At 42.5% G+C, this 62466-nt stretch overlaps 6 protein-coding genes across 6 annotated transcripts; 3 read left to right on the top strand and 3 right to left on the bottom strand.

Annotated features, from left to right (window-relative positions):
• The first annotated feature begins 4455 nt into the window (after positions 1–4455).
• Positions 4456–17351, top strand: gfm1 (G elongation factor, mitochondrial 1). Its single transcript, XM_080731454.1, has 18 exons — positions 4456–4584; positions 5365–5517; positions 5691–5823; positions 6169–6373; positions 7134–7250; positions 9288–9438; positions 9657–9811; positions 11122–11206; positions 11381–11518; positions 11821–11922; positions 12558–12614; positions 12728–12865; positions 13010–13092; positions 15990–16152; positions 16314–16458; positions 16580–16740; positions 16849–16902; positions 16992–17351. Exons 1-18 carry the CDS (start codon positions 4510–4512, stop codon positions 17121–17123), a joined length of 2247 nt encoding a protein of 748 aa, XP_080587580.1. The 5' UTR covers positions 4456–4509; the 3' UTR covers positions 17124–17351.
• On the bottom strand, positions 13159–18408 carry lxn (latexin). Its single transcript, XM_080731455.1, has 7 exons — positions 18198–18408; positions 14980–15162; positions 14812–14871; positions 14264–14438; positions 13840–13976; positions 13541–13603; positions 13159–13437 (listed from the first exon to the last, which is right to left on the bottom strand). The coding sequence occupies exons 1-7, from the start codon at positions 18348–18350 to the stop codon at positions 13324–13326; spliced, it is 885 nt and encodes a 294-aa protein (XP_080587581.1). The 5' UTR covers positions 18351–18408; the 3' UTR covers positions 13159–13323.
• A 1339-nt stretch (positions 18409–19747) lies between these two features.
• On the bottom strand, positions 19748–21773 carry neu4 (sialidase 4; the record flags this gene model as incomplete). The annotated part of the gene is made up of 4 exons (XM_080731817.1): positions 19748–20275; positions 20453–20868; positions 21099–21354; positions 21573–21773. The coding sequence occupies 4 exons, from the start codon at positions 21771–21773 to the stop codon at positions 19748–19750; spliced, it is 1401 nt and encodes a 466-aa protein (XP_080587943.1).
• Positions 21774–24307: 2534 nt separating this feature from the next.
• wdr53 (WD repeat domain 53) lies at positions 24308–26704 on the top strand. The gene is made up of 3 exons (XM_080731601.1): positions 24308–24358; positions 25028–25522; positions 25614–26704. The coding sequence occupies exons 2-3, from the start codon at positions 25034–25036 to the stop codon at positions 26346–26348; spliced, it is 1224 nt and encodes a 407-aa protein (XP_080587727.1). The 5' UTR covers positions 24308–24358; positions 25028–25033; the 3' UTR covers positions 26349–26704.
• A 368-nt stretch (positions 26705–27072) lies between these two features.
• On the bottom strand, positions 27073–32047 carry srprb (SRP receptor subunit beta). The gene is made up of 7 exons (XM_080732352.1): positions 31674–32047; positions 30975–31069; positions 30362–30439; positions 30169–30251; positions 29117–29253; positions 28966–29020; positions 27073–28217 (listed from the first exon to the last, which is right to left on the bottom strand). Exons 1-7 carry the CDS (start codon positions 31849–31851, stop codon positions 28007–28009), a joined length of 837 nt encoding a protein of 278 aa, XP_080588478.1. The 5' UTR covers positions 31852–32047; the 3' UTR covers positions 27073–28006.
• Positions 32048–33442: 1395 nt separating this feature from the next.
• On the top strand, positions 33443–54765 carry col26a1 (collagen, type XXVI, alpha 1; the record flags this gene model as incomplete). The annotated part of the gene is made up of 14 exons (XM_080731816.1): positions 33443–33615; positions 35131–35253; positions 35497–35600; positions 47898–47959; positions 48192–48318; positions 48645–48743; positions 49422–49547; positions 52597–52680; positions 52843–52895; positions 53072–53134; positions 53718–53753; positions 53925–53969; positions 54061–54145; positions 54626–54765. 14 exons carry the CDS (start codon positions 33443–33445, stop codon positions 54763–54765), a joined length of 1320 nt encoding a protein of 439 aa, XP_080587942.1.
• Between the last annotated feature and the right edge of the window lie 7701 nt (positions 54766–62466).

The following is a 62466-nucleotide window of genomic DNA, read 5'->3' as shown; positions in this document are numbered from 1 at the left end:
ATCACAAGAAAGCCTGTAGGCTTGTTTCCATTGTGGTCATTTTGAGGAAGGGGGCCGGTGCCACCTTGTTAGTGCTGATCAGTCAGTCAGCAGTTTGAGTGATTAGCCACAAATACAGGATGAAAACATAATCTCCATCCCTGGCCTTCGGCCTGGTAGAGATACTAACAATGACCGGTCAAAGGTCAAAACATGACTTAGTCGTTTTTTCCATGCAAGAAATAGACATAGAAGACAATTGCAGAGTCAGCCACTGTGCGTTATCTCATACAATCAGTCAGAATGACAACACTGCAGTAACCCCACAGTCAGGAAAGAATGTGCAGCCAGAGATAGGAAATGAAACAGAAAAGACAACCATGGAAAATATTACTCATCTCGTCTGTGCACACACCCATACACACTCAATGTTATTCTTATATAATATAAATAAAGTATGAGGCAGTGTGAATCAATCACACAGGAATGAATGCAATTACTGTGGCATGTGAACACTATGACCCCTAATGTATACCCCGATTTGTGTGTGTGTGTGTGTGTGTGTGTGTGTGTGTGTGTGTGTGTGTGTGTGTGTGTGTGTGTGTGTGTGTGTGTGACTGTGTGTGTGTGTGTGTGTGTGTGTGTGTGTGTGTGTGTGTGTGTGTGTGTGTGTGTGTGTGTGTGTGTCAATTCTATGTTCACCTAATGATGAAAATGACAAAATACCCAGATTAACCCAAACATGATCACTGTAACCGGTTTGTTTCTTAGACATAAAAAAAATACTAACCCAATTCCCTGGAACTGAACAGAAGGGGTTCTAGCTCTTATTTTAGAATATCACAACAAAAAATGTATACAGAAAATAATTTAAACTAAAACAAATGTGTTTTAAAATGAGAAGCTCAAGCAACCCTTTCTTATTTGACAGCTTCACAGAGACTTTGGGATCCTAATAACCAGTCACTAGACCCCCTTTTGATATTAAATAACAAAAATGTAAATGGTTATAACAAAACCCCTGCATTGGTCTAAAACACAGAAAGATTACTACGCCAACTTACCTTTAAAAATACCTTTGATGTGTTTTGTTCTGTCTTCTCACTATCTGTAGGCTAGCGACGTGTGTGTGTGTGTGTGTGTGTGTGTGTGTGTGTGTGTGTGTGTGTGTGATGATGTGCCTTAAGTAAAGGGTGTGGAAGGATGTGACTGTGCTCTCTGCTGTGTGTGAGTACTGACAGTAGCATGCGGTTAAAGAGAAAGAGGAAGTTCTTTTCAAAACACTTAGGTAGACGTGTTGATTTCCGTTGTGCCTTCAGATGAGTGTTAGAATTAACAGACATATCCAAAATAACCTTAGATTATTATTGTTTATTTTTTATATTCCTGTATTGATAGACAAAGCCTAAGGTGAAGTGACAAAACAGATTGGATTGATACATGTTTGAGTTAAAAACAAATAGTTTTATTCTACTGACTCCAAATGTTTCCCTGTATGTGTGGCGTGATGACGAGAAACTATTTTGATATTTTTTCTACACAAACACAGCAGCAGTAGCTAGGTACTTAGCTTACATATTAAAAAAGATACGTTAACTGGGCACTGTGCCAGTACAGTTATGCATCTTTGTCTTAAGCATTAAACCATTTTCAACCCATCTTCAAATAATTGGTCCTCATCTCCTCACTAATGATCATGAATCATGATAATAGGTAGGCTACCATTTATTCTGTGTCTGTCTGTGTCTCAGGGAGGGCTGTGGACAATTCAGAAACCGCCTACCAGTATTTTGATATTTTTTCTACACAAACACAGCAGCAGTAGCTAGGTACTTAGCTTACATATTAAAAAAAGATAAGTGAACTGGGCACTGTGCCAATATAGTTATATGCATCTTTGTCTTAAGCATTAAACCATTTTCAACCCATCTTCAAATAATTGGTCCTCATCTCCTCACTAATGATCATGATAAATTATGGTAGGCTACCATTTATTCTGTGTCTGTGTCTCAGGGAGGGCTGTGGACAATTCAGAAACCGCCTACCAGTGACATCATCCATGGGGAATCCAAGCTAATAGAAACTGCAGGCTTTCTATTCCTGAAATGTTAGCATGCTATTATGGAAGCCATTGTTCGAGTCGGCCCATTTGGTTTCACTTGTCCACCCTCAGAGTTCTGGGGGATCTAGAAATTAAAAAGTTTGAGAACCACTGATTTAAATCATGTTATCATCCAAGAGGCAGACTACTTTTTAATATGAGTTTTAACTGTACCTAGAGCCAGGTACTAAGTATAGAGTCACATGTAGCCTACTGTAAAAGGACACTAGTCCCTAGTGGGCTTGTTGTTCTCCACGGCCAAAGACATTTTGAGTGAAAACTCCATACATTTTACTGGTGTATCTGTACCCTCAATACCTGGAGTGAGCACATACAGGCTACTTGGTCTGATTGATTGATTTGATTGATTGATTGATTGATTAAATACTTTAACAGTTTGCAAAAACAAGGCACAGTGGCACAGATTTATACAAAAGATTGCTAAAAGGATGACCCAGATAAGCCCAGCACATACCCTTCCATTAAGGTCATGTCTGTGTATGCAATTCATCGAGACATTGTCAGGTTTATGAATGGATAGAAATCCCTTTTCACAGAACAATATAACATCCTGATGCCAACATTGGACTGTCAGAATCCAGGAGATTCAGCCATTAAAACGCAAATAGTAAGCATAAAAAACTTTGGTCATTTTATCGTCTAATCAGGCTTTTATGAAAATCCTGAACAGATTTTAATTTGCTTGATTCAATATTTAGATATTTGATGTAAATGTTATATTAGGCCCTCCAGGCCCAGGGCCTCTCCCCATACACACCCATTGTAACTTTAACTCCATTTTAACCATGATAGATTCATAAAAACACCCATTATCTTTTTCTGGTGACTCATAATACCCTCCTAATACCCTTTTTCCATTTATTTTTAATAAATCATTTTTGTATTTTTTTTTTCATTTTCCCAAAGAATTATTAAAATAAATGAAAAAATGTTATCAAAAAACCACGGCCTGCTCGTATTAGGAGGGCATTATGAGTCACCAGAAAAAATAATGGATGTTTTTAATGAATCTATCATAGTTAAAATGGAGTTTGAAGTTACAATGGGTGTGTATGGGGAGCGGCCCATGGAGGAGGAAGGCCTGATAACATTTACATCAAATGTCTAAATATTGAATCAAGCAACTTAAAAACTGTTCAGGGTGTTCATAAAAGCCTGATTAGACGATAAAATGACCAAAGGTTTTTTGAATCTCTGTATGATTTTGCTAGCACTGCTCCCACCACCACTCAAACGTTTTAACATAGATGTAATTTCCTGTGTTCTGATGAATTTTGGGAGTTTGATACCAAATCCAGGAGAAATCCAGGAGAAATGACAATCCAGGAGTCCAGAAGGAGATGTGATGAGGTCGAGGAGACTCCAGGAGACTCCTGCAGGATCCAACCCTCCTGGATCATCCAGGAGGGTTGGCAGCCCTACTGGCTGCTTGAATAACTGGCAAGCCATCGCAAAGAAAGGGCGACGCCCACTCGGTCTGTCTCTCTTCCTTTTAAGCGTATACTTGGGTGCTGCTGGTGTGTGAAAAGGAAAAAAATACAAAATAAAAAAAATAATAGAAGAAGAAGAAGAAGAAAAACAACAACATTTTGAAGCACTGTGATTGTGAAATATCTGAAAACCTCAGTTACATGTGGCTACCTCAGTCATACTCATAATTTAATTTGACCCCTGCTACTGCTGCCCAGTTCTGTCTGTGGCCCAGCTAGTTCTCCAGTCCTGTGGGTTATCTAGCGGTGAGCTGCAGACGGAAGTTTTTGGAGCGGTGAAAGCGCTCCCAATAGACAGGTATGTCCGTGGGTATGTCCGTGGCTGGCTGGCTGGCTGGCTGGCTGGCTGGCTGGCTGGCTGGCTGGCTGGCTGGCTGGCTGGCTGGCTGGCTGGCTGGCTGGCTGGCTGGCTGGCTGGCTGGCTGGCTGGCTGGCCGGCCGTGTCCGTAGCCTGGCAATACCTTGAGTGGCCACACACAACACACTAGTTAAAGGAGGGGCGCTGTTTTGTGCAGGCCAGGCACACTCACCACTCACTCACAGGCACAATTTACAGTTTACAGTTTAGGCATTTAGCAACACACACAGGGTATAGCTGCTCAGATTCACCGCTCCACTTCGAACCGAGGTTTGATTTTTATTATACACTTGATGACTAGAGCCCATATCGCATAAATAATTTCGATTAAAAGTAGCGGCGTTGGAGAGTATACAAATAGTGTCCAAAAATATTAAACACCATCATACTGTAGCTACTGTGGTGTATGTTCTACTTGAAACGCGTGCGCGTTGTTTCTGACACGTCCGACCTTCCGTAGACGCGGAACTGTCGTTTCACAACGAGCTTGAACAACACCGGCGTGACTTTGAACCGTGGGCTGCTGAATACCGTGTCCACAGACTCGACACACCGTCGATATGAGGGTACTGACAGCAGGACTAACCTTAGGAAAAAGACACCTTCTCGCACCAGGAGCCGTCACTCTCAAAAGGGTAAGATTTGCCAAGTCGAGGTACGCATAACGCATCAGAGATATCAGAACTGTTGTAATGTGGACTGGCCATGACACCAAACGCTATAAACAGTAGGCCTACACAGTGTATTTGCATCATGAAACAGAAATACGGTGAATATTCAATTCAATTCAAGGGAGCTTTATTGGCATGGGAAAACAAAACATACGTTTACATTGCCAAAGCAATTGCCAAAATATAATAAAAACAGTTGAAAAGGGGGAACATCTAGTCATAAACAGTACAGTTGGAGAGACAGTAGCTGATCCATACTGCTCTACAAATCCAGAGTGCAGTAGCCTAACTACTTTTTTGGACACCCAACGTATTTGTGTACCCCAAAGGTCAAATCTGTTCTTGAGGTAAATGTTTATCCCCCAATATCATGACGGCTAACGTCATGATATTGGGGGATAAACATTTACCTCAAGAACAGATACAATCTGTACAATCAGTGTAATATCACTTACCGGTATATGCCTATAATGTTTTTGTAGTTACTGCACTCTGACATTGTAGGGCAGCATAGCGTTAGAAGGAGTTCTCCTATGGACCAGAGCTAGGGGTACAAAATTGTGTTAACAGAGTCCTTATATACTGTACATGTTATATGTACAGGTTATGATGCTTTTTGAAACGAATAGCAGCAATCTTTTGCAGTCGCTTAGGAGCAAATAGCAGCATATATTTTTTTCTCAAAATGTTTTAAATTGTATATAGGAAAAAATAATTTTCACTGTGTAATGTGTCATTTAACAGGTGCTCATCAATAGCTGTCGGACATGCTCCTCTGGCATCTTCCTCAATGAAAGGATCCGCAATATTGGCATCTCTGCCCACATTGACTCTGGGAAGACCACCTTGACTGAGCGTGTACTTTATTACACTGGCAGGATAGCTGAGATTCACGAAGTGAGTGCCTGTATTCATCTGTTATTGTGGTGCAAGGCTGTGTGCACCTGTGGCCTCTTGTCTTTCTCGTGCACACTGTAAAATCCTGTTAATTCATTCATTCAGTTACACTTACAAATGGTTAAATCAACACCAAAGAAAGCAATCCCTTTCTTCCTCCTGTGTTCTTTTAGGTGAAGGGGAAGGATGGTGTGGGGGCCACAATGGACTCCATGGAACTGGAGAGACAGAGAGGCATCACTATCCAGTCTGCTGCCACGTACACTGTGTATAAGAACCATAACATCAACATAATTGACACGCCAGGTACTGTTGTGCTCCATGTACAAAAGGACAAGTTATATAGTAGCCGAAAATTGCAACTTTTTTTTAATATGTTTAAACTAGAGTTGCAATCAGATAGAAAAAAAACTTTTTTGGATGCATTGGCTGACAATGGTTAGTATTGCATATTTTCACAAAAAAACAACAACCCTAGAGTTGCAATTTGCGGCTAAAGTTATAGAAGACATGTCAAGATTTCACTTCAGTGCTTTCTGTAAATATAAAAAGCAAGTCCACCAAAAGGACGTGGCTAGCGCACACAGTTTGTGGACTAAATATTGGACAACATTTTACTGTTACTTACCCCTTTTTTTCGTACCCACCCAGGCCATGTTGACTTCACTATTGAGGTTGAGCGAGCTCTGCGTGTGCTGGATGGAGCAGTGCTGGTTTTGTGTGCAGTGGGAGGCGTCCAGTGTCAGACCATGACTGTCAACAGACAGATGAAACGCTATAATGTGCCCTTCCTCACCTTCATCAACAAACTGGACCGTACAGGCGCCAATCATGTCAGAGCACTGCAGCAATTCAGGTATAAAACAAATAGAAGGGACAATAATAACAGTATATATATTTCTCTCACATACTGTACAGTATTTAGCAGCGACCACAAAGGTAGCATTTGATCGTTGGTCAGTTTGTTGAAAATGTTGAAGTGCAAAGTAAACCGAGTGCTGGTTGCTGATGATCCAGAATTATGTTGTTTATTTGCTAGTATATGACAAGAGGAAATAGAAACAAGAAACATCTGATAGATCAGAACAATATGCAGGTACCATATTCACAGACACAAAGACTAACAGGACCAAAAACATAGTCTTCGTCCGTCCGGCCTTGCAGAGACAATATAGTTAAGTTTGTTAAAGAAAAAAAGAAACCAATTCTATAAAAAATAAATAGCCTTTATTACGTAGTGGCTAATTCATATTTGAATAATAAAATAAAAATGGGGATAACCCACAACAGCCTTCATCAGGGTGTAGTTAAGTTTGTTATTTCTTACGTGGCGCTGTGTGTGTGTGTGTGTGTGTGTGTGTGTGTGTGTGTGTGTGTGTGTGTGTGTGTGTGTGTGTGTGTGTGTGTGTGTGTGTGTGTGTGTGTGTGTGTGTGTGTGTGTGTGTGTGTGTGTGTGTGTGTGTGTGTGTGTGTGTGTGTGTGTGTGTGTGTGTGTGTTCATAGACATGTGTAAGAAGAAGGTTGACTTACTTCACAGGCCAGCCACCTGAAATGTATTTCAGTTATCTTTGTGTTTCTTTCCTAATTCTTAATATATTTGTGTTTGTCTTCTTCAGAACCAAACTGAACCACAACGCAGCCTTCGTGAATATTCCCATTGGACTAGAGGGGAAAATGAGTGGTATCATTGACCTTATACAGGAGCAGAGCATATATTTTGAAGGACCCTTTGGGTAAGTGACATTCAGTTGACATAAATGTTCATTGAAAAGCCATCAGTCTTTCACTTATTACGGGACTCACTCTTTATTGCGACCGTCAGGGAGCAGTTTACTATGAAAACCTCCACCGGCCGTCCGTCCGTCCGTCCGTCACACGTCACACGTCACATCTTTGCCCTGCTCATATCTCCGCATCAGTATGACATCACACCACATGTGTACACAAACCTTTGTGTACGTTGCTGTGGCAACAGTCTGTTGTTGCTGGTCTGTTAGTGTACGTTAGCAACCACCTTAGCAACCATGGTTTTACCCTAGCAACCAACTGTTTACCCTAGCAACCAACTGTTTACCATAGCAACCATGTTTTTTTTACCCTAGCAACCAAATGTTTACCATAGCAACCAGATACGCAGAGCAGGGATCTCCATATATGGGCATAAACAGTTGACATCACACTGATGTCAGATATTCAGAGCAGGGATTTCTCCATAATATATGGGCATAAAAGGGATTCTGTTAGGGATCTCCATATATGGGCATAAAAGGGATTCTGTTTGGGATCTCCATATATGGGCATACAAGGGATTCTGTTAGGGATCTCCATATATGGGCATAAAAGGGATTCTGTTAGGGATCTCCATATATGGGCATAATAATAATAATAATAATAATAAAGCTTTATTTGTATAGCACCTTTCATGACATGAAATGCAGCTCAAAGTGCTTTACAGAGCAGAAAATGAAGCACAGTTACTTAACAGAAAAAATAAAATACACATAAAAGGGATTCTGTTAGGGATCTCCATATATGGGCATAAAAGGGATTCTGTTAGGGATCTCCATATATGGGCATAAAAGGGATTCTGTTAGCTGTTAGTGATCTCCATATATGGGCATAAAAGGGATGCTGTTAGGGATCTCCATATATGGTCATAAAAGGGATTCTGTTAGGGATCTCCATATATGGGCATGAAAGGGATTCTGTTAGGGATCTCCATATATGGGCATAAAAGGGATTGTATCCCAGATGATGCCCTATTAGGAGATCCACACTAACAGAATCCATATATGGTCCTACCGACAGCTGCTATAAGCCAACCCTGGCGATAAGGTCTGAGTCGAAGAAATGCTTCTTTCCTGGCAAGAATTGCCCCTTTATACTGTAGGGCTCGTTTGTGTATTGTATGACATCACGCCACATCATCGGCTGAGGACTGTGTGATGTCATCATATCTCCATATATGGAGACATAAGTTGCTCATGCCCAAATATGGGCTGGTGAGGTCAGACTTAGTGTGATGCGTAGGTTATCTCCATATATGGAGATTCAACTTCAATGAGTAACCATGGCAAACTGTCAACTGCCCGTATGTCTTGATAATTGGTAAAACAAACTTTTGGCCTATTTGTGGAGATAAGCGACCAACGGTCGCTTATCTCCCGATTAGGGAGTCTTACTGGTTTGGGTATGTTCAATATGAAATGTACTTTTTGTAAACTGGCCACAGTGGTTAATGGATCTTTAAATAGTGTGACCATAGTACTTGTCCGACTTTATTCCATCCATCTTCCATCCCCTCCTAGATAAACTTTTTTTTGCTGCGCTACTCATCCCACAGTTTTGGTGGCATGCACTTAGGCCATATATCAAATCGACGGCTTCATCCGGAATCAATTCCTTGCATTTTGCTAAGAGATAAGTTATATATAGTTTAATTTATATAAATTAATTCGTGAATTAATTTTCTCCATTGAAAAAAAAAAAAAATAACTTCCCAAATATGGAGATGACTGACATCATAGATATACCACATCAGACTGACACAGTATATGGCCATTCCAAGATATGGGCTTAATATTGATGAAATCAGAGATCTCCATATATGGGCATGAAAGGGACAAGGACTGACAGAGATTTCCATATATGACCATGGATATATTAGTAAATTAAATTTCCCCATTGACTTGAATGGTGAAAATTCAAATGGTAAGACAAAATTAATTTTCAAAATATAATTTAAATATATTATGTATCATCCTCTACAGTCAGAATATCCGGTATGATGAGATTCCAGCAGAATTTCGATCTGAGGCTGCAGACCGGCGGCAGGAACTGATAGAGTGTGTTGCAAATGCTGATGAAATCTTAGGGGAGATGTTCTTGGAGGAAAAGATTCCCACCATTGATGACCTAAAGGTTTGTCTATTCGTGTACTAGGATATTACGTCTGCACGAATTTGAGAAAATAATTATAATTCTGATTATCTTCAAATTATAATTTGTAACTTCGGGAGGGGCCAAAGTTGTTATTCTCGATTAATTGTACAGCCGCAAAAATATTTGACTGCAGACTGACCATAATTTTATATGTTCCTTTTTAAAGAGTAATCACACCTCACTTCCTTGCTCCACAGGCCGCAATCCGCAGGGCCACAGTGCAGCGTCTATTCAGCCCAGTGCTGGTGGGCACAGCACTGAAGAATAAGGGGGTCCAACCTCTCTTGGACGCTGTACTGGACTACTTGCCCAACCCCACAGAGGTCTCAAACTATGCCCTCATGAATAATGAGTGAGTAGAACAGACCAAAATCTCAGTCTCAGAGTGTAAAAAACAATTCACGTTTTTACGCTCTATAGTAGGGATGTCCCGATACCACCTTTTTGCTGACCGAGTAGTAGTACAAGTACGAGTACTTCATTTTGAGTACTCGCCGATACCGAGTACCGATACGAGTACAATTAATAATACAAAATGTCTTTAAATTACGTTTTTTTTTATTTTATCAGATGTTCCTCACTTTCTGGCTGTATATAACACATTAAATTGCATTGCTTTCCCAGAACATAGCACAACTGCCACACATTTCACTTTTTTTTTTTCAGGTTTAGCCCATGGAAATTCCTGTACTGTGCATGATCTTCTAGATCTGCTATGCTCAAACATTTTGTATTTTTACTTTTGATACTTTAAGAGAGAGAGAAAGGCGAAGTGGCGAAACACACAGGGTACTCGGGCGCTTTGTGAGCAGTATCTGACGAGTACCGATACCGCAAAATAGGCTGGTATCGGGGCGAGTACCGATACCACGAGTACCGATACCGCATCCCTACTCTATAGTCTTATGGCCTTTTCACACGGGGAGGGACACAATGCCTGCCTTCTCACTTGGAAAAAAGCTCAACACATTTCAACTCTTATCACTGGTGGGTGTGTGCGTCAAACCCAAAAGTTTCACGGAAGTGTGCCCGCTTGTCGTTCCACCCATCAGATTGCCCGCACCTCCCTACCTACCCTCTCGCCTCTCACTAGGCACGCCTGTCGCTTACCGTGTGGAAAGGACTTACCTTGTCTGACGTAATTTACGCTTCCTACCTGGGTCACGATTTTTTCTTCCCCATTCAGAATTCCCATAGACAAGTTTAATATCGCGTCATATTAGAACTGTGTTCCAAAAATGAACAAATGAGCCTGCCGGTTATGAAGCATAACTGACAGCGAGAGAGCTCTAATTAATTAGATTTTCACCAGGAACGGATTGTATCAAATATGAGTGACTGACTATCATAAACGACACAGAGCCACCTGCCTGACATAGTGCCAGGACAATTTGTGTATTTTTGGACCACAATTCTTACATGAGACGATTCATAATGACCCAATGTTATTCTCCATAGAGAAATTACTTCCGTGACCCAAGGGATGAACGAGTGATACCACAACTTCAATACTCTATGTAGCAGGAATATAACAATTTGAAATTGTAATTCATGTTAACATTGATATGACGTCCACGTTTCTGTTTATGACACGGGACAAAGGCTTTCTTATACATTTTATTTTTGACATGCTGATTTCAATGGAATATTAAATCTAATCAGGGATTCCAGTGAACGCACCAAGATTCTTATGGACCCTGCGAGAGACGACTTGCACCCTTTCGTTGGTCTGGCCTTCAAATTGGAGGTGAGAGATGCTATTTGTGAACTAAGAGCATGTACTGTACATCTTCAGAATTCACTAATTGTTAGAATTGGGGTTCCTGAGATCGATCATTGTGTGTAATAATTGACATGGATGTTTGTGTCTCCCTGGGGTGAGAGGATTGACGGTCACCTCCTGTTTTTTGATCTCCACTAGGCAGGGAGGTTTGGTCAGCTGACATACGTGAGGGTGTACCAAGGCTGTCTGAAAAAGTCGGAGTACATCTACAACACACGCACAGGCAAGAGAGTGCGAGTACAGCGGCTAGTGCGTCTCCATGCTGACCAGATGGAGGTGAGGATGATGACGCATATATAAACACACGCAGCCTGTCAACGATACACTTAACCCATAAGACACTTCAAAACAAGTCTGATATTGTTTTGTCTCTGTAATTTAAGCAGGAGTGACTTGCAAAACAATGCGATTGGTCAAAACAAATTGTGTTCTCCATTTTGCTTTTAGCATTGTGAAAAAAGAAATTCCATTCCTCAACACACGAAACTTCTTTTCTCATACTTGTGATTAAAATATGTTCTGTTCTGTTGTTCTGTTCCATCCCTACCTACCTCCTTTCCCCACCTATATTGTGTCAGGATGTTGATGAAGTGTATGCAGGAGATATCTGTGCTCTGTTTGGGATTGACTGTGCCAGTGGTGACACTTTCACCTCCAAGAACAGTACCAACCTATCTATGGTGAGTGATAGTCATTGCTCCACAGGGAAGGCACTGCAGGAAAGCAGGAGTACCTTGCATATTAGAAAATGACATTTCTTAGTGTGCAATGCTACAGTACATTGTCTAGAATTTGGGGCTTTATGTAATTTTCTTCAAAGTAGGGCTGTGGTGATATATATCGTTACAGCCGAGAGACGAGTATCTAAATTCTACCTCTCGTATCATACAGTATCAATTAATTGACAGCCATGTGTAGTGTATATTGTCCTTTTTCTTTAAGTGAGCCTTTACGTTGTATACATTTTAAGGGCATTGCGTTATGCACATGGATTGTAAGGAGAAACACTTGCTGTGCCACTTATCATGGGTTTTATAATGAACAATTGTTGTACTTGACTGAGTCACTGAACTGATTGTGGTGTTCATTGCCATAGATTTAGTATTGTGGTTTGAATAGTATCTTGAGCTTATTTGGATTGTGATACACATTGTAAAGCAAATTGCTTTGTATTGTTGTGATACATGTAATAGAGTGAGGTTCATGGTGATGCCCACAAGATATTTCTTCTTGATTCTGATGTACTAGCATCCTCTTATAATGTCATATTGAACAAAGTAAACCTGCTATGACCTGACATGTGGCTGTCCTACAGGAATCCATTCATATACCAGAAGCTGTCATTTCAATGTCTATAAAACCTGGAAATAAGGTACAAAAATGTAATAATACACACTATTCTACCGATATGATTGTATAAGGCTACATAATCTCTGAAGTTTGCAATGAACCTCTCTTTCCTTCACTCATCATACTCTCATCCAGACTGACTTGGACAAGTTCTCCAAAGGCATCAACCGCTTCACAAGGGAAGACCCAACCTTCAGAGTTCATTATGACACAGAGAGCAAAGAAACCATCATCTCAGGCATGGGAGAGTTGCATCTAGAGATCTACTCTCAGGTACAGTACAAACAAACAAGATGCAACTGTGAATGTGCTGCTTTAACTTAAAAGGTTGTAGAAGTCGCTCATGCTTTGTTCCTTTTATCAGGTAGACAGTAATTGACTTTATCCCCCCCCCCCCTTTTTTTTGTCTTAATGTAGAGGATGGAAAGAGAATATAGCTGCCCCTGTGTGATGGGAAAGCCCAAGGTAGCTTTCAGAGAAACTGTCACCAGCACTGTACCGTAAGTACTGAACTCATCAAAAACTGCACAGATGTACAGTACAGTTTAAACTGAGAGAAGGTGATTTTTATTGAACTGTAACACAGCGTAATCTGAGGATGAATATATCATTATGATAAGGTAAAAAGGTGTTTGTGTTGCAAACAGCATACTATTTGGAGTGAGCCTATATTATACATTTTATGTTTACGATTTTAATTGTAATTCGTAAACATAATAATCCCAGTATTATTATATCATTGGAGGCACTTCACAATCTTGGCACTTGGGCAGTAGTTCCACCTGCAGGACGTTGACTCCCTCTGCTGGAGTCCAAGTGACAAGCACCTTCCAGGGGATAATCTCCTGCAACATTACATAGATAGCAGATATACTGTAAATATTCTGAGATCTCTTCTCCAGCAGTGTTTATGTGCTGAAAATGGGACCTGTTTGTTTTGATAGTTACCTGGGAAACCATCTCATGCAGCAGAATATGATAGTTGAACCTCAAATGATTGTTCTCAGTTTCCTGTAATGATGGACAGGGGTCAGCTTTATCAGTCACCCCTACTATTTAACACGATTTCAACTCGATTTTGACTGTTTATGTTAATGTTAATCAACATGGTCCCCTGTAATGGCTACCTATGGAGAGAAATCTTTGCAGAGATAGACAAAATGTGTTCCTTACTACTACAATGCTACAGTATGATAGTTTAAACCCTTGTCAATTCGTCCTTCCGTCCCCACAGTGGAAAAACTCACCAGCTGTGTGACGTTGGCCACCTGAGCCATGTTGTAGAGAGTATTCTCAGTGGATTCGTTCAGCATGACAAAACTGGCAGCCACACCCCCCAAATGCCAGAAAGGCTTCATGGTATTGTCGATGTGACCATAGCTATCTGAAATCAGAAAGTCAACGTGACAATTATAGTCAATGTGGTATGAATTGTGATTACTTTGCTATAGATGTTGTTGTCTTAAAATCTGGAGGGTTTCTAATTTATAAATGCACAATAGTCTTACGATGGATATGCACTTGTTTTGTCAAAGGTGTAATATTAATGTTCATTAGTCAATCATACCGATGTTACAATCCTGAAACACAGATTTTTACTGCTGACATTGTCCAGTATCCCGTGTTCTGAGTTCATATTGGACATCTATGCATATGTTTTATTTTACGTACCAGGTAAATTATTTGTTGACAACCGATTGTTACTGGCCTTGTACTGTTGGTACAAGGCCTCCTCTTGCGCCTTGGTGCTGATTTTTAAAAGGCCCTCACATGAGGCATGGACCTGGGGTGCACTTTTACACTCTCCTCCTGGAAAAAACACCTCTGCAGAACACTTTTCTGTTGTCTGCATGACAAGGTGGGAGAGGCAGAGAATGACAGTATAAAAGGATCAAGGTGGGGCAGATGTACAAACAAAGCAAGGAGTGGAGTTGGATGAATGTAACCATGGCAGCTAGACAGTAAATGTCGCAACATAATATATATCTCAATGCAGCCTAATGCAAGACTTATCTGTGCAATAAATCTGGCCAGCAGAAGCAGGTTAGCCTTGTTCTGTCTTGTGTTAATATCCATTCCACAGTACTCATACCTAAGGTTTTCATCAGTCAAAACCTTAAACGCACTATGCAGTGCTGCCAAGTTTTATTGTGTTAATGTAAAAATATGCCCATTACGCCTGGTGCAAAGGTGAAGTGTGATAATGAAGTCCATCTTACATTGCTGATCATCTCCTGAACTGAGATCTCTAGGTGATACTTCCTCCCACCCTCTATGTCCTGACAAAGAAAACACATAAAATAATCAGACACAGTTGTCAGGACTAAGCTTAATAATTACTATGTTTATTTTATTTAGTCAACCTTATGAGATAATATAAGCCGTACCTCTGCATTGGCACTGTTAACTCGTTGCAGTCCAACCCACCGGTATGGCGAGCCATAGCGGGTGTTGAGGTAGTGTTGAACCACCTTGGCCGCTCTATTAGCAGGGTAGTGATCCGGATTCAGCTCTCCAGTTGCCATAACATCTTCAACAGTGTCCACCAACAATTCTACTGCTGCTCCCTCCTGTTCTCAAAGAGAAAGAAAAGAGGAATATTGAAAGGGGAGATCAGTGTGAGAGCATGAAGAAATACGGGATGAAACTGTTATGGGAGGGAGGGAGGGGCCAATGGACTTTGAACCCTTGGCGTAGACAAGGGCTGTGTGTGTCTCAGGTCCTTATTCTGCTCTATCCTCACTCTTACAAGCTTATGTAAAGAAGGAAAGGACATCTACAGTACATATGATGGTAGATATGTTGCAAACTTTGAGAGCTTGTAGATCTTATTTGAGCACTTGACTCATGTGAACCTGTAATCCACATGTAATCTGAATTTGAAGTCACACAAAAATAGGGAAATCACAGAAAAAAGTTGAGGCTAGACAGAGCAGAATATAGACACAGCCAATGAGGCTCTGTCTTGCTTTCTCTTGTAGTTCTAGATAAGCAATGGTAGTAACAGGAGATCATAGTATGTGAGCTTTACTTACCAAATGGGGAAAGAAAGGAAGTACACAAGTACAGGCAAAGAACAACAATGTGAAATATAGTGAATAAAGGATCTTCTTGCCTATGAATGGAAAGATGAGACCCCTTGTCAGATCTGCTAGAAATACTGGGTCAGTTGCAGCCTCCTAACGTGATGTGTCCAACTTCCTGGTAGCCAAAGACCACCCCCTTCTTAAAGAGACAGACTCATTTTTCTTCCTTCATGTAAATATTATCAAGCAAATGTACACCATTGTCAGTGGGCCCAAAAATGTATTATATTATAATGATATGTTGTTCATGCTGCAACTTAGAATATCTTAATCTGTTAGGATTAAAAGTAAATTCAGATTCTTGTCTTTAGGTTTGACTTCACCCATAAGAAGCAGTCTGGTGGTTCTGGACAATATGGTAAAGTTATTGGCGCTTTAGAGCCCCTTGAGCCAGAGCACTACACCAAGGTGGAGTTTGAGGACCAGACGATTGGAACCAATGTCCCCAAGCAGTTTGTGCCAGCTGTTGAGAAGGTACAATATATGCAATTGCTACATTGTCACATACAGTAGGGGGACTTCTAAACATTGTTATATTGAATACTACACAGAACAGATAAGAGCATTGAATATTTCTTATGTTTAAGTTTTAAATCCTCCTCCCCGTCCTGTGTCTCTCTTCCATTCTCCTCCAGGGATTCACGGAAGCTTGTGAGAAAGGACCTCTGAGTGGACACAAGATCTCTGGCATCAAGTTTGTGTTGGAGGATGGAGCGAGTCACATGGTTGACTCAAATGAGATCTCCTTCATCCGTGCAGGAGAGGGCGCATTAAAGCAAGGTGAGGGTCCCGCGTTTTCGTTTACTTTATATGGTTTTCAGTGTTACCAATATATTGTATTTGGGTTTTCTATGTGCTGATGTCCATGTTTGTCTGTCTCTCTTTTTGTTTTGTCCTACAGCCATGGAGAAGGCAAACGCCATCATAATAGAACCAATCATGTCAGTAGAAATTGTAGCGCCCCAGGAGTTTCAGGGAACTGTAATTGCTGGTGTTAACCGGCGCCATGGGGTTATTACAGGACAGGATGGGGCAGAGGGATACTTCACATTATATGCGGATGTGAGTACAGTAGTTTATAATCTCTAACACTTATAGTACATAATTACTCCTCTTAGCACATTATAATAGTATTGTCTTACTGATATTATAATCTGTTGCTCCCCACAGATTCCTCTCAATGACATGTTTGGCTATGCCACTGAGCTTCGATCTTGTACAGAAGTAAGGCAATGCTGAAATTAGTTGATATCAGTATTGTGCAGTCTGAATTATTTTAACAAATTAACAACTTTGTGATTCTCCGCTTCCAGGGAAAGGGAGAGTACACTATGGACTATAGCAGGTATCAACCTTGCCTCCCGGCCACACAAGAGGACCTCGTCCATAAATACCTTGAGTCTACAGGCCAGTTACCTGCCAAGAAGACAAAGTTTAAGAACTGAACTATGACATGATCACCCCCCACCCATGCCTCCCAAATTGTCCCCCAAAAAATACATTTAAAATTCACAAGTCAGATTGTTTATTGTAAATACTTGTATTTCTTCCCTCCATCTTGTTTGATTCTTATTAAAACGTTTATTTATTATAATTGTATCCCCATTTGGCCTCTCCTTTCTGCAGCTGTGGATCAAATTCATATCTGACTGAGACAATCTCAGTGTTTGTAAATGTGCATGCAGTTGCTAGTTCTGTACTATGTACAGACTGTTCTTGATGTAGAAATGATCTCGGAGAATAAATTATACACTTTTTGACTATTCCTCTGAAACACTTATTGTTTGAAGTAATGCGTCCCCTGGTTGCCTTGGAGGAATGTCTCTAAAAGACCAGGAATTAATACAGATATATTTTTTTTAAAGTAGGGCTGGGCAATATGGACAAAATCTAATCTCGATATCACCAAATATCTCTTAACAATTTTGTAACTAATGTATTGAGATGATACATTTTCTTTCAAATCTTTAAGAAATAGCTGATCTATGAGCTCACAATGGACCAATCCCCAATCACATACACACCCATTGTAACAGTTACAATGGGTGTGTATGTGATTGGGGATTGGTCCATTACACGTTGCGATACAATGAGCTGTGAGATTGTAGATTAGCTATTTTGTCTATTTTTGAAATATTTTGACAGTGTACAAAAACTAGGAAAGGACAACACGTATTCCCAAGATATATCTGAATCCCCAGATAATCTCTAGTCTCATCCAGTGGTGTGTTCTACTGTGTTATGCTACAGTATATACATTGTACCGCCAAAGAACGTTTAAAGAAAATCGTATGCCCTCTACTAACCATTACATTCGGTGACAACGTGAGCGTATATGTGCGCGTGGGAGCGAATAATATGGTATACTGTAAAAATAATAACACACCACTGGTCTCATCAGATTATAAATATAGTATCAATACATTACCCAGTCCTGGTTAAAAGTTAAATTCCAACCTTGGTTAAGCATCTCGAAATGGTATCACCCAGTTAAGCCAACAGAGCTAGTTCCTCCTTACCCCATTAGAGGCCTGATTTCCCTCTCCTGTTGTGTGTGGATCACTGGGGTGGGCTGACAAGTCAAATGATGCTGGTCCAGGAGTGACTGTTAAAACAGGGTTCCCATTGACCAAATTCAGCAAGGCCAGAACAACAAGGATCTTCAAAGTCATAATCCACACTGTCAAGGAATCTGTAGGTTCACAGAAAATGCAACACCACAGAGTAGGGGAGAGTGGAGTTTTCTGAGTGCAGGCAGGGAAATGAGCCTTAGTATGTAGTTATGCAAGAGTGAAGGGAACGGGAAAGAAGAAGCTATCCAGACCCAGCTGCTGTCAGTCTGTTTAGATAGCAGGAAAACTAAACAAAGTGCTGCATTTTATCTGGTTCTGGACACAGTATTCTCAAACTGTGCTGAGCTGTCAGCTCCTTCATTAAAATTAACTCGGCAACAGACTAGGCCAGAAATCTTTTAGGGTTACTTCTGTTGAAATATGTGTGGGTAACATTCACTTGATTGGATGTAGATGATCATCATATAGCTCAGTTAACGATGCATGATTTAAACTGAGTTTAGTTTGATTTGACTTCACAAGTTCACATGGTTGGAATGAGTGATGAAGTTGAACTGATTGTAGAAAGGGGTCTTGGAAAATGTCTGACACAGGTGGATGAAGTTATGTAATGTAATGTTAGATATGAATCATGTTCATAATGAAAACAATCAAATCCTCATAACAAATGGTTTCCACGTGGCGGACTAGACCTGAACCCCACATCTGAAATTAGTATAATCTGCTTTCACTTCAGCCCTCTTTGAGCAACAATAGACAAAATGCACAGGTCATAAAAAAAACTTTATTAACAAACCCTTGTGTTCTGTCCAAGGACAATACAGTAGCTGACCATGAACATGTACAAACATGTACTGGAAACAAGTCACATAACAGACAAAATCAATAGATCATGCTACAAAGCAGACCAGACACTACCTTTTCCAAGAAACGTTTCCCAAACATAGAATGCACACACTTGTACATCATTCTTGTGTCTATAAATCGTTTTACTTCCCATATGGGCGATTGCCACCATGTGCCTATGGTATAAATTGTTACCAATGCCAAGGAGGTAATATTCTTCACCCCATCTATTAATTTGCCTGTGTATCTGTTAAGATATCTCAAGCTATTACTAACAAATTTGCACAAAACTTGGTGAAAAGGTTGTTCACTTTCCATGGATGGAATTATCACTCTGATTGGCCTAAAGTGGGTGTGAGAGTGGACGTGGCGTGTCAAACAAAATGCACGTAACTGAACATCACAACACTTTGAAAAAAGGTTTATCATGGGCAAAGGAATAACTAATTAAGTGGTATCATGAAATATCATATATTGGTCAAAAGGGGACATGGTGCCAGAAGCACCACAAGACTGTATAGATACTATAGAATATAGATGAACTGCCACCCTAGTGAAGGTCTGTGCACTATATTTTCTAATTTGCTTATATATATCAGTAATATATAACACTGTATTCTATTTTAAAATGCTAGCCCTTGAAGCTACAGTTAAGATAGACAGCACAGCTCACTCAGCTTGCTCTTCTCACTTTTATTTCTATACTGTGGCACCTCTCTGGGATGTGTTGTACTTTGAGCCGTATGTCTTTTATAACTCTGGCTTGTCATAGGGAATTTGGCTTCCTGCTGTTTTCTGCTGTGGGTCTGCTTTCTGCTGTCCTGGGGGAGGTTATCAATAAGCTCATAGAGGGTGAAGATGCTAAAAGAGATTTCATCATAGGCTGTCCTGGTGCCACACTCAAACAGGCAGGCAAAGGCGACAACAGGAGGGGCACCAGGGGAGGGTGGTAGTTCCAGATAGGCTAGGTCAGAGTAGGCACTGGGACCCTCGTAGATCACCCAGGGACCACGCCAGCTGTCGGGGTCACGGGGGAAAAGGCTGAGGTAAACCCCCAGGTCCTTACGTACATTAGGCCATGTTGGATGGGAGTATACCACCCAGGTTGGAGTGAGGAAGTTCTGGGGTGACCTGGGATTGGATGACAGATTAGTAGTGATTAGGGTGGATGTAGGGGCCTGGGTTGTTGTGGTAGTTGGGATGGTGGTGCTGATGGATGTGGGAGTGGTTGGGGATTGGATAGAGGGTGTTATGGTGGTGTGTGTGATTGTGCTATAAGAGGACCCTGGAGTGGAGAGACCCAAGGATCTCCAGTGACGAGGCTGCCTTTGATGAAGAGGTAAATGAGCTTGTGGCTGCTGTAAATGTATAGGGGCAGGGAATCCCACAATGCTACCATGACAACCATTTCGAGGCTCCACAAGCCGCTGCACTAGCTGTCCATTCTGAAACACTGCTCCATCATCCAGACTGAGAGCCTGGACTCTGCAGCCCAACGGGCTGCGCGCATTACAATACAACACGTTGGACCCATCCTCCTCGTCCACAGACACTACCTGACACTCCACGCTCTCTGGACCTGGCACCAGCTCCCCAAACTGCCAGGTGCGCCCGTGGGTGTCGCTGTGGAAACAGAAAGCACGTGGAGTGGTCTGGCAGAACTGGCCGAAACACTCTTTACAGTCGATATAGTAGGCGTAGGCTGGAACCAGCAGGCGACCGGACTTCAACTGGATGCCATGGCCAGGTCCCAGAGCAAAAGTAGCCCATTCTGCAGGGGGGAGGGGAGGAGCTATTGTGTGACCATTGTTTTCGCATCCATAACATTTATTTCTTTCTCCTTAAATTCCTTTATACCTTGAAGGCTTGAAATGCCTTTTCTGGAATTGATACTGTATTTGCCTTGCCTTGTCTGATACAAATAAATACAGCAACAAGAATTTGAGGATTCAAAATAAGATGATGAAATTAACATTATGATGCACTATGAAGCCTTCTTACCTTTAATGGTGTCCCCTATGACCCTCTTGGTGAGGTCATTCACAGGTCCCCAGGTGTCCCCGTGGTCAGTGCTGGACACGTAGCAGAGACGTGTGACATTCTTTCCTGTCGCAAGCTGGTATGCCTCGGAGGTGTGGCCCAGTACAGCAATGAAGAAGAGGAAGAGGGTATCTGTGAACTCATCGTACACGGGGCATGGGTTCATGGACCGGTGGCCCGGCAGATAGGCAGTACCTAAAACACGCATGTCGTCCCACTGGGATGCAAGGTAAGGCACAAATTTTAGACACATACATTTTTTATTCTTTCACACATTCAAGAGAGAAGGTTTATCATTCTGTCTGTGTAGTCAGTCTAGCTCAATGTGCACATTATCACTATGAAATGTGTTGCATTATAAGTAAACAAAAATAACCTCAGACCAAATCTAAGACCATTATGGGGGCCATATCCTGACCAAAAGGTCTAACTAACCTCCACATAGTTTCTATAGAAGGTTCCTTTCCTCATGACCAGCAGGTGAGCATGGGAGTCAGAGGGGCTGAGTCTCTCCTCACAGAAGGCCAGGAAGGAATTGGAGCGAGGCAGGTAGAGCAGTGCTGGAACTCGGTATGTTATTCCATTATCCTCCTTATGGAACAGCACCGACCTTGCTGGAAAATGTGCCGATCTCATATTCTACAATTTGTATTTTCTGTGGTATGTGTGTGTGTGTGTGTGTGTGTGTGTGTGTGTGTGTGTGTGTGTGTGTGTGTGTGTGTGTGTGTGTGTGTGTGTGTGTGTGTGTGTGTGTTTTGGGATGATTCCAAATCCTCAGCTGAGCTGCCTCTTCACCAGTGACTAAGAAACTGATGACAAAATGAGAGCCATATCAGTCTAAACTGATTGTCAGCTTCAATGTGCAGGGAATACAGATGTGATTTTAAGAGATTCCGACTCGTAGGCAGCTGATCCACGGCAGCTGAAAGTATATGAGAATAGTTTAATGAAAACATAATGTACTGTAATTATTCTGTCTGCTGCTGCTAGGTTATCTGTCTAATGGTCACATGTCAAAATAAGACTAGATATTGTTTGGGACATTGATAATTGAATTGAAACTTCATTGTGTAAATATTTTATGAAAGTACCATCACCACAATATCAATATGAGGTATTTGGTAAAATGTGATTTTGTACATATTGCCCAGCCCTAAGTTTATAACACTTTTATAGATTTTATGTGAAAAATGTTTTCACACATTCAAATGGTTTAATTTACACAAGCTATATTCACGCAATCTATATCAGTTCATGCACCATTCCAAGTCAATTGCATATTAACATTCACAGAGTTAATTTAACTCTGAGAGTACAAATGGACACTTACATGTCCATTTGGTTCCATTTATACTCTCAGAGTTAATGAAAGTACAGTGTGCAACATCCTGATTGTGAATAATAATTTAAAATGTACAGAAAGCATTTTCTAACCTCAGGTTTGTCTCCACTTGGAAGAAAATACATTAAAAAAGGACATGCACATCGCAAATCCCAATGTCAATACAATGGGTGCTGGATCAAAAACATACCTTGTAGATTACAGTAGAAATGACTGCACACTAAATAGCTCCCATCAAGAGGATTTCACCCAATACAATGATGTGTTTTTCTGAGGTACAAGCTCTTTATCAGACTTCCTTATAGTTAGTTTCCTTTTTTGACACATTTTGTAACTGGTAAAACACACAAGGCCACAATCTTTTAGCTGACTGTTTCACTAACCCAACATTATGGTAATTTTAGCATGTACAGTTAACCAATGTTCATTGGCATGAAACGTCTCTCTTTTTTTCATTAATCAGCAATTGATGATATTAGGCATATATGATGATGTATGAGCCAACGACAGTTGACAGTAATTTTCAAGAACATTTTCAAAATTAGATAAAAGTATACTTACAGCTAAGTCTTTTGATGGTGCATGTGAACTGAGCTTTGTGAGAATCTATGTGTCAGCATTTGAATACACTTTAGGGTTGAGAGTGTGTTTGTGCATGTGAGTGTGTGTGTGTGTGTGTGTGTGTGTGTGTGTGTGTGTGTGTGTGTGTGTGTGTGTGTGTGTGTGTGTGTGTGTGTGTGTGTGTGTGTGTGTGTGTGTGTGTGGCCACTATGGCTTGCCCTGTCCCCTATTCAGTGTTGCTGTATGGGGTGTTGTTCAGTGACCCAGAAATGGACCACACTCATCAGATCTGCAGCTTTGAATGAATCAGCGAGATGGAAACCATTGTGTAACATTCATTTACAACATGAGAGTGAGAGAGAGAGAGAGAGAGAGAGAGAGAGAGAGAGAGAGAGAGAGAGAGAGAGAGAGAGAGAGAGAGAGAGTGTGTGTGTGTGTGTGTGTGTGTGTGTGTGTGTGTGTGTGTGTGTGTGTGTGTGTGTGTGTGTGTGTGTGTGTGTGTGTGTGTGTGTGTGTGTGTGTGTGTGTGTGTGTGTGTGTGCGTGCGTGCGTGCGTGTGTGTGCATGTGAGTGTGGTGACTGGTGAGTATATCTTCTTCTGCCAGGAAGTTTCTGGTGCAATTATTTGGCCATGATTGTCTCCTCTGTGCTGCATGATAGTGGTTGTACTTGTAGGCAACATGTATTTCAGAATGTTTTACTTCTAAACTTGCATTTCTCTCCATGAAATGGGTACAAAAGTACCACAATGTAAACAAGCCATAGTGCTTTCTTGGGTTTAAATCCTATTAGTAGACCTTGTATCTGAACTGTATACAGTCATGTGCTTTTCCTATGCGAACTGCAGCTAAGTATTCAATCAATCAATCAATCAATCAATCAGAAGTAGGAGCCTTGTAGACTACTGGACAACCTGTTCTAGATCAACATCTGCATCCATAACACTGTTCTTAATTTAGATTATCTCTCTGAAATAATTATAATTGTGTGTGTGTGTGTGTGTGTGTGTGTGTGTGTGTGTGTGTGTGTGTGTGTGTGTGTACCATGGTGTGTACACACTGGTGTGTACGCCTACGAGCCACAGCATCATGTGCAGCTACGTCACCAATGTGCGACATAGCTGATTTTTACATCGCCGTACGGCGGTATCGCGCGCCGAAAATAGCCGATATACAAGCTCACAAGGCGGTGAATGGACTGCGCGTTGTTAACTTGTATATCTGCTATTATCAGTGCGCGACACCGTCTTACGACGGAGCAGCTTCACAGAGGCTCACATGGCAGCCTGTAGAGTGTTTTGACGGCTTGTTTAACGAAGGTAATGCAAAATAATAATAAATGACAAGATACTGTTTATAATGTGAAGCCATAGCACGTTTTTGCTATTATTGATATTACACGCTGTGTCGCTGAACAATCAATCTATCTTGACTTGCAGGTAGCTCCTTTGATTTGAAAGTGTATGTTTGAGTTTTGACAGCTTTTTAAAATAGCTGGCCAAATAACGTTAGTATGATATTATAAGATACTAGTCTGAACACGTTTTCTCCAGACAATATTCTTTGAGCGAAATCTTGTTTAAAGGCCAAACTGCACCAATGCAACTCCTTGCAAGTAACAAGTTGCAACATGCAATACTCGCAACGCAAATGGCAGTTGCATACTTGCATTAGTGCGGTTTGGCCCCAAGGAAGTCTAGTTAAGTTGCTATTATGAACCATCAACTGCCTGTCTAAAAGCCAACCAATTTCGCCACCTGGAAGACGTATTGTTTATTTGATTTATTTTCTACATAAGTGTTTGTGTATGTTTGTTACCGATAACGTTAGAGAGCATCTTTAATGCTCCCTCTATGATCAGACCATGATGGGTGTCATATTCAAAAAGACAAACAATTTGGTATGACTGTGACAATCTGCTCTAGCCTAATAGGATACAATAAGGTTGAATCTTTTTTTCTTATGTTTATTGTTATCTGAAATTCTAGGTCATCATGGCCAGGCAGTGGTGTGAGGGACACTCCACCTCCGTACTCTGTGTTGGGGCTGCCGGAGGCCCAGAGGGTCTCCTAGCCTCTGGTTCTGAGGGTGGAGAAGTAACACTGTGGCACCAAGAAGGAACCATTGTAGGGCATCTCACCTTGCCTGGAGAAGAGGACAATACAAGTCTGGTGTTCTCACCTGCAGCCTCAGGGCTTTTGTACGTGTCGCATGGAGAGACGGTTAGTGTGCTTGACCCACGGAACTTTAAGGGGATTGTAGAAGATTTTCATGGTGCAGGAGAGGAAGAGATCAATGCTTTGGCGCTGAACGAGACAGGCTCATCCATGGCAGTGGCTGATGACTCTGGGGCAGTGAGAGTGTTGGAGCTACCAGGGGGGAAAATCTGCAGGACCCTCCGCAGACACACTAACATCTGCTCTTCAGTGGCCTTCCGACCTCACAGGCCAAACAACCTTGTCTCTGCTGGACTGGATATGCAGGTGAGAGACTCTCTATCACTTGTGTCTGTGTTGTGAAATCAATGATCCTTATGGTGTCCACACTCCTAAATGCCTTCTGTTACATTTGCAGGTGATGCTGTGGGGCCTGCAGAAAACACGCCCCCTTTGGACCCTCAACCTACAGGAAGTGACAGAGGAGGAAGAGGACCATCAGCAGAAGGCCGGTCAGCTCTTCAACCCTCCTCTGGTCCACTGCGTTTCTGTGGCCAGTTGTGGGAATGTTTTGGCTTGTGCAGCCGAGGATGGGCGAGTGCATCTGATGCGAGTCGGCAGTGGCTCTAAACTCGAACAGCAGGGGGCATTCAAGGCACACAGTCAAGGAGCATCGCAGGCCCACTTTGTTAGTTTCCTCTCCCACCCATACTGGCTTGCCACAGGGGGGAATGACGGCCAGGTTTCCCTGTGGGACCTCAGCCAGAATCCAGTTGTCGTCCCAGAAGAGAAGTCCAAGCCGCAACCACCAGCAGGCCATCGAAGGAAAGCCAGAGGCAAGGCAAAGCCCAAACAGCTGTCTCAGGGTAAAGCCACGACCCCATCTAAGGTCCAGCTAGAGGAGAAGGAAACTGAGAAGGAAGAGGAGGATGAAAAAGGAGAGAGGGAGCAGGAGGAGACCGTTATAGTGGAGGGTCACAGTGCTGCTCAGTCAACAGCCTCAGACAGAGTGCTGAAGTCTGGGCCCAGACTCACTTTCAGCCATGGGGACAAGGTGAACTGGGTGTGTCCTGCTCTGCTGAAAGGAGAACCCAGTCTTGTGGTTGCAGATCAGAGCTCCAGTTTGACCATCTACCCCCTATCTGTGCTATAGCTCCAGCCACATACTTTATTTTGTACGAGTTGAATACATTGTTTGTACAAAGCTGCCTGGTAGTTGGGTCATTTCCAGCACTTCCATGACCGTGGAGAGCGAAGGTTCCACAGAAGTGACCCAACTTTCAACTCCCAACAATGCAATATAACACTGTCCTAGAGCAAGAAGGTTGTTCAGCTTTTGTCGCTTGTAACTCGTGAATGTCTACTCTGCCCCAACTGAATCTTCTACCAAACCTCACTGTCATAGAGCATACCTGCATGCAAGACACTCCGCTGCTCTTGTGAAAGATATGGGCTATCATGTACTACCGTCTGTGGCATGGGGGCTCACGGAAGTGCTGGAAATGACTCAACTAAGGGGTTTATGAAATCTTCAAGATAAGATAAACTTTCAAGATAAGATAAACCTGTATGGATCCCAGAGGGAAATTCAGGCCATTTAACTCAATAGAGGGTATAACCGTTTGCTGGTATTTCACAGCTTTATCTGGGCATATGGTGCTTAGTACTCAGGTCCTGAAATAATACATTAGTTATTGGTTACTGAGATGGATGAAACTGCCTAATAAAAATATTTGTCCTTGTGCCTGAAAAAACATTTGGTTTACTTGCTGTGTACCGCAGTTATAGTAGCAGTACAATATTTTGACTTGGCAACAAGTTTATAATTAAGGGTGTATTTGCAAAAAACATGCATGAAGTAAAACTCACCATTATGTGTAAACCTTTTATTTACAATCTGATGAACACAAACTAAACAGCTACCACACATGTATACATTCATTCATGTAATGTGCAGTTTGCACCACTGTCAAGAGAAAATGTGAGCTCTATAAAAAATGAAAAAGGCACAGAGCTGCTGATTAAGTGCAATGAGCATAATGTGTTGATCACATAGTTCAGAGCCGGGACAGAGCTTATGGGTTTAAGTAAATATGGCTGAAAGCCTATGATCCATTTTATTTACATATTGTCAATTTAGTTACTGTGAAGTTATCCACAGTACAGGGTTCACACACAATTTTAACAATGACTTTCCAAAACGTTTCCATGACTTATCCAAAGTATTTCACCCCATTTCCAGGCCTATAGCAAATCACATGCTGCAATGATGACTCTTAAACCAGTGTGCTATCAATGCACCTAGGGAGACTCGAGCCAAAGTGTTACATGACAAAAAGAACAGATCAACAGAAAACTATGTATTTCTTCGCTGTCGGGCAGATAACAGCATCAGACAACAGCATCACACAAAAGTAGCAGATTGACCACATTTCACACTTGTCTATATGCTACTTTAGTTATTTTTGAATTTGAATCCAAAAAGTACGAGTTTGAATTTTCCAAAACAGTTTTTTCTCGTTTCAAAATATTTCCAGGAATATGTCATGACCGTGGGAACCCTGACAGTAGTCACTTCACTTAGTTCAAATTATCTTAACCCTGCATGATTGATGTTGCAGAGAATCCCAGACCTGTACCTAAATTCCTCAGACCCAGAGGGGGGCAGACAGAAACACCCCAACTTAGAAACATCCCCATTCAGAAATACCCCCAAATACCCCCACTGAGGTTAGGTTTAGGTGACACAATCTTCTGAATGGCAATGTTTCTGAATGGAAATGTGTAACGGACACAGAGATGGGAGGTATTTTACAGTTTAGCCAGGCTCTTCTCGAGACAGTTTATGTCTGCATCCCCTTCCTCGCCTTTAGTACCACGTGCACTGCACTCCAGGAACTCCACCTTCATGGGCAGCTGATTGAACTCAAAGTCCTTTCCCTTCTTCCCCAGGTGCACGCTGCCACCAACAGATCCATCCTGAGAGCTCAGGGCTGCTGAGCGAGTCACTCTCAGTGTGTTCCTTTGAGACGAGAATAAGAATTGTAGTTGCATCAAAGCTACAATCTGTAATTTGTAATGCCTCTCCCCCTGGCAGAGCCGTAATTGCAAAGATGTCTAAATTGCAATAAAGATGGCAGTGCTTCTAGTGTCCAATGTAATAAATACCAGAGAGCATTCACATTTTTATGATCCATTACAATTTAACAAACAGGGCAATAAAGTGGAAAGAACACTTCAAGCTGCACAATAACATTCCTGTTCTACCCGGGGAACCCATTTGAACCTGGTCTCCTGTGCAAGGGCTGACATTTTTACCACTGATCTAATAGAGCTTGCCTGCTTGCTCTGGGGATAAAAATAATTTTGACCTCCAGAAACAGGATTGTGTCCAACCTAGACACAGGATCTATGTCAACAGAAGAGCAGGGAGACCAAATAATATAATTATATGTATAATATATACAGTATACTGTATGTGTGGGGAAAATAAGTATTTTCAGCCCAACCCAGCTGATTCGCTGCCCACAAGGAGCGCATAAGCAATTAGGGGTTAAGAGTCTTGCTCAGGGACACACATCGACATTGCTACCTGGCCGGGAATCGAACCAGGGGCTCTGGTTCCCCCAGGTGGGCTCCTTAACCATTCAGCTATGCCGGCTGCCGCCCCATACACAAATACAACCACACCATCAAGTTATATTGTGTTAACATACTCTTCTATAATACAGATCAAACAAAATAACATTTTACTAAAAAAAAAAACTTACATTTCCTTCTCCAACTGTTGCTGAATCAGTTTGGCTGATTTAGCCATTGTGATATCTATAAAAATAGGAATACATAAGATTTAAATGTCATTATGCATATACAGTACACCAAAGTGGATTATAGGGTTATATTAAAAAGGAGAGGCTTCACCTTGTTTGTTGCATGCTACAATAAGAGTGGGAGCATTCCTGGAAATCACAGTGTCCGTCAACAAAGAGTAAAGGAACTCTGCGACATCTCTTACTTCCTTCTGGAAGATAGCGCTGTCTACCACAAACACGATGGCTCTGCAGGGGTAGAAGAGAGACTAATTATGTCAATGCAAGAAAGAACAAATCCAGAATGACAAATATTAAGTAGGGCTGTGGAATTAACTAAATGAAACCAGAACCAATAACCGACAGTCTTGCTCATGTACTGTAGGCTATTATTCCAAACGTAGGAGACGGTGTTTGAAGGAGCGCTTCTTTTGCTCGCCAGCGTCCACGACATTGCAAGCGGCGCGAAGGCCAGCGGACCTTGGTCCTGCTCTTGCGCCCGAGTGCCGCAGGCGCCCGCGAAGAGCGGGCCAGGGCCAGTTACGAAGCAGTGGTGAATGCAATCGTTCTATTTATGCCCAGGCCGTAAGGCCTGTGCAAGCGCACGATAAACGCAATGATAATTGGGTTTTGGTGCACCTCGCGCAGTCCAAGTGACCACAGCCGAGCGCTCCAGACCTCCGCTCCAGCCAATCACAAGCCGCGCCTTCTAATTTATGTAACCCCGTCTCCTACGGTAGGAATACTTGCGTACTGTAGGACAGGTTAATCGAAAAATGTAGAAGCAGCTTTCCCCCCTACTGTATATCAATGAATTGACACAAAATCATTTGTTGAAAACCCTGCACTATACTTTGTACAATGGCGGTGTACAAAAATTGTGAAAACAGCCAATATGTAAACTCAACGACGCGTGTTCGCGATGCAATGTGAGCTTGTAGATCTGCCATTTTCACTATCATTTTTTAATCGTTTATTCATCTTAATCGAGAAATTTGAAATAATAATACTGATTTGAAGTCATATCACCCAGCCCAAATGTCAAGTCACAGAAAATACTTCTCTATACAGGAAGAGACTACGATGGGTTCCCAGATTGGGAAGAGACATACATGATCTATTCATGATCTATTATTCACAAACCTGGTAGTAATTTTTCCCTACCTTGCTGCAGACTTGAACTTCTCCAAGTACTGAGGACGAAGGCTGTCGTGACCTGGGAGGTCTATCAGGGTCCATATGCTGCCCTGCACACATCATTTGACAGACAAATTATGAGCAAAGTTAAAAAGCTATTTTATGTCTGAGTCTATATTTAACCGCAGCTAAATGAGTTTGAACTTCCAGTCATCCTTACTTTGTCGTTTTTGGCTTTGTAGGGAACACTGCTGTCAGTGATGGAGGTCTGCGTTCTCTTGTAATTCCCTGACAGCAGCTACAGAAATAGAAATGCACAATCATTAATCAGTGGTGGGGATAAGTACTCAGATTAACTTAAGTAAACATAGCAATACTACCATAGAACAAGTAAAAGGCCTGTATTGAACCATTTTACTTGAGTAAAGGCAGAAAAGTAAAATCTTAAAGTACCAAAGTAAAAGTATTGCATTTATTTCAAAACGTGCAAAATGTTTTTGAAAATAGTTGAACTACAAGCTCACAATGAGTTAGGATGTGAACTTGTAATTCAGCTATTTTAAATACAGTATAGTACTTGAGTGGGTAATGTAGGCCTATGGTTGGCATTAAGAATATGTCAAATAATTGTCGTTGAGTAAACAGTACAATGAAACATTTTTGAAATAATAAAATAAAACTAAACTACCTCAACTGTTTACTTTAGTACAGTATTTGAGTAAATGTACTTGGTTATGTTCAACCACTGATACTCATTAATATAGTAGGCACAATAGAGGAGGTTAGCAACGTCATCTGTCTGTCAGTCGATGTGGCAACAGATATAAACTCACCCGACTGAACAGCAGGGTCTTTCCAGAATCACACAATCCAACCAGCAGCACAGCACTGCACACTGTTTTACTGCTGAGGAAATACCTCAGGAAAACTGAAAGGGGAAAGGCAGTGATCAATGGAAAACCAATCCAGCCCCAGATGTTGTCCAAAAACATTCCAAATAGACGTAATACGGAAAGTAAAGAAGCAAGAGTGAAGAACTATTAAAGAAAACTAAGACAAACAGCCCACAATGAAAATGCAGGAAAGGAAGAGAGATAACATAGAGAATTAACTTGAACATGAGACATCATCTGGAGAGAATATCATGTCCATTTCAGAACTGAGACCAGAATCAACATTATGCCATTAGCAATATCTTGTTTGGTAACATCAATAGGACTGACAGCTGTTGGGTGTGTTGTTATTAGCCAGCCATCAGTTTAATTCAGGTTAAGCTAACCTCTATGTTATTAGAGAAAACCGTCATCTACTGAAATATCTTTATTGACACAACACAGGCTCATATGAGATTTCTAACTAAATATGTAGTGGTCCACGATCCAACTATACAGTCAACAGACATTTCACACATGCTGCAGCTTGCTAAGTTATAGCTACTAGCTAAGCTACATCCAGATGGCGTCTAACGTTACTGCTACTAGCTCTCTAACATTAGCTGTGAGCTAACAGCCAAACACAACTTCTCTGCTCACCAAAAGTGATGACAACAGCTGCTAAAGCAACGATGACCGCAACGATAAACACTGGATCCTGGTCTTCCAGATCCTTTCGCAGGGATTCCAGGTAGATTTCAAACGGGCTTTCTGCCACCTCGGTGTCTGCTGCTACCTCATCCATGGTTCCTGGCTCTGTGATGCTCTCTGCCTCCATGTTGGTGTGTGTGAGCCGAGGGCTGACAGACTGTCACACTAACCTACTACAGAAAGAGCAGAGCTAATCGCGATTCCAAAGAAGTAGGACACGTGTTGCTTTCTTGGTGCTGCAGTGCCAGAGCCTTCTAGACTAGTCTAGACGACTCTCTGGGCGCTGCTGCTGCATACAGCACTGGTTCCCATTAAACACTGGGTCAGGATTATATCTATGGTCATGACCCATTTGTGGGTCGCTGTCACATTTTGTTGTTTCCTACATTTTGTTTTTTTACGTAATTATTGTTATTTCAAAACATTAAAAAAAGTAATTTTATAAAATAAAATACAAATCTAAGAAATTCCATAAATTAGAAAACAAACTTTTAAGTAGTGAAAATAGCCTATCTACAAGCTCACAACGCGGCGCAAAGAAACGCGTTGTAAGCTTGTAGATCTGCTGTTTTCACTAGTTTGGGGACACCGGGCAAACTCTTTTGGGTCTCGAGCTAAAATGCAGGGTGTCTGTTTGGACAGCAGGTGGCAGTCTGCATCTGTACCGTGACTCAGAGCCTTGTATTAAAGAGTTCTGCCAATGCAGGGTCATAAACAGCGCCGGTCACATGGTTCATGTAACTCGAAATGTCACTTTTCCCTCAATGCATTAGTGTAGTAGCGTGGGTGTGTCTATCACGAGCACAAACATCTTGAAGGTTATTGATCTAACTAACTTCAAATGTGTAGGCTACTTCAATTCAATAGTAGCCTACAAATTAGCCTTCTGTAACCAAATAGATCCTCATGGGCCATGTATGTAGGCTACACTCTTTGAGTTCAGCATGGAAAAAAATATATATATTAAATTAATTTAAATTCAAATGTGAAATAAGTAACACACCCGACATGGCATACCGCAGAGTTGTATTGAACAAAGTATGATAAACCGGGTTGTATTCTAGTTTTTATATGAATTGAGTAGAAATGACCCCAATTAAAATAAAAAAGCCATTGAGCTTTATAGTGGTTAAAATCCTTTTCGTTGACATTGTATCAGTGAACTGTCCCGTAGTCTACTTTTTCCTATGCAAACTTCTAATAGCAATCAATCAAAGCTTGGCCAGTAGGACCACGCTGATGAGTCTGAAATTAGAAATGTGACTTAAAGTACGTGAACCTAATATAATGCTATATCGAGGAATAGCCTACGTTTTGTGTTTTATGTAGGCTATTTCTTTCTCTACCCTACATTGTTTCCTTGCCAGCCAGCCTGGTAGACGCGCTTTTACGCACACGGTCCTGACTGAGCGCTCAACTCCAGTGCGCCTTTACGCATGCAGCGGTTGGATATTTGATTCCTTTAGTTCCTCGGCAGGATGTCAAACGTCAGAAAAGCCTATTATTCTTTGGGAAGGGGTGTGTGGCGTTCATTCTGCTTTCCAAAGTAGGCTAGTTCATCTCTCTGTCGGGCAACTTATGAGCGCTCAGGATCTGTTCATTCATGCCATTTCTGCTCCACCTCGGATAATAATTTGGTAAACATTTAATTCTGAATTCTGTTCTGTGCAGCTGAAAGTCCACGAATATCTCTATAAGGAATACATCACATTTAAGCCATGGCAATAACGGTCTTGTACGCGCTGTGCGTGTGGATATGTTTAATCTGTGTTTCGGTGGGAACTGGCTTCATTTATCAGTTCCCTGGGGTAACTGTGCAGCGCGTCAAATCAGAACCGAGCGGCATCACCGCCGGACCGCCGGGTACCGGATCACACAACAACCAACTCAGGTGAGTCCAGATTGGCTTGCACTCAGTAGGCTATTTAGCATAGTTTTTTCTGAGGAGGAGGACTCAAAACAACATTTAAAATTTAAATAGAATGAATTTGTTGTTTGGGTAACAATGCATTTAGGTGTTTTGAACGTTTTGGACTCATTCCATCTTGAAGTTCAGATTGAGTTTGGGTGTACAACAAGTTATGTTGTATATGATATGATAATTATGGGATGTTAATGTCGGGTCTCTGCTCTACATACATGTAAATTGTCCCTGTTGTTTTTTGACACTTTGATAACATTGAATTGAATTAATGATATGATATAGGCCTATGATATGATATGATATGATATGATATGATATGATATGACATACACGATATGATATGTGATATAATTTAATATAATATGATATCTCTGCTGTTTGGCAGAAACCACAAACCAGATGTCCAAAATATTATCTTTTCAGAGGAAAAAAGACATGTTTTTAGAACAACCAATACTGACTCATCAAAGTTGGTATGGTAACTTTATACAGCTCAAGTAGAGTTAGGAGGTTTTTGACCATTAATGTGTCTGAACTTTGTCATTCTAATCAATGACAGAAAAAACAGCAATCTCCAAAGGTAGTAGGTGGTTTGACTGACAGTTTTGAGGATCCAATGGAGTTAGGAGGTCTGGTCAGAAGTGCTTTTTAATACTTTTCATTGGTTCAATATTTGCAAAACTGTTCACACACACACACACAGACTTAAAGGGTGTATATATAAGACATTATTTTAACAGAATATTGTTTTTAATATCAATGTCTTTCACAACAAAACGCAGCACTGGAAATGGTTATTAGTATACCAGGGAAGAGAGCATTCCCCACTAGCTGAGTATCTTAAGATGGTTGGATGTGATGATAAGCCACAAATAGGCCAAAAGTTTGTTTTACCAATTATCAAGACATACGGGCAGTTGACAGTTTGCCATTGTTACTCATTGAAGTTGAATCTCCATCTGAATCCCTTTTATGCCCATATATGGAGATCCCTGCTCTGAGTATCTGACATCACTAATCCCTTTTATGCCCATATATGGAGATCCCTGCTCTGAGTATCTGACATCACTAATCCCTTTTATGCCCATATACAGTATGGAGATCCCTAACAGAATCCATTTTATGCCCATATATGGAGATACCTGCTCTGAGTATCTGACATCACTGTGATGTCACCTGTTTATGCCTAAATATGGAGATCCCTGCTCTGAGTATCTGACATCACTGCGATCTCACCTGTGATGTCACAGTGACACATCACCTCAGTATCTGTGATGTCACAGTGACACATCACCTCAGTATCAGGCGTTACACGTATACATTGAGCAGGGCAAAGGTGTGACGTGTGTGACGGACGGACGGACGGACGGACGGACGGCCGGTGGAGGTTTTCATACTAAACTGCGACCTTACGGTCGCAATAATCTCTTCCATATCTCCGTAGAGCTGTTGTATGATCTTTTCCATTGTGTGTTTCTATAGGAACTGGTGTCAGTATACTGTTTCCAGAACAGTAACGTGCCAGGTGCACAATGGGACTGAAACCACAGTTCAAAGAGTGTTTCAGGGCTGTCGATGGCCTGGACCCTGTGCCAAGCTAATCAGGTACTGTACTGTTTGTTGCAGAATCTTTAAATTATTTTTTAAAATTGTACAAAATGTTTCAGAACTTTTCAAAAGAGAGTTACAGATCTACAAGCACATTGCTAAAACACATACATTTAGAGTGTGTTTGTACAATGGCTATATTTTTGCTATTTGTCATACAACAAATAAGTGATTAATGTGTGTGTGATGATGTGCGTGCGTGCGTGTGTGTTCCTGTAGTGACTATGTGTTGTAATCCAGTTACAGGACTCTGGTCAGGCCTTCCTATAAAGTTGCCTACAGGCTTGTCACAGCACTGGAGTGGAAGTGTTGCCCTGGCTTTGTGGGAGAAGAGTGTCGTGAAGGTAAGCATCTTCCCTACACAGTTAAATCCAGAGTGTTCATTTATCTCTGAAAGCATACAAAATGACTACAGATTGTGTTGTATCAGATGTATCTAGCAACCCCCCCCCCCCCCCCACCCATCACAGACTCTGCCAGATGCTTACTTCTCATGTAGTGAAGAAAAGGGATTGCGCTATAAAATGTGGTCTGTATCTAAATCACTCAAAGATTGAAATAAAGATTCAAAGTATTGCTCATCTGTGCCTTGTTAGCAGTCCCAAGGAGATTAACCCACATCACTGACTTTTTTTGTTTGTTTGGTAATATAGCTTGGCAATGATGCTACTGTGAAGCACTTGGCTTTTAGATACCATTTTAAACTTGTGTTGAATTAAAGTTGAGAGCATGCTTTAGATTAGACTTTGGATCATGCACTGCAGTAAAAGGACAATTGAAAGGGTGCCGTGGTCTGTGGTTTTTGTACCTGCATCTTTATAGCCCTGTATTTAAGATTCTTCTCTGTTTTGTTAAGGAAGCATAGACTCCCCCCTCCCCTTCTCTGTCTCTCTATGCCAGTCTCTTTCTCTGGGTCTGTGTCTCTCCATCTCTCTTTTTGTCTTCCCTCCTGGCACTTTTGTCTACTGCAGTGGTTTTCAGCCATTTATAGGAGAATACAAATTACGAGACCAACAGTTGCCGGCCAAGGAGCAAAGATGTTAGCATTTGAGCAAAAATATCAAGGTACACCTGAAGTGACTTCGAGCCACACCGGTGTGCCTCTATATACAACTAACAGTTCAGAACCACTGACTGTAAGCCTGTATTATCACTATATGCTCTTACATAGACAGACAGAAGTAAAGCCATTTTGTCCCTCCGTCTAAATATGGCCATAGATGCAGCACAGCTAGTCAAGTGGAAGAAAAACCTCAAAGAAACGTTTAGTGGAGAAGCTTGTTAAAGTGGAAAGCAGTGGGTATTTTGCTCATGGGGAGTGCTGCTCCTGGACACCACAGACCGCAGACTGTTAGCCCAGTAAAGACTGAGGTTTTCACCCCGGGGCAAGCCACCAGGAGTCAGTCAGAGGAAATGGAGTGGGAGGATGGATGGAAGACTGATGTCAGGCTGTCTGTCTCAACTGCTTTACTTCTAGGATATTCACTGGCTCATCAGCACACTGAAACAAATGCATTCAATTACAGCTCTTTCAGAAATTCAGAAACAGAGACACTGTCCGATACGGTTGCAACTTTGTTGAGTTGTGCTGTACTGGCCATGACACAGTTGTTTGAACTGTTCTGCAATTTGGTCATTAATTGGTATCACATCCAACAACTTGGTAGGTTTTGGAGAGGTGAAAATACAGTAATTAGCATGTCATTGAACACATTGGCATGCACTGTCTAAATGTATCCATTCCAGGTTCCAACAACAACAGTTACATCAATGAAAGCGCTGGTGCTTGTTAGTGATAATTACCCACACCTAGCTCCATTTTGCATAATTACACATTGTTGCACTTGGACCGCCAGATTTTCTGAAAGTTAAGAAAACACACTAATAATTTCTAATGAAATAAACTTGTGCACATATCCCAAAAGCTTTTAGAAGCCATTATTTGCCCACCCATATATTATTCCAACATAAAGATTAACATGTAGGTATATCCGCCGAGACGGTAATGCCAGAGATTATGGTTCATTTGAGACCAAAGTGGTTGCAGGAGTGAGAAGAAGTAATCTGGCTGTTTGTTTAACCTTTGCTGAAATGTATTTGCACATTCTTTTTTTTTGAAAATATTTGTTTTATTGAGCACTTTATGAATAACAATACAATGTATCACAATATTTCTCACATTTGCCCATATTTTTTGTTATTTTTCTTCCTTCTTTCCCGTCCCCCCCAATGTTCCATGCTGTCTTTGCAGAACGCCTGGTTCACCCAGGCGCACCGCCAGAGATACTGATTCAAAGTCTTTGCTGTAGTTCTTTTTTTTCTCAAAAGACAACACATTTCAAGGGTATGCGGGTTTCACTTCTCAATAAGAAAATAAGAAAAAAACACACATTAAAGAAAGTATTTACATTTCTGCTGAGGAGGCACCGGGCAGTACACAAGAAGGGAACCAAACTCAAATAGTGGAATACAACAATAGGAGGGAGGGGTACGTTGGCTTACTATACATATATGAAACCTATTATAAGCAGGAGGATCAATGGAGTTATAAGGTATTTGCACATTCTAATGGGTAAAGCACAAGGAAAATCACCTCCATATGGCAAGAGAGAAGGCCAGGTTCTACTCAATAAGGAGACCTTACAGACTGAGGGTGATGTCACTGACAGTCTGCTTCACATTCAGTGGAGGGAGGATGTAGGGAGACACGGGAGGCACAGCGCCTGGCGGGGGTCAGATTGCTGGAGGCAGAGACACAGAGGAGACCGATGTATCACAAAAGGAGAGTGCATGTCCAACGAGGTGCGAGAAATATCAGAGAAATTAATGGCAAGAAGGTAAAAGTGTAAAGGGAAAGGAAAGAAAGAAAGAAAGGAAAAACAACAACGGCTGTAAAGGAGGGTTGAGGGGTCAGATCAGATGTAAGTGTGGAGAGCTTAGCTGGGTCCAGCTGCTGCTGCTTGTAGCTACGGCAGCAGCAGGGCTGGTTCTGTGGGAAAGTGGCCCCACTGAAATTAATGAGCGTGACACTCTGCAACCAGGCCTCCGTAATAAACGTGACCATGCTTAGATCAGGTTTTATTATGGGACATGATCATACTGCAGTACTGAAAAACCATGGAGATTAAGTTTACTCCAACTTACGTTTGCATTCTGATGCAATGGAAGCCAACTCTGGTCTAAGAATAGGTGTAATTTGTGTCCAAAACCAGAGCATGGAATTCTTGATTTTGGCATTAGGAAGGATGCTTTTGTTTTTGTTGATAATGGCAGCAACACAATTTGCTGTGTGTGTGTGTGTGTGTGTGTGTGTGTGTGTGTGTGTGTGTGTGTGTGTGTGTGTGTGTGTGTGTGTGTGTGTGTGTGTGTGTGCGTGCGTGCGTGCGTGCGTGCGTGCGTGCGTGCGTGCGTGCGTGCGTGCGTGCGTGCGTGCGTGCGTGCGTGCGTGCGTGCGTGCGTGCGTGCGTGCGTGCGTGCGTGCGTGCGTGCGTGCGTGCGTGCGTGCGTGCGTGCGTGCGTGCGTGCGTGCGTGCGTGCGTGCGTGCGTGCGTGCGTGCGTTTGTGTGTGTGTGTGTGTGCGTGCGTGCATGCATGCATGCATGCATGCATGCGCGCGCGTACGTGCGAGCGCATATATCCATATGTTTGTCACCCAATGTGCACTTCTGAGCACCAAAAAGGAACTTCACACCAGTTGTTTTATCAGACAGAGACGAGAGTCTTACCCACTGAAGATGACATCACCACTGGTTTTGGTTTGATGTGATTCTGGCTTGACATCAGAGGTCTCTTGGATCCCCAGAGATGCAGAGAAAGGACACACAAAGGAGCCCGGGGTTGGAGTCTTGTCTGAATCCATTCAAGAGATGCTTTGTCCTTCTCCTTTCTACATGTTCTCTTGTTTCATCTGCTCTGCCTTGACACCTTCTCCTTGACTCAAAACTCTTGTCACCATTGGGCCTTATCATATAAACAAAAACGACAGAATGAGAAGATGGAATGGAATAGCTAATTTGCTATTCCTGTCTTCAAAGAGCTCTTCTACGTTTTTGCGATGTATTTACAGTAATGTAGGTTTTTTGAGTGATTGCATGATTTTTCTTTTGCACAACGCCGAAACTAATCGGCATGACGCCTTTAGCATGTTTGAAATTGGCTTTCTTGTTTTTGGCTCTGTTGGGTTAAACAGCTTTATAAATATAACAGACTTAAATATGTTGGGGATTGTGTGGCCACATAATTGTATTGTTGCAAAGCTTGAACTGGTACGTGCTCCCTGCAGGAATGTGGGTGTTTTCTGAATATGTTTCGGTGACACCCTGACCGCGTATATATATTTTTTGACAGAACAAGAGTATTGGTCTAGTGTGGACTGCCTGTGTACAGTGCATCACAAGATTTACAGTTTACTTTCATTGGACCTGTGCTAACACATGACGGAATGGAACACATTTAGGAGAAATGTGTTAGTAATTTCCCTGCCGCTAGCCCCTGCCCCCTCTTCATTTTGTCACAGCAGCACCCTGATGCCTATCTGCACACACAATCATATTAACCAGAGGGACTGAGGGTAATTTCTGCCGATATGGGGAACAGAATCTATCAAGAGCTGGTGCCAGGACCTCCCTCGACAAAACCTGATGGGATCAGTGACCCCTGAACGTATACAGAGGTTCAGGGAAATGGGCTTAATAAGTTCAATGCTGATTGTACTGTAGTTGCACAGCACATGTTCCTTTCTTCTTTTCAGTATGTGAAACGTTCATACCACAGCTGTGAAGGTTTTGAAGTCACTGATTCCCGTCTCCAACTCAGAGGTATGGGATAAGAAGAAAGTGAGCTAAAAGTATTAGACTCCATTGTTGTAGAGATCATCTCGAATTGTCAGGCAAGCACCCACTGTTTACCTTGTACCTTTCATCCCTCTCTACCTCGACTTGCATTTTTTGTGACCCAGAGTAAATCTAACTGTCTTCCTTTAGTTTTTAATCCAGATCTCTTCTTTTCCCACTTGGCCCTTAGCTTTTCTTTGTTATGACAACCCCTGCTGAGCTCACAGTCTTCTGTATTCCTGTCCTCTTTCCACTTATCTCACTCCCTTACCCCCTGTCAGACCTCCATCCCTCGGCTCCTTTGAGTAAAGTGGTAAAACAGAACTGTATCCCACATGTGCTCTTTCAGACCACAACCGTTGCAGCTCAAGGGTATATGACTGATGTCTCTCTTACAGCCCTGGTTGTGCTCAAATATAGGTCAGACAGTAACCTCTGACCCCGGGGAGAGCTATGGGATAGCTCAGCTGTTCCCAGCTCTGGTCTGGCGTAGCTGATGGATGGTTCGTCTCTCCGCGTGCCTGCTGCGCCTTTGCATATCTTTCACCGGGTTTTGTCGGGCCTTCCTGTCTACTGTCTTTCTTACCATCTGCCCCTCTGCCTTTTCTCCTCTGTCTACCTGTCTGTCACTGGTCACCGTGTCATGCTTAATTTGTGATCTACAAGCTCACAAGCTTGTGAGCTTGTAGATTGGCTATTTTCAGCTCTAGACTGTACGACAAAATATAAATCGGCTTTAGTCTGAACCATTTGTGTGATTTTATTGGCCAGACAGACGATACCGGGTCAGGATCTTCATCCGTCTGTTGTCTGCTGTATTCAATTCTCGTTTTCTCCTTCATGGTCTTCTGACTTTCACTGGGCACTGCTACAGAATACTTCAAAGCAAAAAGAAAAGAAACATACACTATTGTCTGCCATTTTCCATGCATAGCTCCATGTCTATCCATGCAAAATTCACATAGCATCCCCTCATAGTATGAGGATGACTGTATGTCTGTGGAGCGAGAAGGGCATCCATCTCTATGGTGACTGCTGTGTTGTCGGTGTGTTAACCACTTGAACCCCAGCATCCCTATTCTTGGGGGAACAATCGCCAAAAATAGCCGATCTACCGTACAACCCACAATGGCTACTTTTGGTGAAAAGGTTTTGGTGTAAATAAAAAAAGAGTGCACCAAGTACAGTGCCACTCAAGTCCGTTTGGCTAAGATGAACTGGTAGTTGTCTTGGTAGCAGGGTTGGACTTGGTGAATGGTGATGGGATGAGTGGTTGCATTCTGAATGTATGAGAGAATGACAGAGAAATTAGAGACATTCCTGTTGAGGGTGTACTGTCATTGTTTCATTTGTATTATGACTACGCCTGATGCTGGAGGGGGGAAAGAGAGTTGAATATCGACTCTTTGTTGGGAATTCGTCATTATCACTAGTAGTGATAGACCGTGTCTCCGTCCGTGTGAAAGGATGGCACTGTTTTATGAGTATTTTATAGCAGACATATATATTCTTTTTTGCATGGCTTATCCTGGTAAAGCTTCACGAGGCTTGCTGGTAAAATGGAGAGTGGCCTGCCAGCAGCTAGATGAAAAAGGGCAGAATCGTCTCGCAATACAGAACTGGTCATGTTGGTTTCCAAAAACATCGCTTTTACGTTCTAACCACCGCCCTCTAGCTAGTCTGACTGACCAACCACAGTCTGACAGTGATTTAGGGTATGTTTGTAAATGCGTGGGCGCATGCAAACACAGAGGCATGCACATGGGTCTGGGGGGTGTTGGCTGTTCACATGCACAACATGCTCCATGCAGCCAGGCCTGAGGGGCTGTCAGCCAACCGTATAGTACACATACGCACACGCGCACGCACGCGCGCGCGCACACGCACACACACACACACACACACACACACACACACACACACACACACACACACTTGTACACATGGCACTCGCTTTTGTGTATATTGGGAATGTGACAGTCCCTCTTAAGTTGGTCCAGGAAGATGTTTCAATAAATCTTCCACCCATGGCTGTCCACATGCAGACAGAACAGGTATTTAGTGTCTATGGAAATTAGCATCCAGAGCTGTGTGCGTCATGGTTTGTTTTGTGGTTGTGTGTGTGTGTGTGTGTGTGTGTGTGTGTGTGTGTGTGTGTGTGTGTGTGTGTGTGTGTGTGTGTGTGTGTGTGTGTGTGTGTGTGTGTGTGTGTGTGTGTGTGTGTGTGTGTAGGTGCACACACACACACACACACACACACACACACACACACACACACACACACACACACACACACACACACACACACACATATGCGCGCGCGCGCACACACGCACGCACGCACGCACGCACGCACGCACGCACGCACGCACGCGCGCGTCATGCATGCGTGTGTGTCTGGACTGTGTCAGTATTTAAGAAAGGGAAGGACAAAAAGTGATTTGAACATGGTACTGTGTAATACTCCTTAATACTACTTACTGTAAAAAATGTACAATCAAGGGGCACGGTGGCGCAGTCGGTATGGTGCTGTCACTTCACAGCTAAAAGGTCCTGGTTTCGATTACCGCCGGGGACGCTGTGGGCGCTGGGGGCGTGTTCTCTCCTCCAATCAGTGCCAGTGGGGTTGGCAAAGGGGCCTTTCTTTGTGGAGTTTTCAGGTTCTCCCCGTGTCTCCTAGGGTAGGTACCCTCACAAAAACATGCAGTAATCCTGGTCTCTATACTGCCTCCCCCTGGCCAGCCGGAGCGCCTGATGGAGGGGAAAGGAACTGGTTGGAATAATGTGTTCCTTCCACGCGCTACGTCCAACCGGGGAAACTCCCCCCAGGTGAAAGGAAGTGACTTGGACTCCTCATGCATAGAAGGAAGCATGAGGTCAGTCCGTTGTCTCCCCAGGTTGGCAGAAGGAGTGTAGCGCCCAGGATTACATTAGATAATTGACACCGGGTGAAAAATTGGTTACAAAATCGTGGGATGAAAATTTAGACATTTTAAATGTGTAAAATCATGGTAGGGAAAATTCATGAATAGTGGGTTAGTAGTTTGCTTAAATGAAACATTGGCAGATAATTATAATTATAATAATTTTAATAAATGTATCCAACATATAATGAATTGATAATCTGGTCCAAAGATCCACATACTGTAGATACATTCTTTATATGAAACCAGTAAGACTCCCTAATCGGGAGATAAGCGACTGTCAGGTCACATGTATACACCACGGGCCGTGGAGTGGAGTAGTTAATTGTAGATCGGCTACTTTTGACTATTGTCCCATATTTTTCCCCCGGTGGCGTGGGGGTCCGCTGGGGGCCCCGGGGGTGGCTGGGCCCCCGGGGCCCCCCTGGGCGCCGGCCCTGTCTGTCCCGGTCGCTGGAGGGCGGAGTTTACGGCCTTTTTAGCGGGTTGCAGTGGCGGGGGTCCTACATACGGCTGTCTCCGCTCCACCGAGGCGGACGCGTGGGTTCCGGCCGCGGCTGTCCCGGTCGCTCCTAGCCCGAGTTACGGCATTTTATGTGCGCTGCAGTGGTGGGGGTCCTCCACTAGGGGGCGCGACCACTTTTGCATCCGTTCTGGAGGACCAGGAGTAAATACAAACTGTTTTATTTTGCCGGGGCATAAATAGTTTAATTTAACAAAAATATCCGTAGGCTATTGCTGATTGTGGTGTAAGGTTTCTGAGTACAACTGGTAGATAATTCAGAAGGCTGACACATTTAAAAGTTATATAATGGGACAATTCTGCATTTTACAACTAGCAGAACTCTGATTTTTCTACACAAATTATTTTGTTTTCTATGATAAAAGAGATGGTAATTGTGATCCATATGTAATCATTTAATTCTCCCCTGTATCAAATATGTCTGATGAAGTTAGGCTTGCTGTACAAAAACCTGGTTCTTCCTTAGTTCCTTTCCCTATGGAGCAGGACATACTTTCTATACTTCCTATTTATTTGGCTTCCTAGTAAAGACAACATGATTCTGAACCTTTCCCATGAGCAGAGAACAATCCAAGAAAAATAACTTTTCTTAATGTTGCCGTGGTGTAATCATGCACCCAAACACTCTCTATAGATGGTGGTCCCATTCTAAACATTGCATCAGCTCTCACACAACGGAAGTTTGGCTTTCTAACCCAATGTAATTAAATTCCAACTCCAAAAACAGAAATACCGCCTGCCTACCCTAGAAATCACTGTTGTTTTCCTCTGGTTCACATTTATGGTATATTGACTCAGCTCTGGTGTTTTCCTGTGGTGCAAGTTTATGATATAATAAGCGATGCCTGGATCCCAGCTTCATTCCAGGGCCTTGCTGGGGAGATGAGAAAGGGACATTGTAAGTTAACTCATTCGAAATTTGGGGGCCTCACTAACAGCTCTCAGTAGCTTTATACTTCAAAGTGCATCCAATAAGACAGTGGTGAATGACTGATGGGGAATGGAACCCCATTCACACATTGCAGCCTGTCAGGGACGTCACGAGGGGGGGAAAGTGGGACTGAGTTACTAGGCCCAAGGTGGAGGGGCCTTAAGTAATTTATACTTTAGCTATTTAAAAATAGAAGATGTACAAGCTCACAGCGTGGCACCGAGTGCCGCGCTGCAAGTTTGTAGATCTGCTTTAAGTCGTGAAAATGTGTGCAAATCTTTGAATTTATGTGAACATTTGTAACTCAAATTTTGCTTCTGGGGGTCCCTGGAACTAAATATTTTGAGATGGGGTCTATGGCCAAAAACATATTATTTTGGGGGTCCTTCACATGAAAAGGTTTGAGCATCACTGAAATAGAAACATAGGTTTTTCAAAAAACCTTCGAAGGATTTGAAATATTAAGACTTTGAAGAGAATTTTTCAAAAATAGCAGATCTACAAGCTATGTGAGCTTGTAGATTTGCTATTTTTCAATAGTTAAAGCACAAAATAATGCCTAATAATGCGTTCTCAGTCTAAATGGGTTAAACCCCCTCCCCCTATGAAGAACATTCATGGGGGGCCCGCGGTGAATCTTTGTACCCACCCAGGGCCCAGAATTTGGTGCGACACCCCTGCTGCCTGTGGTTAGTCATAAACCTTGGTATTGTGTTGTGAAGGCTCTGGTGAGCCGGGTGAGGTCATTAGGGAGAGCAAAAACATGCAAACATGTTTAATCAGGTCTTTTCCTCATTAAGGAAACCTCAGTAGCAACTTCTAGCAAGACACAACAAAGGACTCATACGGGTCATTTTGGCCTCAGATAAGCACAGTAGTTCAGCAGTGCTCAGTATGTGGGCAGATGAAGGAATGTGTTTTGGGCTGAGCTGTGTTGATTGTTGTTTCCGTTTGTGGATGTGTTCTAGGCTAGACCAATCAGGGACTTGGAAGTCTTTGGAAAACCACATACTAGGATTATACTCACACTTGTAGACATATACTTGTGCACTCATGTACACACGCACGCGCGCACATACTGTACACACACACGCACACACACACACACACACACACACACACACACTCACACACACACACACACACACACACACACACACACACACACACACACACACACACACACACACACATCCTGTCCTATTTCTGTGAAGTGAAAACCTCAATGGCTGTTGTGCTGTGGTCAGAGACTATGATTTCGGCAGACCATAGCTGTTTGGCTCATTTTGTTTCGTGTTTTGCGTTATGAGTGCCAGTTGTTCCTAGTTCTTGGCATTTTACCTCATTAGGTATCCTCACTATGACCGCAGTGTGGGTGGGTTCCATCTGTGGAACGGACAGCTGACATTCCACACTACTTATGATCCTTGAGAGCCTCGAGGTTGCTATTTAGGTTCTTACAGTATTTAGAATAAATGCGGGGTTCCAAGATTGCTATAGAAACATAATTTGTCTGCGTTGCTGTAACTAATGGCTTGACTGTTGAGTGTCATGGTTCGTGAAAGAGATTGGGCAAAATAGCTTCTGGCAACTGGTGCACAACGGGATGTGCCAGTCAAAGTGTGCCGGTGTGTGAGTGAATGAGTGAGTGAGTGAGTGAGTGAGTGAGTGAGTGAGTGAGTGAGTGGAAAGGTATGTGTAACCCCTAGACGTTGGTGTATCTAGTAGAGAATGTGTTCCCAGTGTCTGGGTACACAGAGAGGCATTGCAAGTGGGCAGACAGAGAGAAAACATGCCGACTCAGAAGATGTTCAAGTCAAGTGTGTGTGTGTGTGTGTGTGTGTGTGTGTGTGTGTGTGTGTGTGTGTGTGTGTGTGTGTGTGTGTGTGTGTGTGTGTGTGTGTGTGTGTGTGTGTGTGTGTGTGTGTGTGTGTGTGTGTGTGTGTGCGCGCGTGAGCGCGCGCGTGCGTGTGCGTGTGTGTGCTTGGTTGTGTGCACGTATGCGAGCGTGCGTTTGTGCTCGCTCGCTCGCATGTGTGTAGGTATGAGTGTGTTGGACAGTGAAGGACAGAGAGAATGGGAAGACAGATCTGATAATATTTAGTCTGTCTAAGTGAGGGACATGATTTAAGGAAGATTTTCTTGTAAATTCCTTGATATTGTTTGATGGTCATTGTTCTTGTGTCTTTTGGAATGACCAGTTCTGCATTGTGCAGACATACTGCTGGCATTGCCAGGAGACAAGAAAAAAGTCACACCAGTGTGAACTGAGCGGTGGTGTCGATTAATTTCAAGGCTGTGTGTGTGTGTGTGTGTGTGTGTGTGTGTGTGTGTGTGTGTGTGTGTGTGTGTGTGTGTGTGTGTGTGTGTGTGTGTGTGTGTGTGTGTGTGTGTGTGTGTGTGCGTGCACATTTCAAGGCTGCTCAACAGCACCTCTCTGGTCACCCAGCGGTACCCAGGCTACATACTACAGACAGACAAACACACACACACACACACACACACACACACACACACACACACACATAGCCACACAGGTATAAAAAGCTAGATACCTCCTCCGCCATTGCAGTTCATTGGCGCAACTGGTAAAACATTACTGGCGGAAGTGCGGAACTGTGGAACTGTGGAACGCACTCTGCCCCCTGCTGTGGGAAAGAGGGAGTCCCGCCAGTCCAGCGCCAGTCCCGCATCTGATTGGCCTACCGAGCGTCCCATTCTGTCACGCCCAAGGAAGCGTCCTTCAGAATTCAGGAAGCTTGCCAGTCCTCTTTTACCAACGCCCCCTGTCGGAGGAGGCGTCTACCTTTATATGTCTATGCATAGCCGCATACACACACAGCTACATATAGGAGTGGTGTGACCACTGCTCAAAAAAGATGATGACGGGTAATAAAAGAAAGAAAGGAAGGAAAAGGAAGGAAGGGGGGCATAGAGCATCGTAGTTTAAGCCCCGCCCGCCCCCTGAAAAAAAGACGAGGATACAAGTTGTACCCTTGTCTTTTTTTCAGCTTTCTAATTAATCGTTGCATGCAAAAAATAGTGTTTATTGTCATGATTACCCACCAGCCGGGGTGGCTTTGTCAGAGGCTTAAAATACGTTTAAATAAATACTTTATGAAATGTCTATGGATGAAATGCATGGGGGAAAACGCTTCCGACACCGGAGTGAGGGCGGGCGGGGCTTAAACTGCGATGCTCTATGTGTGTGTGAGGTCTATAATCAATAATAATTATCTAATTATCATGCCGTCTCTCTTTTGTAGCCTCATATCTCTGTGCACAGACTGTACATCAATCTTCCCTCTCTCTCTCTGCCACATAACCTCTCTGACAGATTATAAGACATTAATTAAAGTGTGTTCTCTCACTCTCTCTCTCTCTCTCTCTCTCTCTCTCTCTCTCTCTCTCTCTCTCTCTAATTCCTATAGAGTGTATGAACTGCACCAGCTTCACTGATATGAGCAGCAGACTGCATGCCATTGAGTCCAAGGTAATGTCGACCTCACATCAACCTTCCATGCATGGATATAAAATATATAAAAGTGGAGGCATTAAGAATATTTATGCATTTAGTCCTGAAGTTCCCGAAGAGCCCTCATTCCCGGAGAGAATTTGATATTTTTAGTGTCTCTGAGCCAGCCAGTCAGCCAGTTCATTAATCAATGTACAGACTATACACATATACTACAAAGTGCAGATGTATCTGCTGTGTGTGTATACAGATAAAACTGCTAGAGAACACAACTTCCTCTACATCATTGGTGAACCATTTACCAGAGGGGTCCTCAGACAATGAGGTGGATGTACCCCAACCCACTCCTGTAGGACCCCCATCATACCTACCGCCAGGTAATGTAGGAAAAAAGCCACTCGCTAATGCTCTAGAGTCCAGTCTAAATGTATGCAATAACTTGGGAGGCTCTCTCCATTCCGACATGTCGCCACTCCGAAATTGACTTCTTATTGTCGGAGTGGCGACACTCCCATAGGGGTTAGGTTTAGGGTTAGAGATAGGGTTAGTGTCGTAATGGAGACATGTCGGAAAGGAGACATGTCGGAGTGGAGAGATGCACTCCAATAACTTTTTACCATTCAAGTGCATTTGTCCAATACCCAAAGAAATTGGTCAGAAATGGTACAGAATATTATATGGTGTTTTCCTTTTTTTTACCAAGGAGGAAGGGGGGCTCCTGGGCCTGTCGGACCACCAGGGCTTCCTGGTTCTGCTGGACCCCCTGGACCGTCTGGGAGAGCAGGCTTTCCCGGACCCATAGGTGAAATTCCATATTCCATATTCACTCGGTGGACATTTTGCTCTTACATCATACTTGGGGGATGGAAAAGTGAATAATTATGGTCAATGCTCTTTTATTGTCTTAAGTCCGATTCGCTTTGGACTAACATTACCTGAGGACGAGGGGTAATGTAATCTTTACCCCACGTCGTCTGTGATTATTACAGACATGGTCAATTCGCACGGGATTAAAAAAGCAGACGACTTCATTGATCTTTACATTTTACCTGGGAATCTCAGATTAAACTAATCCTGTGCAAATCGGACTTAAGATGCTGATTTGGAATTGTTTGTGATGTTTTTTTGGTTAGACACAATTATATTATCAGTATGTAAGTGGCTGAATAAGCACAGCAAGTTCTTTTTTCATAGCGCAAGAATCACTATTAATAGTCTGAAACTATGTAGATTTTGATCTGTGGAGCCATGTTGGCTGTGGGGCCAACTGGCTGTAAATCAGGCCTCATTTGTTAGCTGTCAGCACAACCGTCTGTTCTGTCATGTAACTGTACCGTTTCCTATGCAAACTTCTAATAAATACTTCAGTCAAAATCAATCATGGTTTAAAAACCTTTTTGTCCAGTTTGATTTCACATTGTATTATTACCGGTACATCTTTGTAATATTAGCATGTATCACATTTGTCCACAATGTTCAGGGCCAAAGGGGGAGAGAGGTTCACCTGGGCTGTTGGGTCTTCCTGGCCCTCCTGGCCCTCCAGGGCTCCCAGGGTCCCACTCCTCTATCCCACTTAGAGGTGATGTGTTTGGGATACATCCGTCAGGTGAGTCGGTTACCCCACCCCTGGCTCCTAGAGCAAAACCCAAATGAATATTTGCATGGGTGGTGCTAGAGAGGAGAGGGCATGATGCCACTTAGATCAATAGGATTCATCCTGCAATCTGCCCATTAGATTGTGAGATATCTTGCATGCATGTTGACATTTTGTCACCAAAATCAGTATTGGAAGAAGAATAACTTCAACTTTAGATATAACTGCAGAGAAAATGAAACAAAAATAAGTAAATCTAAAATTGGATGGTTTTTGCCTATTCCAAAACTACAAGTAATGTTTTTTTTTTGTTTGTTTGTTTTTTTTGTTTGTTTTTTTACTTGTGGAAAATGACTTTGGGTACTTTCCTATTTTCAGAGATTTAACTTATCAATTTCATGAATATATGAATCATATTGTTCCTTGGTTGTACAATCATCAACCATATGACAAAGTATTTATTATGGGAAATGGGTTAAGATAGGGCACTTTTATCAAAGGTGATTGTCACAAATATGATTATGATTAGTTTAAGGTTTTGATAAACACCACAAAATGGTAAATGGTGCATTTATATAGCCTAGCGCCTTTATCCAAGGTGCTTTACAGAGATTGTTCATTACATTCACCCATTCCATTCACCGATGGCAGAGGAAACCATGCAAGGCACCAACCTGCTCACCGGGAGCAACTAGGGGTTCAGAGTCTTGCTCAAGGACTCTTTGACACTAACTCTGGGGGAGCCCGGGATCGGACTGGGAACCTTTCGGGGACCCTCCGTGTTCTAATGACGGTTTCTCTACCCCTGAGCCACTACCGCCTCAAGTTCAGTAATGTTAAAATATAACAATTAGCTGATCTTATTTGTATTACTTTTCATAGTAAACATAATAAAATACACATATTTAAATGTGTTGAACTGTAGACCAATACAGTAGAATACTAAGCTCCCATATTCAATACTCATTGGTCACCACAGGAGGGCAGTAGATGCCCATGCCATAATCATCAGCTCATGAGCACTGCTGGCTCCGATTAAGCTTTTGGCTGGGTCTGTCTTTATAAGCCAGAGACTGTGTCTGTGGGTCTGGAACTATGTAGATTTGGGTCTGTGGGACCATGTTGGCTGTGGGGGCCAACTGGCTGTAAATCAGGCCTAATTTGTTAGCTGTCAGCACAACAGTCTGTGCTGGGGGAATGGGCTGGGGCCCAGGGCCAAACTGGGCCCGTTATAAACAGGGGAGGAGATATTCTGCCACTCATATAAACTCTCCAGGGGGAGGGAGCCAGGCAAGGGGAAACTAACATCATAAAATTGGTTCCAGGGGGAATTTTGCTTCTGCTACAACCCTTTAGTCTAGTGGACTGCATTCATAACTGTGCATAGCTGTGCTATCTCATGGGGCTTAAACTGATACAGAACTCAAGTACTGAAGTGGATAGTGAAGTACTGCTTGGGTTTAAACATTACCTATACCGAACAGTCATGTAAACCACGTCATTGATGCGCCAAAGCAAAGAATATACCAAAGATTCAGCAATGCCGGCACAGTAACTGAAATTGGGGCTTGTAATAAGGCCACTTTTGCACTGACCACTTGTTACCAATCTCACCTTCACATGGCAGATTAAAGCCCTGTTTAGCCATTAACCTCTATCCTGACTCTTGGTCCTAGATATATGAAATGTGACCCAAAACTGTTTAGAAAATCTTTCTTAACTCACCTCTAACTTATCTCAAGATTAGCATTAGGCTAGATTATTTGACCTCAGATCTTAACCATTAGGTAAGGATAAACTACTTTTTATTTCAATGCTCTGGACACCCGCCGTTTAGTCAAGGTCACTCTTGCACACAATCATTTTAGTTAAATGGTTAAAAGATTTGCTGGGGTCCCATTCAGATCTTCATGACAAGCTCTGGGAAATGTAATCGCTCCTATGTGTTGAAATAAGATAGGAAGAAGCAGGTGTGTGGGGGAAATAGAGGGAAACATTTCTTTAACAATCTGTAAATCCATTTCTTGCTCTAATGTGTTTTTCAGCGGACCTCAGTCAGGTTTTAATAAGCTCTGGGAAATAGGCCTGACTCCTGTCACACCTGCTTTCTGCTCCACAGTTTTGGAGAGAGAGGAGGAGGGGTGTGTGTGTGTGCGTGTGTGCGTGCGTGCGTGCGTGCGTGCGTGCGTGCGTGCGTGCGTGCGTGTGTGCGCACTGTGCACGCAAAGCAAAGGAAGGGAGGGGAGGAGGGAGGAGGGGGTGCATTGTCTGTCAAACCAATGTTTCTGGCAGCAAGTATAGATTTCCATGTTCACACTGTTTATGATGCCAACTCAGGGTTAAGGGTGGCAGTGGCCTTAATGAAACACAATGTACCACAGATTAGAATGCAGAATACTATAGATTTGAAGTAAAGGTTCATGTTTCATACAGTAGCTAACTAGTAACATTGCTGTCATAAAGTATGCTTGACTTTAAATGAGTTAAAAAGGAATCATTGCTATAGGCTACATGTGTGTTTGGTAACAGAGGTCTATCTGTCTCTTTAGAAAAGAGAAAATACATTTTGGGATACCAATTTTGTCCAGTCAGGAGAGATAACTAATATAGATTACACCGTACACATGAAAGTGGCAGTGATTACACAAAGAAATGAGCAGACAAAATTAGAATTGGAACAGTATAAATTTCAAACTGATGAATGGATTCTTTTTCCTGGTTGGATGAAATTGGCAACCCGCAGGGAGACCCCTGCACGTTTCTGAACACTCTATAGCAATAATTACTATAGAGCTTTAACTTTTCAAGAAAAGAACATTTGTTTTAACAAAAACATTGCACTCAACACTTTTTTGTTTGTTTACTTTAATCTTTCTGTGAAAGAAGAGTCTTTGTTCTGAACGCAATTAATTCTTAGTCAAAAGACCTTGTAGTTTGGATGTTGTATTTTCAACAAAGGTCCCTGGACGACTAAAAGATAGCTACACATGTTCTTTACTTTTCTATTTAGTAGCACAAAACCCGAACTGTCTCTTAAATGTATTGTTTGTGTGTTGTCCAGAGGAGAACCCATTGCATCCAACTCTTCGGGTTCCTGAGACAATCCCAGGCCCTCCAGGTCCATCTGGCCCTCGAGGGCCCACAGGTACACCCTAACTGCTGTTTCCAATTGTCACAGACAGAAAAACATCACAGAACCACTATGCTCAAAACATTTCCTCAATTCAGAACAGTTCATGCTAAAATTCCTCTGAAATATGACATCTCTTGGAAACTATCGTATTGTTTAATGTTTGTGACATGACAGGCCCTCCAGGACCACAGGGACCTCCAGGGATCCCAGGTCTTCCGGGGCAAGATGTGAGTATTGATTATTCTGTTTGGACTTTGGCCCGCCCAGGGGATGGTGAGAGTCCTCCGACAGAGATGATTTCACTCATTAATGATTATTGAAGATATGAAAACGTGTCCATGCAGTGAATCTCTTAATTGACGCAGACAACATAATGTGTATTTCTCTGTTTCATGTGCTTCAGGGTGAAAGAGGTTTACAAGGCAAGGGTGGAGATCCTGGGCTAAAGGGAGATCTAGGAGAAAGAGTGAGTTCCTGACAGTTAACCACCACAGTGTTCCCTTTCTGGACATGACATAGGCGAACTTTGCACACAAATTTCAGGTCTACAAGCTCACAACACGTTTTGAGATTTAGGTTTAGTGTAAATCTATTTGATGAAGCGATTTAGTGTAGAGGGGAAAAGGAGGTACCAAGTAAAGACCCCTGGGGGACCCTGGTCAACAAAGAAGACGGATTTAGGAGGTAAAGAAAAATATATTAGATTAGTGGGTTCAATGTATTGGATTCTATCATAACACCTTTTGATTCCATTTGATAAATGGCCCTGGCTGTCAAACATTGTTTTAACACATGCAAAAGGTGAACAAGGTTCGCTTCAAAGGCTCCGAGCCATGACTAATCCGTCTCTTTCATTCCAAGACCTGACCTCACTAATCAGAGGAGCCATGTCACATCACCTCGGTACTGGGCTTCACCTGGGCCTCTGACTTTTAACCTGATCTCCTGTGATTAAATATTGGATATTTGGGGAAATGGGGTATTTAAAACACTAAAGCATGTAGGTGTGTAATGTGTAACATTATGACGATTATTATTATTTTTACCAGGGGCCTCCAGGTTTAAGAGGCGAGCAAGGCCTACATGTGAGTAGAAATCGGTTCTGTACACACACACACACACACACACACACACACACACACACACACACACACACACACACACACACACACACACACACACACACACACACACACCCCACATGACATGGCTGGCGTTATTATTTTGCTGGCATTATTATTTTTCTGCATTCACAGGGATCCCCAGGGCTGAAGGGTGAACCAGGGGAGGGCTTGTCTGAGGTAAGAGAATGCAGTATTAATGTTGTTCCACGCTGAGCTAAGCTGAACAATGTTCCCAAATAGACTGATCCTGTGCTGCTGTTCTGTTCAGGGCGAAGGCATTCAGCAGCTCAGGGAGGCTCTGAAGATCCTCGCCGAGAGGGTTCTGATCCTAGAACACATGATCGGCATTCATGGTAAGGAGGATGAAGATTAAAAATGGAAGATTGATGTCTGACTTCAAATGTATATGAAAGGAATACTAGAACGTTCGCCCCAAAACACAGTCGTCTTGGGCATCTATACGGCAGAACGGTCTCTGCATGGTATTCCTAAACGTAACCTCTGTAAACTATGCCTAAACGGTTAAACCAAACCTTATTCCTAAAGGTAACCTCAGTAAAACGGTGCCAAAACTTAACCCTATTCCCAATCTTAACCCAAATAAAACTATGCCTAACCCTAAACATATTTCTAACCTTATCCTCAGTAAAACACAAGAATACAAGAACCACCCCACCAAACGGTCGAGCGTGTTTTAAGGAGAGCATTCCGTTTACCTATGAATGGTGTTATTTGGTGATGATTATTGAGAATGAATTCTTCATTCATTCAGTTACAACATTGAAGGGCCTTTTGTATATTTGTTTTCTTGTGTTTTCTTTGTCTTGGTACAGAGAGCCCAGAAGGATCTGGACTTGGCGGTCTGTTGGATCCCCTGTCTTTCTCTGCTTTTAAGACCAAACGCCTCCAGCCCAGTCAAACGCCTTCTCGTCCTCAGACACTGGGAGAGAAACAAAGACAAGGTCTTTCTTGAAGGCACCGCAGCATTTCAGCTTGATTCATATTTTGCTCTACAGCGGTGTCGCTGGCCCAAAATATCTACAAGCTCACAATGCTTTGCATTGTGGTGCATTATGAGTTGTGAGCTTGTATGTGTATAAATCAAGCATTAGAGTAAATGTGTGTGTGTGTGTGTGTGTGTGTGTGTGTGTGTGTGGTGTCTGTGTATAAATATATCTGTGTGTGTGTGTGTGTGTGTGTGTGTGTGTGTGTGTGTGTGTGTGTGTGTGTGTGTGTGTGTGTGTGTGTGTGTGTGTGTGTGTGTGTTGGTGTGCAGGGCTATCATACAGCAGTGAAAGATGATAATGATTCATTGGACCAGGGGAAGGTTTGGGTCCCACATTATTCATGTTATCATTATTATATGTTTTAAGGGGCATAGTATCATATCTTTTCATGGGGCCCAGATTTCCCGGAAACAGTCCTGTGTGTAAGGAATGTTTATCATTATTATTATTTGCTTGACTAGATGTGCAATTTTCATACTATGTACTGTAATATCTTTTGTTTCAACCTCTATTAGAATTTGTGTGTAACTGTGTATTGTCTTCTTTTTGCTGTAAAAATAAATTTGTCGTAATACGGTTACTTGAAATTACAATTTTGTAGACATGAGATGCTGAGCATTTCATCCATTGAAGTACAGTAAAGTCCACATGTTCACTCACTGTGTTGCTGTATTCCCTTTGTCTGGATAACTTTAATAGTAGCACTTAAAAAAACCTTGTTCAATGAAATATGATCACATAAACTGTTATGAGGAGACCTGACATCTGTCTTTCCTCAGCACTCTGCTGTACAGTGTCTCCAGATGTCAGTTATGCTGCTGGCTGATCTATAGCATGATGTTCGAGTGTGAGAGCCAAACCCAGCCCACACTCTTTCTCTTTAAATACTTTCTGTTGAACAACCTCGGTGGTTATCTTTTGCTGGCCTGTCAAATGCATTCTCCCTCTTCTCTTCTCTTCTCTCCTCTCCTCTCCACTCTTTGCTCTGCTCTCCTCTCCTCTGCCTTGTTAAAACTGAGGTAAGACATGACAAGCTGCCAAGAACTGCTGCTTAAAATAAGTTAGCTGGAGTGATTAGCATCAGGAGAGTATGCATCTGGAGAGGGAGGTAAGAAATGCTGAAATAATAGTGTTTAGATCTGTGTCTGCTGACCTCACTTGGCTTCAATGCATCTTCAGGCATTTTGGCTGCTAGAGGACAAAATCTACACATTGACTGACTGCACATTGACTTCAATATTGATGTACCTACAGCAACAGCAGCCTTATTATTGTGTATGCGTCTCAGAGGGACCAAGCTGGTCTTCTCAGAAAGGAGTGTGACCTGTTCAATTAAGTTGATCTTATCCCGCTGCATATTCAATGTCAGTTAGATGGTACCTGTCTTTGTTTTTGTTGTGTTTAATGATGTGTAATTATACAACGTTAGGGTTACATATTTCAGGATAAAAACGGATAGCTTCTTTGTCTGCCCTACAAAATATCTGCTACAGACAGATATGACTGATGTGACTTGTCTTTCACAGTAAACTATGTGCCAAGTGTGTAATAGGCTTTCTTGCTTTGTTGTCATGTAATTGTAAGGCATTGTAATCTGTGTATAGGCCTCTATGTCTATTGCTAAAATGAGATTAAAACAATGAACAATAAACAAATGTGCTTTTATATTACTAGATTATTGAAAGTCATTTATTCATGTACCATAACTTCAGAGCATTGGTTACTTACACACAGATGAGTCACATGTTTCACATGCAATCCTCTTCTCTCCTTCCTTTCCTAGTTTCCTACTGTCCTCATATTTATTGTCCCCTCTGCTTTCCTTCTCTCGTCTTTTCACCTTTCTTTAGTCTGCTCTGCTGTATCACTTTTTCTCCCCTGGACTTCTCCCTCTCCATGGGTGATAACATAGACATAGATTGCTGTAGTCAAGGTTACCAGCAACATCCTGGGGGTAGTTTGTAAACATCTGGTTGACCCATGAGCATAAAGAGAAGAACAGACTCCAGATGGCCTTGTTGAATGTTTCTCCCACATTGCTCTGGCCACAGGGGGGAGCTATCAGGTCGGTAAAGAGCTGATCCAGCAACAGAGTGACTGGTGCAGAGCTGATGCCTTCCATTCAGTGGTGTTACCTGAACCAAGAAACATGGCCATATATCATTGCAGTATCATTTGGTCTGTCCTCTACTCGTATCCCTTCATCTGTGCTATGTCTGCAAGAAGCCCCTATGTCTCCCTTCCTCTTATACCCCCGCCCCCTTGTCTTTTTTCTCCTTTTATTTTTTCCTGTCTACTGAACAGAGACGTGTTGATGTGAGGCCCTGCTCGCGTGGCCACAAGGGAACATGTCTCTGGTGCTTTTGATCACAAGCAAGATCAGGCATGTGTCCACAGCTCCCCCTGTGTATGCCCCACTGACTGATCGCACAGCATAATGGGCAGGCACTGACATCCAAAGACGCACACCCACACACTTGCTCCTGTGGTACAATCACAGAGGCACACAAGCACACTTGCACTGCACTCCTATCTACCCCCAGCGGGCAGGGCCTGTGGTCCATGTGTTGGCTCTGTTCACAGCAGGGTGGCTTGTTTACTGGACACATGGGAGCGAGACACCAATGGTGTGTATGTGCTTTCCCCCTTTCGTGCCCTTTTTTCCCATTTGACAGTAAGATGGATGATTGCAATCACAGGAGCCATCAGCGAGACAGAGTGGAGGTCTATGGGGCAGTGAGACACAGCCATGGGAAACCAGCCATCAGATTACTATAGCCTGCTGCCATGGGAACACTGCTCTGTTTATTTGTCTGGTGGTGGGTTGTTGTTTCATACGCATTTCTTACTTTTAGCTCTCTGTTGGCACTTTGATGTACAGAACATGAAAGCTTCCTCATAAAATATGTGTAGGCTGTGTGTGTGTGTGTGTGTGTGTGTGTGTGTGTGTGTGTGTGTGTGTGTGTGTGTGTGTGTGTGTGTGTGTGTGTGTGTGTGTGTGTGTGCACAACTGTGCGTGTATGCGTATTAGAAAAGGAGCTCTTTTATGGTTCACCATATAGTACAGTACAAAGCCAACTGTAATTCAATATGTCTCCTCAAACCAGTACAAATGTGACAGATTTCATAGTGATTACACTGGTCACTTTGATCCCATGAGAGAATGAAAGACAGACTTTTCACTCTGCAGTCAACGGATGTTTTTTAAGAGAAACATCTGTTGCTGCACAAATGAGATTATTGTATCTGTAGCCAGAGGCCGTGCCATGTAGGTTATGAATGGCACAGTTAGCAAGGGGAGGGGAGGGGTTTGCTCTGAATGAACCCTGTGAAGGATCTTTGTTAATCACCAGTAGCTGGTAGTTGGGAGGTGCAAATCAAACGGAATAGCCATGAAAGGCTGGCCATTCATCGACATCCACCTTGAACCTGTTTCAGCAACGTCTCTCACTGCCAACACCCATGAATCACATATCTCATATGGATACATTGAATATTTCACCTTGTTGCCAAGCAACAACTCACCTCAGCCTCAGTAAACCTGCTGGCCTGTGGCACTAGGTGATATTTCATTTCACAGGGAAGAATAGTTTGCATGTCCCCTCACAACAAGTAACTGCTTGCCATGCCTTTCTGTGTGTGGAAATAATAGTAGAAATAATAGTACTATGTTAAACTGTTGAATGGAATATCTTATTATTCTTATGTATGTTAATAACCCCTGTATTAAGCACACTAGTGGCATAATATCTAGCCTATCTATCCTGCTCCTTAGCAGACACAAACTACATAGCAAATCACAGTACTCCCCCTTATCGACCCCTGTTCCTTGGGTCAAAGTAAGATCTTGAAGGCAGTGAGAACGGTCTCCCTATTGCTTCCGAACAAGTGACATGTAAAACTGCCAGTGACAATAGTTTAAAATCTGGATGACTTTCTGGATGGTGCTCTGTATCAGAGAGATCTTGGGGTCATATTTGGTAACAGCCGTCATTAGTTAATTACATTGAAATGCAGAAAACAGGATATGTTGATAGACAGGCAGACTGTCAGAGACAGTGTCTAACCTCCAAACATGGCGAGGAACACAGTGAAGTTATAGGGCCCTCCATAGGGCCCCAAGACAACATCTCTGTAAAGTTAAGGCAACCTGACAGAGAACACTTCTTCATTGTGTTTTAACAACCGTACCATACAGTATGTGTCATTTTGATGTGGCTAGCACACCATCGTAAAAACTGACTCCGGTAATCCACAAATCCTATTGTGCACGTAATTTCCACCTTGACAGCTATTCTGTCCATGATGGTGAATGCCTTGCAGTCATAGGCAGGTACTTAATAATGGAGTGAACAAGAGGGAGATAAGAGGGACATGTGATTACATGTAACATGTAAGTACATGTGTTCTGTTCTCACATACAGTAAAAAAGCCAATACATTTAATTGAACTGCTGATTTGGTTTTATTCTACTACACATTAGACTCTAATGGGGAAAAAAAGAAAGATAAGAGAAAGGTCTAATGATGAGAAGAGCTTTCTCTCTCATCCTTCTTTTAGATTTTTTGTGCAGTAACATGTCAGGACAGAGGGTGATCGTAGTAGTTCCTTCGTGCTACATCTACTGATGTTTACATACAGCAGGGGGTAGACTACACACCAGCCCTTGTCCAAAGATCACCAAAAAGCTCTCCAGTCTCCACAACAAGAAACCTGCAGATTTCCCCTGGATTTTCCATAGTCGTTTTCAAGGTTTTTCAAAAGGCAGTTGATAATATTATTACACACGTTGTAACAAGCTGTAAGTAAACTAAAACTAGTAAGACGCTTCAGGGCGACATGCGACCTTGCACCAATTCTTGGCCATCTGGCTAGTGATGTACCGTATATCGGACCAGTATGTATATATATATATATATATATATATATATATATATATATATATATATATATATATATATATATACCAGTAAGACTCCCTAATCGGGAGAAAGTTTGTTTTACCAATTATTACACTCTATGTGAACATTTACATCAACAAATCCCAAGTACTATGCAGAACGACCCATTTCAAGTTTTTAATGTACAACAATATTTAGAAAATAGGTCTACAAGCTCACAATGCTACGCATTGTCCTCGTCCCTTATATTCCCATAGGTTATATGGAGATCTCAGTGTTTGTCAGTCCTTGTTCATTTATGCCCATATATGGACATCTCTATATCTACTGTAACAGTCCTTGTCCCTTTATGCCCGGAGATCTCTTAACTGTAAGTCCTTGTCCCTTTTATGCCCATATATGGATATTTCCTGATGTCATCAGTATATGAACATATATGGGCTTTCTGATATGCCCATATATGGAGATCTCTTAACTGTAAGCCCTTGTCCCTTTTATGCCCATATATGGATATCCCTGATGTCATCCGTATATGCCCATATATGGGCTTTCTAATATGCCCATATATGGAGATCTCTGTATCTCCATATATGGGTATAAAAGGATACTTCAGGTCTGACATCAGGTTTGTTTATATTGGGTTGCTAGGTTTGACATCACAAACTTCATGGGCCATCTGACCTAGAAATCTATATTTGGGCATAGATGACTCATCGTGACCTCATCATGATTTCAATCGCTATAAAAGGACTCTCAGTGACATACACTCTCCACAGATAAAGCAGTCAACCAGCCTACCAGTCAACCCATTCTTTGATTACTTTGTACAACTAGATTAACTTTTCAATGGCATCCCCACTGGAATTGACCGAAATGTACGACAGACAATGCCGGTCTTATACCAGGAAAGAAGCATTTCTTCGACTCAGACCTTATCGCCAGGGTTGGCTTATAGCAGCTGTCGGTAGATAATGCCGGTCTTATATAAGGGTCATTTGTGTACGGTGTGATTTGCCATGGTTACTCATTGAAGTTGAATCTCCATATATGGAGATAACCTACGCATCACACTAAGTCTGACCTCACCAGCCCATATTTGGGCATGAGCAACTTATGTCTCCATATATGGAGATATGATGACATCACACAGTCCTCAGCCGATGATGTGGCGTGATGTCATACAATACACAAACAAGCCCAGATATGAGCAGGGCAAAGGTGTGACGTGTGACCGACCGACCGACCGACCGACCGCCCGCCGGTGGAGGTTTTGATACTAAACTGCGACCTTACGGTCGCAACCAGTAAGACTCCCTAATCGGGAGATAAGCGACCGTTGGTCGCTTATCTCCACAAATATCACAACCTCCACCTCTCACGTCATACGGGTAGCCATAGTTACACCTGGAATGTTGAATCTCCATATATGGAGATGACCTACGCATCACACAAAGTCTGACCTCACCAGCCCATACTTGGGCATGGACGACTTATATCTCCATATACGGAGATGGCCATATATGGAGATACGATGACATCACAGAGTCCACAGCTGATGATGTGGCGTGATGTCATACAATACACAAACAAGCCCTATATAAAGGGGCAATTCTCACCAGGGAAGAGAGCATTGCCTGGAATGTTGAATCTCCATATATGGAGATAACCGACGCATCACACAAAGTCTGACCTCACCAGCCCATACTTGGGCATGGACGACTTATATCTCCATATACGGAGATGGCCATATATGGAGATACGATGACATCACAGAGTCCACAGCTGATGATGTGGCGTGATGTCATACAATAAACAAACAAGCCCTATATACTGATGCGATACGATGACATCACAGAGTCCACAGCTGATGATGTGGCGTGATGTCATACAACCAGTAAGACGCTTATCTCCACAAATATCACAACCTCCACCTCTCACGTCATACGGGTAGCCATAGTTACACCTGGAATGTTGAATCTCCATATATGGAGATAACCTACTCATCACACAAAGTCTGACCTCACCAGCCCATACTTGGGCATGGACGACTTATATCTCCATATACGGAGATGGCCATATATGGAGATACGATGACATCACAGAGTCCACAGCTGATGATGTGGCGTGATGTCATACAATACACAAACAAGCCCTATATAAAGGGGCAATTCTCACCAGGGAAGAGAGCATTGCCTGGAATGTTGAATCTCCATATATGGAGATAACCTACGCATCACACAAAGTCTGACCTCACCAGCCCATACTTGGGCATGGACGACTTATATCTCCATATACGGAGATGGCCATATATGGAGATACGATGACATCACAGAGTCCACAGCTGATGATGTGGCGTGATGTCATACAATAAACAAACAAGCCCTATATACTGATGCGATACGATGACATCACAGAGTCCACAGCTGATGATGTGGCGTGATGTCATACAATAAACAAACAAGCCCTATATACTGATGCGGAGATATGAGCAGGGCAAAGGTGTGACGTGTGACGTGTGACCGACCGACCGACCGACCGACGGACGGACGGCCGGTGGAGGTTTTCATAGTAAACTGCTCCCTGACGGTCGCAATGAAGACCCCTGGTACCCATACATGGAGATCCTTGTACTGTATATGGAGATCTGCTGTGAGAGCCCAAACATGCTTACTCAGTTATTCGTTATGTGAAAGTCCTATGATGTCTATGACATCTGACATCATACATACCCTTTTGCATATGTCAGATACCCCATGCATGAAGAGC

This window comes from Nannobrachium achirus, assembly GCF_963921795.1.
Source record: "Nannobrachium achirus genome assembly, chromosome: 8".
In the NCBI taxonomy this organism is placed as follows: Eukaryota; Metazoa; Chordata; class Actinopteri; order Myctophiformes; family Myctophidae; genus Nannobrachium; species Nannobrachium achirus.
The sequence above is the reverse complement of the archived record's forward strand: the minus strand, read 5'-3'. Positions and strand labels throughout refer to the sequence as shown.

What these genes read in the sequence shown, in the direction of transcription:
- gfm1 (XM_080731454.1), top strand. Translation starts at nt 4,510, where the DNA reads ATGAGGGTACTGACAGCAGGACTAACCTTAGGAAAAAGACACCTTCTC. An exon ending in GAGCCGTCACTCTCAAAAGG is followed by an intron (nt 4,585 to 5,364) that starts GTAAGATTTGCC and finishes GTCATTTAACAG; the next exon opens with GTGCTCATCAATAGCTGTCG. An exon ending in AGAGCACTGCAGCAATTCAG is followed by an intron (nt 6,374 to 7,133) that starts GTATAAAACAAA and finishes TGTCTTCTTCAG; the next exon opens with AACCAAACTGAACCACAACG.
- lxn (XM_080731455.1), bottom strand. Translation starts at nt 18,350, where the DNA reads ATGACTTTGAAGATCCTTGTTGTTCTGGCCTTGCTGAATTTGGTCAAT. An exon ending in GAAATCAGGCCTCTAATGGG is followed by an intron (nt 15,163 to 18,197) that starts GTAAGGAGGAAC and finishes CTTTGAGAACAG; the next exon opens with GAGGGAGCAGCAGTAGAATT. An exon ending in TGGCCAACGTCACACAGCTG is followed by an intron (nt 13,604 to 13,839) that starts GTGAGTTTTTCC and finishes CCATCATTACAG; the next exon opens with GAAACTGAGAACAATCATTT.
- wdr53 (XM_080731601.1), top strand. Translation starts at nt 25,034, where the DNA reads ATGGCCAGGCAGTGGTGTGAGGGACACTCCACCTCCGTACTCTGTGTT. An exon ending in CTGCTGGACTGGATATGCAG is followed by an intron (nt 25,523 to 25,613) that starts GTGAGAGACTCT and finishes TTACATTTGCAG; the next exon opens with GTGATGCTGTGGGGCCTGCA.
- srprb (XM_080732352.1), bottom strand. Translation starts at nt 31,851, where the DNA reads ATGGAGGCAGAGAGCATCACAGAGCCAGGAACCATGGATGAGGTAGCA. An exon ending in AGCTGTTGTCATCACTTTTG is followed by an intron (nt 31,070 to 31,673) that starts GTGAGCAGAGAA and finishes TTCCCCTTTCAG; the next exon opens with TTTTCCTGAGGTATTTCCTC. An exon ending in CAACAGTTGGAGAAGGAAAT is followed by an intron (nt 28,218 to 28,965) that starts GTAAGTTTTTTT and finishes CTCGTCTCAAAG; the next exon opens with GAACACACTGAGAGTGACTC.